General features: G+C 43.0%; 3 protein-coding genes across 9 annotated transcripts; 2 read left to right on the plus strand and 1 right to left on the minus strand.

Moving 5' to 3' along the window:
• The first annotated feature begins 1,702 nt into the window (after window positions 1-1,702).
• Window positions 1,703-7,782, plus strand: LOC133890713 (uncharacterized). 2 transcript variants are annotated; one of them, XM_062331214.1, is made up of 3 exons: window positions 1,703-1,977; window positions 3,005-3,066; window positions 3,982-7,782. In XM_062331214.1, the coding sequence occupies exon 3, from the start codon at window positions 4,153-4,155 to the stop codon at window positions 7,219-7,221; it is 3,069 nt and encodes a 1,022-aa protein (XP_062187198.1). In that variant the 5' UTR covers window positions 1,703-1,977; window positions 3,005-3,066; window positions 3,982-4,152; the 3' UTR covers window positions 7,222-7,782. The 2 variants fall into 2 exon arrangements, with proteins under 2 accessions (XP_062187198.1, XP_062187200.1); XM_062331216.1 differs by lacking the exons at window positions 1,703-1,977; window positions 3,005-3,066 and having other exon boundaries at window positions 4,193-4,355; window positions 4,442-7,782.
• Window positions 7,783-8,458: 676 nt separating this feature from the next.
• LOC133890714 (DNA mismatch repair protein MSH4) lies at window positions 8,459-25,256 on the plus strand. Of its 5 annotated transcripts, none has more exons than XM_062331218.1 (25): window positions 8,459-8,635; window positions 9,854-10,057; window positions 10,143-10,178; window positions 10,278-10,390; window positions 11,308-11,353; window positions 11,948-11,994; window positions 12,148-12,255; window positions 12,477-12,552; window positions 13,663-13,735; window positions 13,824-13,969; window positions 14,144-14,229; window positions 17,985-18,124; window positions 18,190-18,329; window positions 18,412-18,462; window positions 18,785-18,848; window positions 19,333-19,476; window positions 19,594-19,661; window positions 19,772-19,830; window positions 19,925-20,081; window positions 23,692-23,744; window positions 23,828-23,926; window positions 24,281-24,395; window positions 24,480-24,602; window positions 24,785-24,995; window positions 25,076-25,256. In XM_062331218.1, exons 1-24 carry the CDS (start codon window positions 8,540-8,542, stop codon window positions 24,950-24,952), a joined length of 2,412 nt encoding a protein of 803 aa, XP_062187202.1. In that variant the 5' UTR covers window positions 8,459-8,539; the 3' UTR covers window positions 24,953-24,995; window positions 25,076-25,256. The 5 variants fall into 5 exon arrangements, with proteins under 5 accessions (XP_062187202.1, XP_062187203.1, XP_062187201.1 ...); XM_062331219.1 differs by having other exon boundaries at window positions 24,785-24,984; XM_062331221.1 differs by having other exon boundaries at window positions 8,467-8,531; window positions 8,581-8,635; window positions 24,785-25,256.
• Window positions 25,257-59,441: 34,185 nt separating this feature from the next.
• LOC133890704 (uncharacterized) lies at window positions 59,442-66,755 on the minus strand. Of its 2 annotated transcripts, none has more exons than XM_062331200.1 (14): window positions 66,481-66,755; window positions 66,286-66,368; window positions 65,294-65,388; window positions 64,096-64,247; window positions 63,293-63,444; window positions 63,000-63,118; window positions 62,736-62,903; window positions 62,561-62,631; window positions 62,234-62,305; window positions 61,912-62,049; window positions 60,367-60,522; window positions 60,216-60,268; window positions 59,958-60,130; window positions 59,442-59,873 (listed from the first exon to the last, which is right to left on the minus strand). In XM_062331200.1, the coding sequence occupies exons 1-14, from the start codon at window positions 66,581-66,583 to the stop codon at window positions 59,804-59,806; spliced, it is 1,605 nt and encodes a 534-aa protein (XP_062187184.1). In that variant the 5' UTR covers window positions 66,584-66,755; the 3' UTR covers window positions 59,442-59,803. The 2 variants fall into 2 exon arrangements, with proteins under 2 accessions (XP_062187184.1, XP_062187185.1); XM_062331201.1 differs by having other exon boundaries at window positions 62,561-62,635; window positions 62,740-62,903; window positions 66,481-66,754.
• Window positions 66,756-71,388: the final 4,633 nt, after the last annotated feature.

A 71,388-nucleotide genomic window follows, 5' to 3' on the forward strand; every position in this document is an offset into this window, starting at 1 on the left:
GTTTTTAGCCTAAGCACGAAGTCCATCAGCAAAAGAGAAATATAAAAGATGGCTTCAGTTACTGTCATCCTCCTCCTGTGAAGCCCGATCATCCTCCAACTGAGTTTCACCAGGAAGAAGTGTCAAGCATCCTCCAGAATATGGTTGTTGTTGACCGACGAGCACCCAAAGCACGGTTTGGAGGAGACCGTGAGCCCCCATAGAAGTTCTTCCCTGCCCAAATTTATAGGAAAGAACAAGCTGAAAAACAATCTCACTTGTATCATGAATCAACTTATGTTCAAAGTAGACTTTATTCTTAGCTTTCTAAATAGCCCAATAGATAGCAGCCATGCCAATCGTATAGAAAGATCTATCATGAGGTGGATAAGTTTTAATCTAAGATTGATACTGATGTTTAGAGTATGGGATTGTATCATCACTAATGCAAAGGGCCACCAAACCCCAAACTGATTTAGCAATAAAGCATAAGGAAAAAAAAAAGATGAGGGCAGTTCTCAGGCTAGGTACAAAAGACACACGTCCCATATCCAATCTAATTGCACCTGAGAAGATTATCCTTTGTAAGACAACTGTTCTGTTCTAAGAATCACATAAACATTTTGATCTTTGGAGGAATTTTTGCTTTTCAGATATAGATAAATAACTGGTTAGAAGAGTCTCTCACAAACCAATTATAAAATGACTTAATGCCCTATTTGTCATGAATCCAAGATATCACATGATCAGTCTCAGATAGCTGGATATTTGAAACTCAGCTATGAATCAAATCCCATTGCCTCTGCGGATCCAAGTTAAGCCATCTCTGAAAGGAAAATTTCGAATTATCATCATAACAAAAATGAACTAGAACCCCTTATCACTGCAAATGCCATAGAGAACAGGAACTTAGTTTGCCAAAGGCTAAGGAGTAATATAGAAACCCTCCTAGAACCTGGCTATTTTACCATTACCCACCTTGATTCTTCTACCACTAAGGTATAAATGTCTTATCTTAAAGGAGATCAGACGAGACCAGCAGGGGAGTCATCAACTCTACGAGGGACAGAAGCTATAGATGAGTTATAGAGATATTTTTTTTCTTAATAATCATTTGCCACATTCCATCTCTATGTTCAAGACGCTACCACCATTTTTATAAAATAGCCAGATTCATATGCCTCAAGTCTTTAATCCCGAGCCCACCCTTCTTTTTAGGTCTACAGATTTTAGACCATTTGACCAAATAATACTTCTTTTTAAGAGCACCGCCTTGTCAAAGAAACTGTCTCCTAACTCTGTCTATCATTTTGATGATTATTTATCTATATAACAATATGATATTAGAGAGGTAGCACTAATAAGAGTAATCCTACCCGCAATAGACATAAGCCCTCCTTCCCAGTAGCTTCTTAAAGATCTTTTCTTTAGATTTAGTCTAATCTCTAAAGTGCAAATTTAGTAAAGCTGATTGACACCTTAAAATACTTGATGAGAAAATAACTTACTTAACAGTGAACAAGTTAGTATATTCTAATACAATATCAATATTCCACCAAAACAAGAAAGAACTAAGTTGTGCTCATTGGATCGAAAATTCCAATCAAACATTTTTAATGGCAAATCTCAAATTGGAGATGAGAGAAATGAAAACCCTGGTTGTGTCACAAACCAACCAAATCCAGGTTCAGGTCCGGCTCCGCGCTTGACCAAAAGTTTGGCCATTTGGGCTTTACGACGAACCGTCGTTCACACAGTCACCCCATCGTCGTCCTCCGTTCTCTTCGCCCGCGCCGCCCCGCCCAACCCCCACAACCCGCCTCGGTCTGCTCCCCACGAAGCACGCCGCCCACACCCGAAGCCACTCCCCCCTCGTAGTCGTCGCAGTAGTCCTCCCCACTACCCCTACCCCTCCGGCCTCCGCCCCCCTCTGCTGGCGTCGGGCGGGTCGGCGTTGAGTGGGGATCTTTCCGGACTTGGGACCGATTTCTCGCGGCGGTAAGGAACCCTAACTTGCATAGACGGGGACTTCCCCCCGAGAGTTAGCTTTGTTCTGGGAGATGTTTCAGCTTCTGCGAGCAAGCGAATGCGAAAATTTCCTCCTCTCTCGGTGACTCCGTCAGCTAATGGCGGATTTCGTTGCTGCGTGGTGCAACACTGACCTAATCCATCCATTGTGTCGGTACAGTTTAGTTATCTCCCGAAAAAGATTTGGGTTTCAACTGAACCCCAGACCCCCATGCCCCATGTTGTGTCCGCCACTGGTTTCCACGATGTGCACTTGCAATACGTGATTGAACTGTTGGGGACGTGCCTGATGTCCATCTTTTTGGTTGGTTCGTGATGTTTGGAAGGGAACAGGAGGCGTCCCTTCCAAATCGTGATCTCATTTTGCGCCATGCGCTGCCAAATAGTAGCCATGAGCTCGGTTTATTGTTTGGTTGAGGCTTTTCTAGGATGTGTGTTGGCCTCCTTCTAGAAACACCTGCTTCCGTTCTCCGATGGACATGAAAGGGTGCTTCTGGGGTCATATACATATATCGGAGTGCGTGCAGTTGCATACCATTTCCTCTTTTTTCATCTGTGCCTTTTGGGGGTTGCAAGGGCTTGCATGTATGCTTGATGATTGAGAACATACCCCCCTCCCGCCCCCCGTGTTGTCCTTTGATGCAGACAGAAAGGAATCTTTCTAGTCAATACCGATCTTGTCTTTCTTGATGTATCAAACGAGGAGGGAAAGCTATTATGTGTTTTGGTTTCTTTATAGTCAATTCTTGTTTCGGGTTTTGTTCCCATCCTACATTCATATGCAGAAAAAAAGGAATTTTAATAGCTACCTATGTTTGGGGTAATGCACAAAAAGGTGAATATTTTGCTATCTTTTTGCGTCATGGATTAGATGTTACCACTGAGATGTGATATCTGAAATTGCTTTGTACTTCTTTTTCTTTTTTTTAAAGAACTGTGTTATGATTCGTGGCACAGTGGTAAGCGAATAAACATTGACAAGGCGTATTTTATGCAGACATGAGCAAGCTTGTTCTGCTCTGCTTGGAGTGATGAACTAATGATCATATGTGATAACAAGTAAGTCTTCTTTTTGCCATTTTACAACCTTCAAATCGCTCAAGTAATAGTAGACTTGCACATGCTCTTTGTTCTCTGCTAACTTATCATCATGGCTAAATTAAAAAAAGTTAATCTCGGGATCTGCTTATTTGGCGTGACTGCATGAATTTTTTTGGTGATGCCTGTGGGCCTTTTGACTAGAACAGGGAATTGTCCTGTAGGGTTGCATGTCTAAATTGTAGATGCTATTACTACAGATGCTGATTTTACTGTATGATGTTAGAATTTTGCGCTAACAGTGAATGATCACAAGATATACTTGCCATTGAGCTTTCGACATATGTATCAACTGCTTAAATCTGTAGGTGATTTCTATTAGGCACAACGCTGTGGGTCAATAACAAAATTCAGTTTCTCATACCTTTGCTAGTGCTTTGGTTGACACCAAAGTTACGGCTAATGGACTGATATTCTGCATGTATTTTTAACGTGCAATTCAGAAATTTGGAGTATGTAAGTAGTGATTAGTGAATATATAATGATTTCTCCTTATTTCATGGTACAACTTACTCCTTTTTCTCTTCTGTGCAATCTTTTATGCTCCGTGGTTTGAAGTCTGAAGTTACTGTTGGTGTCAGTTAAGTTGGCTCATGCTGTCATACCTTAATGTGAAACACTTTCAAGTTTCTGTCGATTTTGTATCAAGTGAGCACCATGACAATTTTGCATTTCCTTCGTACAATTTAGAACCTAGCTTGTTAGGTTGTGATCATCCAGTTTAATCTTTGGTACAATGTCACAATGGTTATATGTGCTGATACACAATAGAATAAAAACATCCCACCTTTTTGTTTCCAGTGAATCTAAAAGGACCTCTGTTGGTAGAAGTTATGCTGGCATGCTTTATTAACTACATTGTTTTTTTTTTTTCAGAAATGTGCTGTAGTTTGTGCTTCCATATAACCATGGGTTGTCAAGATTTCTGCAAACTACATTGCACATTTGGTTCTTAGAGAATTATTGCAGTGGTTACTAATATAATGTGTGCTAGCCACTCCATAATTTGACGTTTCTGTAACAATACGAACTTCTGTACTTGCTTTCATGGAGTGCAACAAAGATGAGGCTGCTAGAGCGAACGCTCTGGCCGGAAAAAAAATGGTGGATAAGGATTTTGTCGGTGCAAAAAAGTTGATTATCAAGGCACAGCGACTTTCCAAAGAAGTGGACAATATTTCACAGCAAATGTTAACTGTTTGTGATGTTCATTGTGCTGCTGGAGTGAAGGTTAATGGAGAGATTGACTGGTATGGAATACTTCAAGTACCTGTAACTGCTGATGATACACTGATAAAGAAACAATATCGTAAGCTTGCCCTTTTGCTACATCCAGATAAGAACAAATTTGCAGGTGCAGAGGCGGCATTCAAATTAGTTGGAGAGGCAAACATGACGCTTACAGACCGGTCAAAACGTTCTGTCCATGACATGAAAAGAAACACCTTCAGAGGTGGTGCAGCAAGACCCCCTTATCAGCAGCCAAGAAGACCTGCACCTGCTAGAGCTAGTGGTACTCCTGTGAATCTCCATGACATGAATAATCAGCAGCAGCATCAGGCCACAAACTCTGCAGGTCTGCAACCAACATTTTGGACTATCTGTCCATCTTGTGGCATGAGATATCAGTACTACCTTTCAATCTTGAAGAAGGCTCTGCGCTGTCAGAATTGTTTGAAGCCATTTATTGCACATGATTTGAAGGAGCAAGCTGTTCCTCCTGGGGCAAATCAGCGATCTGCTGGGGTTTGGAAAAGTGCAGGAGGACCACAAAACTATCCAGGTTCTCAAACAAATGTCACTGGTCAGCAAGCTTGGAATTCTTCCACTCCAGGGGTTCATGTTAATATTGGTTCTCATCATGCTGATGTAAATACAAAGAGGGAAGCTGATGGGAACACAGGTGGGCTAAAAGACAAAATGAAATCTGCTCGATCCACCAGAAATCCTTCAAAAGCTTCATCAACTGCAGGATTGAAAAGGGGCAGGAGGGCAGTGGTTGAATCTAGTGAATCTAGCATATCAGAAACCACCAGTGATAGCGAAGAAGAGGTTGTTGAACATGGTCGTGCTGCAAATAGTGCAGGGCCAGGTCAACAAACCCGCAGATCAAGCAGGCAGAAGCAGGAAGTTAAGTATAATGAAGAGAGTGATGATGATGATTTTGAAGATGACGGTAACAAGGATGATGATGGTTTTGTGAATTCTCCTGGTTTGAAAAGGTTAAGGAAAAGTGGTTTGTTTCATGGTGATCACAGCAATGAAACTACAAAGCTGAATGAAGACATAGCTGGGCATAATGGTCCAACAAATGGTGTTAATACAGAAGATAAAAAGGAAGGTGGTGCGCCATGTGGAGTGAAGACATTCAATGGAATTGAGCAAATGAAGAGAGAAACGATGCACGCTGGAGAGAACAGTGATGGTAAAGAAAAGGTATTTCATTCTGTCAGCAACAATGGTCTAGGCCCAGACTATGATGATGCTTCAGATGATGTTAAATTCTTTTTTGTGGATCCTGAATTTTTTGACTTTGACCAACTTCGAGATGAAAATCAATTTAGAGCCAATCAGATCTGGGCTGTCTATGATGATAAAGGCTGTATGCCTAGATTTTATGCTCGAATTACGAAGGTAAAAACTACTCCAAAGTTTATGGTGCATTTCGTTTGGCTGGAGTTTGACCCCACAAATAGAGTGGAGGCGGCATGGTCCTACGGGGGTCTGCCTGTTGCTTGTGGACGCTTTAATCATGGAAAGTCAGAGACAGCCAAAGAAACTGGTATGTTCTCCCGAACTATATCCTTTGAGAAAAGCAAGACAAGAAACTCCTATGAAATATATCCAAGGAAAGGTGAAGTTTGGGCCCTTTTTAAGGGATGGGATATTGGCTGGAGTTCAGATGCTGAGAACCACAAAAACTACCAATATGAAGTGGTTCAAGTCCTCTCTGATCTCACCACGAGCACTAGCATCATTGTCATGCCGCTTGTGAAGATAAAAGGCTATGTTAGCTTATTTATGCAGTCTAGAGAGACAGCTCCATACGTGATACCTCAGGGTGAGACACTAAGGTTCTCACATTGTGTTCCTCATCATTTGATGATTGGAACTGAAAGAGAAGGCATTCCAGAAGGATCTCTTGAACTTGATCCTGCAGCGCTTCCCCTTAAATTGGAAGAGTCTTTTCCTTCTGTTGTTCCAGAATGCAGTTCAGTAAGAAGTCAGGAATGTGATGCCAAACATGCAGGTTCATCAAGTGGAAATAGTTCCTGCAAAGGATCCATGAGTGCTAGGGAGAGCCAACATACAACATGCATGAATGCAGGGATTGCTTCAAAGACACCAAAGGAGGAGAATAACAAGCATAACACACGTCCTGCTGAAGTTACAGATGTTGATGATGATAATATTTGCCAAACAGAATATATATGTACTGAATCAGAATTCTATGATTTTTCAGAAATTAGATTGCTTCAAAAGTTTTCAGTTGGGCAGATCTGGGCTCTCTATAGTGATGTAGATAAGTTCCCCAATTACTATGGCTTGATACACAAAGTTGATCTCAAGAATGGTAAAGTACAAGTTAGATGGCTTGATGCTTGTCCTCAGGGAGAAGAGGAGAAAAGATTGTTACAAGAAGAACGGACTATTGGGTGTGGGGCCTTTAAGTTTTCCAGCATCCATGAGATGATGACTTACACTGGTACAGATGCCTTTTCTCATCATGTGGAGGTCAGATCTACTGGCAAAAGAGGCGTATATGAAATAATTCCTCATCTCGGTGAAATATGGGCTGTTTACAAGAAATGGAGGACAGGGTGGACTGCACAAGATTATGAAAATTGTCAATATGAATTGGTGGAGATATTTGGCCATACTGATTCGTCCATACAAGTTCAGCTTTTGAGAAAGGTGGATGGTTATAGGACAGTATTTGTGCCATACAGAGGAGAGGGATCTGTGAAGACAATAAGGAAGGGTGAGTATCCCATGTTCTCTCACCAGATTCCTTGTTTTCATCTTACAAATGAAAAAGGAGGCAAGCTTCGAGGTCATCTGGAGCTCGATCCATTGTCACTACCAGAGGAGTTCCTCTTTACTGAGTCAATATGAGGTAGCCTTATCTGCAGTGAATCAGGAGTCTTCTGACAAAATTGCTTGAACTGAAGTTCTGCAAATGTTGGACAGTCCACAATTCAACATTTTCCTTTGAGTGACACTGACAGAAGCTGTCTGGATTTCGGTATGTGTAGCACTAACGTTATGGTGGACTAGATTTGGACTGCTGCCAATTCACGCAATGAAGGCATTAACTTGTCAGGCAACTGGGGACTTTTGCAAGATAGCTGTCCGGTAGCTGCGGTTTACGAACCGATTAATTTTTCCTGCAGCTGCTGTATGTAGTTAGCATTAGCTGTAGTGTTTTAGTTGTGATGTAAAAACTGCTGCCACTCTTCCTTTTTGTCTCGTAGCGTACTTGAAATGGTAGTACCGTGTTTGAACTGTGGGAGGCCAATCTGATGAATTATCAGAAGATTTCCGTTGGCCTCCCACTCCTGGAACTAAAACATGAAGTCCAGCTATCCAGGTTAAGCTGATCCATCAATGTGATGATTATGCCGGTGGTGGTGTGAAGGGGATGGACACCCTCCTGCGGCTCCAGTTTTATCATCAGTCACCATTCATTTGTTCTTGTTTTTCTTCTGCTCCTTTCTTTGCAGCCATGGTGGTACGATGTATGCAGGGCAATCCTTTGTGGGTTGAACATCCTGGTCTTTCCATCCTGTTAATCGGTAGCTCCAGTGGCGAGGAGTGATTAACAGGGGTTGAATTCCTATATCCTCTTAATGGAGATCCTAGTGGTAAAATGTTTCGTCTAGTTATCTGGATTCAACGAGATGGTGGAATTTGTTCAACTGGTGCTTGTTCTGTGTTTCCCATACTCAGTGCTGCGTTTCACTGCTTGCTCCGGAACGTTGATGCTATGTGTCGCACAGGTTAGGGTTGCAGACCTGCCATCCCTGACGAAATCCAGCCTGAGAGGAGAAACCGAGAGCCATCCGCGGGGAATTCGTAGGAATTGCGCGGAAGTTTCATGAATTTTATAGCAACCTGGTAGAAGTTTAAGAGGAAAATAGAATGAATGGGAAAGAAAAAAAAAATGTGTTCCAAATGGGGCCTTGAAGGCCCATGCTTAGTTTCGGCAAACCGGGTATGGACAGGCATGGCCATTTCAATGACATGTGGGTCCCACGGGTCAGTGACACGGGGCTCTCCGCCTCCTGGGCCTGCGTTATGGCCCACCTGGTGTATAACGAGCAGGCGGCCTTGCCTTCCGGCACAAGCCCCACGAGAAAAGGAGAACAAGCCAACGGCATCCTCGCCGCTTCGCACACTCGCAGGCGCAGCTGCGGAGCTCGGTTCGGCGGAGATGGAGGACGCCGCCGCCGGAGCCGCCCCTGGCGGAGGAGGCGGCGGAGACAGGTCGAGCTTCGTGATCGGCCTCATCGAGAACCGCGCCAAGGAGGTTACGCTCTAACCACCCCCCCCCCTCCTCATTTATCTGGTTGTTCGATCAATCCGTTCAAATTGGGTTTATTCCTCTTGCGGTTTCCTTCTCCCTCCTGGTTCGTCTTCCGCTTGCTGGGTTGGGGTTGCTCCGGTCTCGTGAGCGCGCGCTGCTGCATAGCTGCAGTGCTGTCTGAGATTGATTGCTCGAATTGGTTCGAGAGTAGGGGTTTTTGCAGTTGGTTGTTCCGATCGGGCGTCGCGTTCCACATCAGCGCGGGTTACTCGTCGATGGTTTGGGGGTTTTAGGATTTTTTTTTTGGGATAAAATGCGGGTGTCAGGATTGACGCCTCGTTTATTGGTGCACGATTCTTCCTCGTGCTGATGCACTGTTCGAGAGTCGAATTGGTCTGATATGAATGTAGCGAATTGTGGTTGAGGAGGGCACATCTATTTCAGCGCCTGCTGTTGTGTTGTTCATCAAAATTGGTTTGGTCTGATACTCTGATTTGCGTTTTTGAGAGTCGAATTTTATTTTCTAGAAGGACAGGGCACAAGCTCCAGCCACATTTTATTACAACGGAAGCACAGTAACTACGGTTAAGCAGAAGGTTCTACAGGACGAGGTTTCCTACACTAAACTGTGCTCTGAAGATAGATTACAAGCTCTTCACTAAAAGGGGTAAATGTCATGAACACTATTTTGGCCCGATGGACATGGCATGCTAACCTGTGTGCTACGGAGGGAGGGATGAGGGATCAGAGAAGAGGGGTTTGCTGACAGCAGGAGAGAGGAATATGAAAAATAAAGCTGCATGTGAGAAATATAGTGTGTATTAAATCAATAATGTATGAACAATACCTAGAGAAAATGATTCCCTTATTTTACATGGTTCAAATTGTATGCACTTGTCTTACTGTTTATTAGTTAATGCAAGTTTAACACTCTAGGTTTAATGTATCTTTATTTAAGAGGCATTTGAATTTGTGCACCCCATGTCCTATTGCATCAATTCTTTGTTGTGCCATTTTCGGAAACGAAAATTCTTGAGGCCTGTAAATATTCTGGTTGTGAATATGGACATTCTGTGTATACATGCATTCACACATTGGCTGATATAGTAATCAAAGGATATAGAGAACAACTTTGGAAAATTGTTTCTATGATTTGGTCATCCTTTTTCTGAAAAAACCAATTATGATTTATTAATTATCAGAGATGATATACTGTTACAGGTTGGCGTTGCGGCCTTTGATTTGAGATCAGCCTCACTGCACCTATCTCAGTATATCGAGACAAGTTGTTCATACCACAATACAAAGACACTACTTCATTTCTACGATCCTATGGTTGTCATTGTGCCCCCAAACAAAACAGCAGCAGATGGTATGGTTGGAGTTTCAGAGATGGTTGGTAAACATTACCCAGCAAACAAAAAGGTAATTGATATTAACCTGGCATTATTATCTATATTTTCAGAAAAAAACAATTTGTGTTCTAGTATTAACAGGGGTCATTTTATAGATCACAATGGCACGTGGGTGCTTTGATGATACGAAGGTATAATGTCCACCCCCCCCCTCCTAACTGACCATCTTTCTTTCAATTGTCTGCTGACTGACTCCCCCTTAACATCGTACATGTTACCTCTTTTTTAAGGGTGCTGTTATGGTGAAAAATCTTTCAGCTAGAGACCCCTCTGCACTTGGTTTAGATACTTATTGTAAGCAGTATTATCTTTGTCTTGCGGCCGCCTCTGCAACAGTTAAGTGGTATGTTTGCTCAACGCCAACTTTTACCCTGTTCAGGAATAAAATCATTTCTGAAGTAACTGTGGGTGAATTTGCCGTGTTATATCTCCCGTGCATATAATGCAATACTGCTTCAATATGCATCGAAGCTGGCAGTGCCAAGTTATGATTCATCTATTTTTTCCAATGGTTATAAAGCGCATGCGTTTCCAGCTTAGATCTATTTATGTTTGACCACATTTATTTGGATTTGATTCGAAATATCATAACACAAAAAGGCTTTGTTATTGTTGGGACAAAAAGGCTTTGTTGTTGTTGCTGTTGTTGAAATATCATAATAACTCATAAATCCTGCTTTCTATTGTTCTGAGCATAACACAGGCTCATGTCTAAGCACTTCCATTTGATATTGATGATAGATAATTTAGTAGTGGCCCTATATATTTATTATTGCATGATCTGTTGAAAGAGCTAAACTCTAGGAAGGCTTTCCACCTGGCTTCATCTAAAAAAATATTTCAATGTCAAGCTGTACTTATCACCTTATCTTCCATTGCGGTCATAGATAGCTAAGTGATTTTTTAGGAGGAAACATGTCAGGAACAGAAGACCTAGTATAAGCTTGAATTAGATGATGTTGGCCATTGGGCCATACTTGGTTTTATTCGTTTGAGAGTTGAGTACCTTATATTGAAAGCTTGCACTATTGTACATTTGTTACTAATTTAATTGTATTTGTCAGCCATTGGGTTTTGCTGTACCATCCTTCCCTTCTTAATAACTTATTTCTATTCGAATATCCCTTTGGATAACAATAACACTTGTGTCCAGATTTTGGTATAGTCATATCACCTTTTCTGGAATTCTATTCATTGCTATTACAAGTTTATCCAGCATCACAAGAGTCTTATGTCAAACTGCTTTAAATTTTGTTACAGGATAGAATCAGAAAAGGGTGTATTTATTACCAACCACTCATTATCAGTAAGTTCTTAGGAAGGAAGTTGTTATGGTGAAGCTTTTGTTTCAATTTGGAGTTCATTATGACGAGCAGAAAGTTTGATGCTCACTGTTTGTTTCCATTTGATGACCTCTTCTTTGTATATGAAATATCTCCAGAAAGTTGTCTTTCCAAGTGGAATTCCTGTTGTCAATAAACTGTAAATTTATGTAGTTTAATATTATTATTATTATCCATTTCTTATTGATTATTCTAGTGAATTCTGAGTAGCCGATCTATGCATGCATTAATTGCTGTACGCAATGGGATCTTGAGGTTTGCTTCAGGGAGCTGCCTCTTAAAGACACTTTTGTTTTTATAACTGCAATGTTCTTGGTTATCTTGTTGCCGAAACATAGAAGCAGAAAACGATAGGACTTACTGCATCTAAACCACTCCAAAACAAACCCTAAGAGATTTATTCATTCAGTTTCCTACAATTTTTTATGTGTCCATTACTCCTGTGTTTTACTGAACTACGAAAAATGGCGGTCGAAGGTTGTTATTCTCTCTCTTTTTTTTTCTATCTATTATAGCCTCCCATATTCCTCATAGTTGAAAATCTCTCTTCTTTTCAGGTTACATTCAATGGGTCATTTGACCATATGAACATTGACTCAACTAGGTAAATTGTTTAGGATAATACACATTCAAGTCAAATAAAGTAGTATTAACTGTGCCTTGCTTAATCTCCTCCACCAAAAGAACAAGAAGAAGATATGTTCAACAACTTGTGCCGGACCTGAATTTCCTTAATTGTTTGATATGCATCCAACAGTGTTCAAACACTGGAAATTATTGATCCTCTCCATACTGAACTATGGGGCACTAGCAACAAAAAGAAAAGCCTCTTTCAGATGTTGAAGACTACAAAGACTACAGGAGGGTATGCCTTCACACCACCAATTACTCCCTCTTACACTTGTTGACACTTGATAGTCTTCTAATAGGGCTAATCATGTTAATTTTCAATTCAGAACCATTTCAACTTTAGGTATTCTAAAAAAAGTCATTGTAAATAGACTATTCACTGCACATTTTTGTTGCTTTTAGTTTATGCATTTAAGTTCTATGCGCATGAAGTGTTTGCTAACATGCTTGTTCCAGAGCTAGACTACTGAGAGCCAACTTATTACAACCATTAAAAGATATTCAGACCATCAATGCTCGGCTGGACTGCTTGGTAAGTAAATTTACGATGTATTTATGACAGAATACCTGCAGATTGATCTATAGTTCAACACCACTTAACATTTCAAACCTGCGAAGCATGTTAGAATACTTCATATTTTGTACATTGTTAAGTTGATATTGGAATATGTTTGTTGTGTTTGGTCCCATTGAATTTAACATGTAGTGTTGTGCTCTGAGGTCTAAATTGAATTTACATACGACTATTCGATGTCCGGTTGCAGTTTAGGCATTTCAGATATCAAATTTCTGAAGTCTGAAGCGTATCAGCTTCCCTTTTTCTTAAGTTTGGTTTCTAGGCAATTGTCAAAAATACTATCCTGTCCTGTAAACATCTTTCAATACTGTCTCATGCATCTGCATCAACTTGTCGCTGAAGTTTACGAGTCTTGTTTTGAAGAGCAATGAGTTTTGGGTATTTCAAATTTTATTGGACTACAGTTGATAGTTCAGATAAACTAAAAGACTTCCTAAAAATATAAAATATAAATGGTAAATTATGCTGTATGGTACGTCTAGTAATATGCCATACACAAGCAAAGTTAAATATAATACATTATTTATTAAATTGTCCTTTTCTTTTGTTCAAAATAAATGTGCATGCAGATAGTGTCTAGTATTGCTAGGTTATCATATAACTATTCACCCTATCGTTCGTTCGTTTGTGATTCATGGCGCAACTTTCATGTTTCTAGCATGTTTGCTCTGTTGTTCGAACTTTTGGGGTTCTTGTAGCTTCAGGTTTTTTCCATGTTTTCTGTTTTGTTTTTGCCTGTGTCTTTGCGTTCGTACTCGGTCCAAATTTTATCCTTCTATAATGCAATGACATGCAGTTCGAGGAAAAAAGTTAACACTCAACAACAACAACAACCTTTGTCCCAAACAAGTTGGGGTAGGCTAGAAATGAAACCCACAAGATCCAACTTAAAAGATGATGCGAAAACAATAATAATAATAAATGTACTAATAATAGTAAAAAATAAAAGTAATAACTGTACAAGTAGACTGATGCATAAGTTATGGTTTTGGCACGTGGATTGCTAATAATGATATGTAATAATAGCAACATGCCTTCTAATTTAAAATATTAAATTATTTCCAGGATGAGCTAATGAGCAACGAAGAACTGTTTTTTGGATTGACTCAAGGTCTTCGTAAGTTTCCAAAAGAATCAGGTTAATCTACTGTTCTCTTGTTGTGGTGCTCTGTAAATAAACACGATTTTCACTGTCACAAAACTTTCTTACTCTGACTATACACTAGATAAGGTTCTCTGTCATTTCTGCTTCAAGCCCAAAAAGGTTACGGATGAGGTATTGAAGCCCGCCAATGGTAGAAAAAGCCAGATGCTGATTTCTGATATTATTGTTCTAAAAACTGCCCTGGATGCCATACCATTCTTATCCAAGGTGCTGTTGTGCGAATAATGTTGTGATGATATTTATAGTTTGTTTATTGAATCTTAGTCTGAATCATTCAACTAATTTAATCATTTTATTTTGCTTTTGGATTAAGGAATGTGCATGATCACTGGGAATATAACTAGTTGTCAATGTGTTTAATGTGCCCCTTCCATCATGCAGGTTTTGAAGGGGGCAAAGAGTTTTCTTCTTTGCAACATTTATCAAACTGTATGTGAAAACCTTAAGTATGAAAATATGAGAAAGAGGTATAATTTTATGGCCTCTTCCTCCTGCTTCAGTGCGAAAGTTGTATAACCTTTTTCTTACACATAATATGCGCATATTACCTCATTCATTAGCACCTTGATAAGTAAATTGCATAATGAAATAGAAATTTTGATTACCCTCCAGAATTGCAAATATCAATTGTAGGAAATTTTCATGGTTAATAACAAAAGCATAAATGGTTTTTGCTAATCTATCTTGCAATTTTCCTACAGGTTTAATAGCTAAAACAAATTCAGAAAGCTTAATTTCCAACCAAGATATCTACCATATTTTGTTCTAAATTCTGCTTGTAGCTATACTGTTTCACCCTGTACAGTCAGTTATTGTCAAGCATAATGATTGTATATCGCATACTTAAAATCAGGATCTTGTCTAAGTGATAGGGCTTCTCCTTCTCAGATTGTACCTGTTCTTCACAGCTGGCTGGGGCTTGAGAGACCTGCGAGGGGGTGCCATGATTACCTCTTGGTAATCACGACAGAGCTGTAGCAGAGGGGGCTCGGCAGGGGCCGAACAGAATAGAAGGGAGGGAGAGAGAGATCAGCCGAGAGGAGGAATAGAGGTCAGCCGAGAGAGGAGGAAATAGATCTATTCTTTATTGCTTTGTTCAGCTAGAGGCCATCTCCAATATATAGCCAGCCGGTCCATAATCTCTTTTATCTCTATCTCTTAAACGAATCTATCTCTAACTCTTATCTCTAAATAAACTAATCTATTTTATCTCTTAATTCCAGCTATCCTCATGCCGAATAGCTCCCATGTGTGAGCTGCTAGCCACTTTTGGCGCCGGCTAATAATATTTGCCGGTCATAACATCACTTCCCCCCTTGGCAAACAGCTCGTCCTCGAGCTAAACCAAGGGGTAGGCCTTCTTGAACTCCTCAACAGGCTCCCATGTAGCATCTGTCATGTCCATGCCTTCCCATCAGAACAAGACATGCCACACATCATGACAGAGACTTGCGCGAACCACTTGAGCAGGGACCGAAATGGCGCGACCACGTTCCAAGGGCGGCAAAGTAGGTGGAACCTCCGGAGGTGTACCATGGTAGCGCTTGAGGAGGTCCACATGGAACAGATCATGGAGACGTGCGCCTGCTGGAAGATGGAGGAGATAGGCCACCGAGCCCACCCGTGCAACCACCTGGAACAATCCGATGAAGCGCGGACCGAGCTTGCCTGATGGGTATGCAGACAGGGACTGCACCTGGCGATGGAGAAGACGGAGCCAGACCCAATCGCCTCCTCAAATACCACGTCACGATGCTACGCATCATAGTACTTCTTGCCGTATTGCTGAGCCTGAAGAAGGCGTTCGCGGACAGCCACTAGGAATTCATCATGTTCGTGAATCATGTCGTCGACAACCGCTACCTTTGTAGCACCCTGTGTCCATGGGAGGAGCGTTGGCAGGTCCCTCCCATAGACCACCCGGAACGGTGATGTACGTAGAGCTGAGTGATAAGACGTGTTGTAGTAGTACTCGGCCCAAGGAAGCCACTCCAACCAAGTGCGAGGCCGATCACTCGTGATGCAACACAAGTACATTGCGATGATCTTATTGACATCCTCAGTCTGTCCATTGGACTGTGGATAGAACGCCGTGCTCATGTGGAGGCTCACCCGCCATCTTGAATAGGTCCCACCAAAAGTGACTTGTGAATACCGAGTCACGGTCGCTCACAATGGAAGAGGGTAATCCATGGAGTCGGACGATGTCGTCTCCTCGGCGCGGATGCCTGTGAGCGTGTGTAGAGACGATTGGCTCGTCTACGCCCACGGACACCGCATCTTCTGGGCTGTCGTCAGCGTCGTAGTCGTTCACCTCAATGTAAAACAGGCGCTGGCAACGATGCCCGCGTAGGTACTGCTCATCGCAGTTGTAGCATAGCCCCTGCTTGCGGCGTTCGGCCAACTCAGCTGGTCACAGGCGACGGAAGGGGCACAATGGTGGAGATGGCGTGATAGGTCCTGGGGCTAACTCTTGTGGCCTAGGCTGCTTAGGTGCCACTATAGGTTGGGGTGGCGTTGGCCTGCCTGATACACTACTAGAGGAGCGTGTAGATGCTGTTGTGCCTTTGGTAGCCTAGGCACGACGTTTGTACGCGGGAGCCAGGCTCATCGCCATTTGTAGGTCGGGAGGGTCATGAAACTCGACGTTGATGCGCACCTGATCTGCTAATCTAGCAGTAAAAAGCTAGACTTGCTGTGCCGCGGACAGTGGGTCTGCACGACACAAGAGGGCCTGAAACTACTCCATATAAGTTTCAACTGTTGTAGAAAAGAAGAGACATACCAATTTGCCCAACGGGTTATTTCGCAGCGGTGGCCTGAAGCGAAGATGTCAAAGCTCCTTCAAACACGGCCAAGATGGTGTACCCTCATCCCGTTGCAGCATGAAGTACCATTGTTCGGCGCCACCAACAAGATGGTATGCTGTTAACCAGACCTTGTCACCCTCCAATGTGCGCTGGCCGTGAAAGAAGTGCTCGCAGCGATTCGGCCAGCCGAGCAGATCATCCTTGCCATCAAAGGTTAGGAATTCGAGTTTGTGAAAGCGAGGAACACTTGTGTTATCACCTGTATGACCGTGATCGATGGTATGATTAAGCTGTGAAACTGATGGAATATGGGGAGGGTGCAAGATTGGGAGTGGAGATGGCGAGTGGGGAAACTGTATGTTCTGGATGATGGTGGTGGGCGGAAGCTGGGGAGGGGGGGGGGGGGGTGCTGCGACATGAATGGATGGGGCGGCAAAGATGTCTGCTGCAGCATAGATGGGTGGGGTGGGTACTGGTGCGGCAGGGGCAGCAGTGCTAGGGAGGTGGCCACTGGCATAGATGGTGTGGCAGGGGCAGCAGCAACTGGTTGGTGCGGCTGCGACAAAATAGATGGCAAATTTGCTTGCAGAACAGCCAATTGGCTTGCTGTTTCTGAGGTTTTCTTGTCGATTGCCGCCATTTGCAAGGCCATCTCACCCATCTGCTCCTTCACGTCGGGCCACAAGTTTGGCCAATGCATCTAAGGCCTGTGAATTGGATCCCTCAGCATCAGAACCTGGCATGCCTGGTACCAGACTGATAGGGCTTCTCCTTCTCAGGTTGTACCTGTTCTTCACAGCCGGCTGGGGCTTGAGAGCTGTAGCAGAGGGGGCTCAGCAGGGGCCGAACAGAATAGAAGGGAAGGAGAGAGAGATCAGCCGAGAGGAGGAAGAGAGGTCAGCTGAGAGAGAGAGAGAGAGAGAGAGAGAGAGAGAGAGAGAGAGAGAGAGAGGAGGAGGAGGAGGAGGAAATAGATCTATTCTTTATTGCTTTGTTTGGCACGAGGCCATCTCCTATATATACGCCGGCTGGACATGATCCCAGCCGGCCCACATAATCTTCTTTATCTCTATCTCTTAAACAAATCTATCTCTAACTCTTATCTCTAAATAAACTAATCTATTCTATCTCTTAATTCAAGCTGAATATCTGGCTGGATATCCTCCTAATGTCGAATAGCTCCCATGTGTGTGCTGCTAGCCACTTTTGGCGTGCCGGCTATAATATTTGCCGGTCATAACACTAAGATTTTGAATTGGTATTACTTTGTCTATTTGTTTCTATTTCTTAGCCAGCATGCCAGTATTTCAGTGCTTGCTGACCACATTTATATTCATCAACACTGTAAATAATTATGGCCTCACAGTCATGCACTGTTTTTTATGTTCTTATGTTTTCTTTTGTGATCCTAGAATTGGAGATGTCATTGATGAGGATGTGGTTCATTCAAGGGCTCCATTTGTATCCTGCACTCAGCAATGTTTTGCTATTAAGGCAGGAATTGATGGGCTACTTGATGTTGCTCGCCGATCTTTCTGTGAAACCAGCGAAGGTGCTTGTTATGTACATCCATTCTCTAATTTGTATTATTCACATGCTTAACATATTGTATTGCAGCAATACACAACCTTGCCAACAAGTACAGGGAAGAATATAATATGCCAAATTTGAAGATACCCTATAACAATAGGCAAGGATTTTACTTTATTATACCCCAGAAGGACATTACTGATAGACTTCCTAATAAATTTATCCAGGTATATGAACATCATCTTACAAAATCAGCTCGTTAGCTGTAATATGCTAACCATTATTTGTGAAATCTTGATATTCAATTAGGTTGTTAGACATGGGAAGAATGTCCACTGCTCAAGCTTTGAGCTTGCTTCAGTAAGTTAACTTCCCAGTAATTAAACGACTTTATTGCCACCCTGCAAACCTTGACCACACATTTCATTTTACCGAGTTTCAAATTTCAAGTGGTATAGATGTTAGTCAAGCATGCATAAGTACTCTATATATTTTATCCAGTTTTTGTCCTTACATTATCGTAACTGCGAATGTGCTTGTTTGGCTGTATAGCTTTGTGATTACTACTACCTTTTTTTTTTCAGAAGATACAGTTTTCTTTTATTAATTAGTTCATAACCCTGACAAACACAATTGTACTGAACGATAGCTTATGACCATGTATTTTCTACCCAATTTGCAGCTAAATGTTAGGAACAAGTCGGCTGCTGCTGAGTGCTTCTTGCGCACAGAACTTTGTTTGGAAGGTTGCTGTAGCGATTAAGTGCTGATAATTTTGTTTTCATTCATTTAATTCTGACTCGTAGTCATCATTGGGGTTGTGTTATTTTGTTCGTTGATTTCAAGAATATATGGGTTAAGTGTTTCGTCCACTTAATCAAAACTTAGTATTATAGTTTCTACCTAAAAAATGAGGTGCCATATAACATGTTCCATTTATTGCTTTTGCACAGGAAGATTCTATACTTGTTGGCATCCTCCATGCAAGTAGCAGCAGTTAGCTATTGCAGAAGAGTGCATACCATGCTTCTTAATTTATGTTTGTTGATGCTTTTGATTTAGCTGTGATACTTATAGCTAGCCATTTGTTCCATACCAAACCCTTCTGGTTGGTGATAAGATTGCATGGACCATACTTTCAACGTTGCAAATCATGCAAATGAACAGCTGAATCATGCAAGCGTCTATAGAAATCTTTAAGTTGCCTAAATCTCTTGTTTATTGTTTCAGGACTTATTGATGAGATCAGAGAAAACATTGGTATCCTTACGTTGCTTGCTGAAGTATTGTGTCTATTGGACATGATTGTGAATTCTTTTGCACATACAATATCTACAAAGCCTGTTGATCGCTACACAAGACCAGAGTTCACAGGTGGGTACTTTAGCTCCTTGCCATATATTTTATTAATACAAGTGTGAATTCTTTTGTTTGTATTGTTCTAGGAATCCAGTTCTAGTTGTTCAATGATTTCTTTTTTCAATCAAGCAGATGATGGTCCAATGGCAATCAATGCCGGACGACATCCTATTCTGGAGAGCTTGCATACTGATTTTGTTGTAAGTTGCTTTATTTTTGTTGATTTGTCCATATTTACATCGTAATTATTTTCATTATTAAGTTTGTTGATTAAAATGTCCATGTCTTACATATTCTTTCTGTCATTCAGCCTAACAATATCTTTCTTTCTGAAGCATCTAACATGGTTCTTGTCATGGGGCCAAATATGTGAGTAACATAAATATTGCATCTAAATTTCTGTTGCAGGCTATTCATTTATATGTGGAAGTTCATCTAGTCTCTGGATTGTTTGCTGTTGCAGGAGTGGGAAAAGTACATATCTCCAACAGATCTGTTTAATTGCCATTCTTGCCCAAATTGGCTGTTACGTCCCAGCTCAGTTTGCATCATTAAGAGTGGTTGATCGCATATTCACACGGATTGGTAATGGGGACAATGTTGAAAATAACTCGAGCACGGTATGCGTTTTAAAATATTGTTTTAAACTTATAATTCCCAGACGAGAATACCACTTGTACATGGTTTCCACCTTATTCATTGTGTCCTTGTTATTTGAACTGTTCCTGGAGTTACAGAATTATTCTAGAAAGGCATGAAAGTGCAGTAATTAGATCAAACAGAACAACTATTCCTAAACAGTTACCGTCTATAATTGTTTGAAATTCTTTACATTTCTTTCCTTGCTTATTGTTAGATATATATAGTCCTTTGTGTAATGTCCCCATCATATCAGGGGTTTTGTGCATATTGACACGTGTACATGTATATATACTGTCTCAGGGCCTTCAGGGAATACAAGTTGCTATATTAGAGCTAGTTTTTTTAAGGACACAATAACTTGTCCCGATCTAGATCTATTCCACTCACCTCTGTCAACTTTCTTCCCCGTCGGCTTTCTCTCTTTGCTCTACTCGATTCGGTCGGCGTCCTCGGCTCTTCTCCGTGCTTGAGCATCCTCAGCTCTTTTGCCTGGTGGATCTATGCGTCTCAAGGAAGCTAGCCTCCCCTCTGCTTACCGCACCGCAAGCTCATCGGGTCAAGTGTTGCTGAGTGCCGCCTCCCCACACCGCCAGCCTCCCGCGCAAGTCCACCCACCCGCTCGCTTCGGTGCCGTCTGCCTGATCTACCCAGCGTCGTCCGCCCGGCGCCATTCCCATGATCTGCCGGATTCACCCGGCCACCTAGCGTTCCCGAGAAGGTGCCCGCCCGCCCAATCCCCTAACGTTCCTGACTAGCTAACCACTCGCCTGCCTGGTGCTGCTCTGTGCCGAGGCGAGGTGCTATGTTCTTAATAGAACAACCTTGTAGATAGAAGGTAAAGAAAAAGCAAAAAAAATAAAAATAAAAATGCAGCAACTGCCGCTTTCTTTGCGCTCTCGCAATTGCTCACCGCTATCTTTGCGCTCTTATCGTCAATCATCGCTTCTCTTTTTCGCTCTCGCCGTTGTTTGTCACTTCTTCAGGATGTCATTGAGCACCGTTTCAGTTCCTCGGTGCTTGATGATCTTTGATGGTGCCAACTACTGTGACTTCACGCAACATATGCGCATTCGCATGTGTGGATTTCGTCCTTGGGGTGTTCTCTCTGGCAACGTCCCTTGTTCGCCTTCTACTGAGCTTTCGACGGAGCCCATGCAACCATCTGTCAACAAAGGAGACAAAGCAGTTATTGACGTTGTCAATGCTTCCTATGAGAAGGCTGTCTCTCCCTATCAGGAAGCTTTGGAGCTATACCCTGATCGGTTATCCGATTGTGCTCAGTGGATGGGTGATGATGCTCATGCCACGTCTATTTCGGTTGCTAGTGTGGAGCTCAGAATTTCTTCTGAGGTTGTTGAGTTCTCTACTACCTTTCAAATATAGACTTTTATCTTCGTTAGACCTATGAGCCTTCTAGGGATGCTCTCTATCTGTCTGTTGTTTCCTAGGAGCAGTCTCTTCAGCAGGGTGATGCTACAGTTGATGTGTTCTATGCTCAGATGTCTGTTGTGTGGTGTCAGTTGGACTCCCATTGTGTTACTGGTTGTCCCTCCTGTTAGTGCTTGGATCTGCGTCCTGAATGGGATTTTCGACACCTCAACGAGTTTTTGACTAGCCTTCATCCGAAGTTTGAGCAGCGTCGTGCTCAGCTACTTGCACGACATCCCCGTGTCACACTTGTGGAGACTCTTACGGAGCTGAGCTCGGAGGAGACTCGTTTGCGTGGTTCTGGATTGCTGTCGCTTCCCTCAGTGTTGGTTGCTTGTCCACCTGTTGCGTCTACGTCTTCGTCTACACCGCCGCCTGCTCCTCATGTGACTCCTTCGCCTTCTGCGACCTCTTCAGGTGGTGGTGGTCACCCTCGCCCTTCGCCTTCTTGGATTGAGATTTCTTCTACTTCTGAGGGTTTCTTTCTGTCCCTAGATAAGTATATTTAGGATCTTCTTCATCGTGCTTCTCTCACTGATGAGCGCATTGTTGAGACTCCCATGGAGCTTAACCTTCAGCTTTGGTCCACTGATGGTGAACCTCTTGCGGATTTCACTCGCTATCATCATCTAGTTGGAAATCTTGTTTACCTTGGTGTTACTCGTCCTGATATTTCTAATGCAGTGCACATCCTCAGTCAATTCATTTCTACTCCCACTTAGCTCCATTATAGTCATATGTTGCAGGAACTGAGCCTAGCTCAGTTGGTGGGAGGTGTGAGTGTACACCCCCACCACCCAAGTTTGAGTCATCTTGAACTTGAATTTAGGTGCCTATTTCTTCTTAATATAATGCCTCCTAGTTCCTTTTAGGTCGGTCGAGTTTTTTTTATAGTCATCTCGTGTTTTTTGCGCTATCTTCATGGGACTATCTCGTTGTCTCTTTTCCACGCTCCAGCTCTTTGCAGATTCGTGCTTATTCTGATGCTACTTGGGCTAGTGATCCTTCTGATCGTTGGTCTCTTTCTGCCTACTATATTTTCTTGATGATTCTCTTATTGTTTGGAAGACTAAAAAGCAGATCGAAGTTTCTTGTTCTAGTGCAAAGGTTGAGTTGTGAGCCATGGCGTTGTTGACAACGGAGCTCAGTTGGTTACGATGGTTACTTGAGGAATTTGGTGTTTCTTCTTCTACACCTACTCCTCTTTACTCAGACAATACATGTGCTATCAGTATTGCCCAAGATTGGGTGAAGCATGGGCTCACCAAGCATATTGGTGTTAATGCTTCTTACACACGAACATACAGACACATCATATTGGCTGTTTTCATGAAGGCACATAGTATAGCTCAGCACATGTTCTATTTTTTCAAACTCAGTGTGGTTGATCCCCCATGAGTTTGAGGGGGGTGTTAGATATATATAGTTCTCTGTGTAATATCCCCATCATATACATGGTTTTGTGCATATTGACATCTGTACATTTATATATACTGGCACAGGTCTTCACGGAATACAAGTTGCTATTCCTAACACTTTACTACCTCCCATGTGTTGGCTTAAAATCTTAAAGTTCTCTATTGTTGTTAAAGTATAAGTAGTTGTTTTGCCTTAAATAGTCCTTATACTTTTTGGTTGGTTGGAGCATGAAACTGGAAATGGAGTAAAAGCTCAGAGGGCATATGTTCAGTACAGGTCTGGAGTATGAAGTACAACAAAATGTAGTTGGAAGTCCACTGGAGAGACTGTGGGTTCGGTGCATGAAAACCAACACTTAACCTTTTTCTGTAACTACGAAGTATAGATCTGAGCTTTTATTTTAAGTTCATTCGTATTGTTTATCAATTGCAATCTGCTTTCCAGTTGTACCGGATTATATAGGACTATTTGACACAGCAATTTGCATGTTTCATGAGTACAGTAGTGTATTTGTCACTTATTAGTAGTCCGCAGCAGTTGATTTATTCTTGTCAAACTGATTCAGTTGCGCAAATTGTGGGATTTATTTATTTCATTTCATAACTAGTGAGTGAACAGAATTCCGAGCTTACATAGCAGCTGCCACTTTCTATTAAGTTGAGCAAATATTTGTTGACCTAGAGATTTTGTGAAAACAATATTATTCTTGATGTATCTAATTACTTTAATTTGTCTTTGCAGTTTATGACAGAAATGAAAGAGACAGCTTTCATCATGCAAAATGTTTCTTCAAAGTATTTCTACTGCACTGCTGCAGATTGAAGTTCAACACATTTGGCATTTCTATTGTTTTCTTATGATGGCCATGAACTTACAGGAGCCTGATTGTTGTGGATGAGCTTGGAAGAGCCACCTCTTCCTCTGATGGGTTGGCAATTGCATGGAGCTGCTGTGAATACCTTCTTTCTTTCAAAGCGTAAGAACTAGTAACCTTTAAGTAATAGCATTCATAGCAAATGCGTTCTTATTCCTTGGTGCTGTAGATGCATGCTTTTCTGAATGAGAGTCATGACTTCTGTTGTTCTGCATTTCCTGTATCCAAAATTTGAGGGGAGTACCTATGCATCAAGCCATGGGCGCTTTGTCATGCCTGATGCCGCTGGGTGTTTGGTAATGTTTGTCCACTGTATCACAATTCGGTTTTTCTGCAATAGATTCGACTGTTGTAAGTAGAGGTTTTATTTAATTACTAGAATGCCATAGTACCAATTTTTGGTGGAACATGATATATTATCGCTCCTCAGTATCGCTGTGTCTTTTGCCCATGCAGGTACACTGTTTTTGCCACGCATATGGAGGGCTTGTCAGAACTTGCAACTATGTATCCAAATGTGAAGATCCTCCATTTTGAAGTCGACTTGAGAAATGACCGCTTGGATTTCAAGGTATGTAGTACCCAACACACTGACAATTTCAGGCATTTGTTTTTTTTTTTTTGGTCTTTAACGTCGTATCACCCCCCGCATCAGTTCCGCCTGAAGGATGGCGTCCGACGGGTACCGCACTATGGGCTTCTGCTAGCCAGAGTGGCTGGTCTCCCTGGTTCGGTGATTGACACTGCGACGAGCATCACTTCACGGATCACAGAGAAGGTAATCTGGTACCTACCTATTGGCATAGCAAGACTGGCATCTCTTGGATTATGCTGTGTAGGATGTAGCCAAGTGCCGAAGTTGCACCCTTACCAATCTTACTTGTTTCCTCCACCTAGGGGTGATGATCTCCTTACTCAATTGCGCATCGATCGCGTAAATATTTGCGTTTGCTCCTGCAGGAAATGGCAAGGATGGATGCCAACTGCGAGGAGTTCCGGTCGCTCCGGTTGGCTTACCAGGTTGCACAACGGCTCGTCTGCCTGAAGTACTCGAACCAAGGCGACGACTACGTCCGTGAAGCGCTGCAGAATCTCAAGGAGAGCTATGCTGCAGGCCGGTTAACATGAGAAAGAGGATGTTCACTCCAATAATTAGATTGGTATTTGCCATGTTAGTATGGTAATAAGAGTTTTTTTCTGTCGTTCTGCTACGAGGTGTTCGTGCGTGTGACACGCTGTGTTGTTTCGCAGGTGTGCGCCGCAGGTAGGACTGTAGGAGATCCATCAGCCAATGTGCGTACACCTTTTTTGTCTTCGCCAAGTCATCAAATGTATATCAGTTGTAATCTAATAAAGCATCTCGTACCTTTTTCTGATGGTTGCAAAGCAACAAGAACATATGAATATCAGAACAAAAGAAGCGATTATGATCTGAGCCAAAGAATAACTTGAACAGATAAATCACCAGACAAAAAAATTATATTCGTCGTTTAAATAATCCAGCCGGATCCAGTTGAATCCAGTTTAGATATTAGTCATACTTGAGTCGGTTAACCCGATCGAGCAAGACTTGCAGTAATCAACCAAGTCGAATCCAGTTTGGATATTAGTTATACTTGAATCGGTTAATCCGATTGAGATCTTCATAGTATAGGTTTTTGTGATCTTTGAGTATATCAAGTTTCGCACATTCGGATCTATAATATCCGGAGTTATCTATTAGGTGTACGGTGTATCCTATCCATGTATAGTGTATTTCTTATACGTTTATACCTTATAGTTAGATATTCGACAGTAGCTCTCTAACTCTACTTAGTAGGGAGGATTTTCACAAGCATCTACTCGAGTACTGTTAAGTCTAAACTTAGTCGAGTAAGGTAGACTAAGCTTGTAGTCGAAAGAATTGAGCAAAAAATATCTTGTTCCGAGTGTCAAATGGAAATGCTATTGGGTCGAGCACCCTATCGTTGTCCGCACTCGAGACTCAAGAAAGGTTTGAAAACTTAACTTCTCGACATCCGTCTCTGAGTAGAGTTAAAAAGAAATTTTCAAAATTTGAACCACTGGGTATAGACGCATTTAATGCACTCAAATAGGCGTGTAAAGACTCGCATGACGCCATCATCATGTCTCTTACACTTAATGAGGCGCCACAGTAACAGGATGGTTACAAAAAAGACGTTAAGTACCAGGCTATTTATCTATACCAACCTGTACTATGGCCATTCTTCATCCTCTCACCACCAAGCCTTCACCTTTCTCCGCCCAAGCACACGCTGTCGCATAGAAATCTCACCCCATGGCTTCTAGCCCTTCCGCGAATGCCGCTTCGCCTAAGAAAGAATCCAACTTGAAGGCTACCGATGCATCCCCCCAAGCAACTGGATGAGATGAAGCTCCTAATTGAGGCTTGGGTGATCTCGATGATGTAAGAATCGAAGCTCCAAGAACTTGAAGGCGAAGGAATCATTCCTCCTCACAATCTGGCCAACTGGAGTCTAGTGTCGGGTGAGGAATTCTCTTCCTGCCCGTTTATCATGAAATTGTGGTATTTGATCTTGCCCATTGTTCCCCATTCAGGCAAGTTTTGCTTGTGAAATCACTAGATGTCATGCCCCTCTGGGGGATTCTGAACTTTTCCATCTTGGTAGATTAGATGTCCTGTGAGTCTTGCTCGACCTTAGCTAGTGCACTGCTATGAGTATAGCTTGTGATCGAATATATTTTAGTACAACCTCCCTAGTCCAATCTATGTTTTGTGAATTTTCAGGTATTCGCTTCTGAAGTTTCTCTTGGGTAGCAATATCTTTTATCTTGCATTGAAATGAAAAATGGAAAAAAGCATGCTTATGTGCTGTGCATGGCATCTGAAACTTGGTTTGATTCTAAGCTCATTATTTAGCATTCATGTTATTCTGGTTATAAACTATACTGCTGAATTGTGCACTTTTGGTCACATATATGCTATTGGAACATACACTACAATATGATGCTGAAAATAATTAGTTTTGCCTTCCTCCTCCGTAAGATCAGGATTGGATGTAAACTTCTGGTAAAATCATAATATATTTGCAATTCTGTATGGAAGCTATTCATGTCTTCAACACACATTCAGGATGAAATTTTTTTATTCTTGAAGTCTTTTTGCAGGTTCATCTCATCTATCTATGGAAGCTATTCATGACTTTGTTGAGCAAGCTGATGAATCTGAATGATCTTCCGAACCAGGTAATAATGAGTTTTATCTTTTTTCATTTGTGATTCTTATTATCCATTTCTCCAGCTAGACTAAATCTATTATCTGAGTTCAATGGTTGTACCTGGGGCCTTCATCAATCTAAAGAAGTCTCTAGTTCATGGATAGCAGCTTCTTGTGTTTTCTAAGCATGGATCATGTCATGGTTCTGTATCTCATCACTCATTAGTAATCCAAACACTTAGTAGTGAGAACCATTCTACAAAAGGCACACTTAACTCATGTATTATAAGTTACCATAGTAGTATTGGGAAGAGATAGCAGTGGTTGCTGACATGAGACAATTTAGCATCCTGCTTGTAATCTTGGTAGATTAGATGTCCTATAAGTCTTGCTCGATCTTAATTAGCCTGTATTTTCTAGCTTGTGATCTTATCTATTTTAGTACAACATCCTCCAGTCCAATCTATGCTGTGTGATATTTCGTTATTTGCTTCTAAAGTTTCTCTTGGGTAGCAATTCCAGTGAGGTATTTGTTGAATTGTGCACTTTTAGTCACATGTATGCTGCTAGAACATACACTGCATATATGACGCTAATTTTACAGATTAATTAACTTCCTTTTGTATCTCCAAGAATCTATCTATATGGCAGAACCAATATAACTGAGCCCAGCAACAGAGGGGTGGGGGGGGGGGGGGGAGAGGAAGATAGAGGCACTATCAGTACTGGTTTGATAGTATTCGACACTGAAGACTGTATCAGTGCCGGTTCTTAGTTAGAATCGGTACTGATATATCAGTGTCAGTTCCAGTCACGAACCGGCATTGATAATGACTGTATCAGTGCCAGTTCTAGATATGAACCAGCACTGATAATCAGTATCAGTATCAGTGCCAGTTCTAGTTACGAACCACCACTGATAATTGTTACTGTCACAGCTTATCTTAAAAAATTTATAACTTTTTCATACGAAGTTGGATAAGGAAAAAATTTATAAGAAAATTATAGCTTTCTATGAGATCTACAACTTTGTAGTTGATTTTTTTTAATTTGAGGTCATTTAAATATCCAAATAATTATAATAAAGTTGCAGCAGTGGTCGATGACAGCTCACATTAAAAAATTCATAATTTTTTCACACGAAGTTGGATGGGGAAATACTTTATATAAAAATTGTAGCTCTCAATGAGATCTATAACTTTTTAGGTGATCATTTTTTTATTTGAGATCATTTAGATATCAAAATAGCTATTCAAATGTTCGGTCAGAAGATACCAAAAGGATTTATTTTGCTACTATACTCACGAAAAGGACGATAGCTAAGAGGTTAGCGGGGTCATGTGTACGCACAGGTTGTGAGGTTTTGAGTTCGAGTCTTTGTTGCCGTATGCGAGTGAATATCACGTGACTTTGTGAATATTGGACGTGGTCGGGTGGGTAGCCTTTGGTCACAAAAAAAATTTTAAAACTTTTTTCAGCCCGAAAAACGTTGAATCGAGACTGACTATCAGTGCTGGTTGGTAGCTCCAACCAGCACTGATAGTCCAGTATCAGTGCCAGTTCTAACCACCAATCGAGTAATTAGTGTCAGTTTAAAATCCGTCACTGATGACGATTTTGAACCGGCACTGATGAGATATTTTGGTGTAGTGAGGTGCCTCATTTGTTAATGTTTGGGCATTTTTCATTTTTGGAAAATGAATAATTAGTTTTATGGAACAAATGGTCTACAGGGTCGCGGTCTTTTTTTGGTCTATCTAGATCATCCATTGGTCCTATTCATGGTTCATCATAGGTGTCTTAGGTCTACCAAGATCATCCACTGAGATAATTCTGTAATTTATTATTGTATATGTTTTATGGCATGATACGATGTTAGTCCTTCCAGCACGTTTTTATCCCGTCAGTGATTTGGTGTATTTGCAAGAAGACTGTAATCTAGTTTCTTACCGCCTCCCTGTTGAAGACTCTAAGTTACATGGTTTTGGTTTGATTAATAGTCCAGTTATGGACCATATGCTTTTTTAAAATTGAAGATTTCTACACGCTGTTTCCTGTTTATCAACAGATGTATGGAAAATTTCTGTTGCTTCTTATGTCTAGACGCTACAAATTTTATTTACAAAGACATGATGACTTTTTACACAAATTGTGTACACATGATTGTGAGAGAAAAAGTCGTTATACATCAGTACATGTATTGGCCCAGTTGTATAGCAATACTCAAATTATTATACGCTACAACAACTGGTCCGTTGAGCTCTGAATATAAATGGATCGATCCACGGTACCCATTGGAGCACAAGGGCCGAGCAGCTATAAAAAAATGGGTTGACCCAGACCCCTCCACACGTTGAATGGATCACATGGATCAGTCTGGTTCGCTCCAGGGTTGAACCACGCCCACCCTTAATCACTAGTGTGTGATTCAAATATCAGACAACCGATGATAATTGATTTTTGTTTGTTTTCCTAGTCTATAGTCCTTCCTAAGGAACAAGGACACATATCTAGAAAAACTGAAAGGTGATTTGAAGAAGGCAAAAGATGACCGAAAAAACATGGCTACCGAACATGACACCATGGCAACCGAAAGAGATGCTATGGCTACCGAACAAAACACTATAACTGTTAAACGGGACACCATGGCAACTGCGCTTTGAAAGCTGAAAGACCAGACCCTCGACCGCATGAATCATTCGACCTCCGTAAGCGTCGATAAAATGCTTGGTCTCCTCAAAAGCTATAACTCCGACCTCGACACATCAGTAGTGATGGAGGGGTTTGATTGTTCAGAAGAGGAGGCAACAAATATCATTCACAACTTCAAGCCTCCGATCCTTGCCTTCATTGAGTCCTTAGGGCTCAGGTTGCTTAACGACGAAAGCGAAGGCAATCATTCTAGTTGATTGTCCGTTGTCCTTGACTCGAAACACTTTAAACTTGATCCTTATTTTAGGAATGTCTATAAACATTACTATTATTTTGCTTGTCCATTATGTTTTTGCCACTATTCCCTTGTTGATGAAATAGAGTTAGCATAAGTAGATGCAAAAACTATTCAGTACATGCTAAAACCATCCTCGACACTTATTTATCAAATATCCATCGATACCTGAAAGCTCAACTAGAAATATTATTAGATGCATCGGACTTCGAGTAAGCACTAGAAGTAGCCAAAATAGTAAGGAACAAAAAACTAGTACGAAACTAAGAAAAAGAGAACATGATGGTTTTTATGCAAACTTTTAGCTGACTTGCGTATTTGACCAGCGTAACTCAATAGAGAATGTAACACCCAAAATTTCAACTTTTGCAATAATTTAAAATTTTGCTAGAAATTTAAATCAAGTATTGCAACTTAGTTCAATAGGAAATTAATTTCTAAAATTAACCTGGCCTAAGAGAATTGTTTGAATGCATTCATATCGTTGTAGATGCAATAATGTTTTATTGTGTGGAAAAAGTTTGCAAAATTTCGCTAGGATTCGCTGCTTTAAAACCTCTTTTGAAAATGTGTTGAAATTCAATTGAAAAAGGCTTAGAAAATCAAGAAAATGCTTTTGGGCTGAATTCTTTTTCCCGGCCCAGCTCACCTCCTCACCTCCCTTCTTTCCCCACCCGTATGGGCCGGCTATCATCTTCCCACGCGGCCCAAGCCAGCTAAGCCGGCCCTCCCACTCTCTCTCACCGCCCCGTGGGCCCCACTCAGCCCGAGCCGGCTCCCCGCCGAGCCGATCCCCCTCCCTCGCCTTGTCTGACCGCCAGGTGGGCCCGTTTAGCCGAGCCGGCTGCACCGAGCCGAGCCGACGGCTCCCCTTCTCCCACCTTCGTTCGCCCGCCTCCCCGTTTAAACGCTGCCGTCGCCAGTTTTGATTGGAGCCTCCCCCGTTCATCTCCCCGCCCGAGCGCTGAACCGCCGCGTGCGCGTGCCCCTTCCCCTCCTTTTCCCTTCTTCAATTTGGTGAAATGGCCGCCTGTTGCCGTTTTCGGTCGCATGGAGCTAGCACCGGCATTGAAGTCCAGCCGGCCGTGCGTCCCTCTCCCTTCCTTCCCCTCTATAAAATCCGATGCCATTGAGTTCGCCGTTCTTTTGTGCACCCCGTCCAACCATCTCCACCCTTTCTTCTCTCTCGGTTTGCCGTCGCCATTGTCTCCGGTGAGTCCAACGGCGCCGCCGCCATTCTTGCGTGCTGTGCTGTCTTCGGCCTCTCTAACCACCTTGCCGGCTTCGCAGGTGACCCAGGAGGAGTTCCCGTGCCTCCTCGTCGCCAATTGGGTGCCGGAGCCCCTTCCCTGTCGCGCCCCGGCCGCCTCCGCCGCTTGCGCTCATCGGCTGGCTACCTCGCCGCCGCCCCGACCTCACCGAAGCTCGGGGTAAGTTAGCCGGCCTCCTCTCTCTCCCTTTCGCCGCTTGTCGGAGCAACCCGGCCGCCGGAGCCCGTTTCGGCCAACTCCGGTCGCGCTCCGACCACCCCGCCGCCGTCGGTCGCCGTTCGCGCCGCCGGACCGAGCCCGGATCAATCTCGGCCGTCCGATCTCCTTTCTACGGCCAGGATTAAAACCTCTTCATTATTTGAACTTCGGTCCACCGTGGACTCATGGACCGGCCAACCGGCCCTGGTCCATGGGCTCATGAACCTATTCCATTTCTTTTCTAATAGAAGAATAAACCAATAATGTTTATGATGTCATAAATCCAATTTCCAGTATAAAAACAATTCGGATTTTCTCTGATAATAAGGAAATTTTGCAGAAACACCCCTGGAACTTCAAATAATCATAACTTTTTTGTTCGTAGCTCCGATTTAGACGATTTTCGCGCTCAAACAATCGTAGCATCGGGTAGAATCTGTTTATAGGGTTTTTATCTAGTTTTAGGAATGTTTGGTGTACTGTTGTTATGTTAGATTGTGTGCTCGTGTAGACGATTCAGTCCAGGAGTTCAGCAACTTTCAGGAGGAAGATTTTGAAGGACCTGTGCAACACTTTGACAAAGGCAAGTGTCTTGATCATGCTGCAAACCCAGTTTTTTTTTTACATAAAGCGAGTCTTTGTCAAATATGCATGCTGTTTTACAAAAATGGGTAGTATAGCAAATACTAGTGTTAGATATAGATGTTTTATCCATACAAGATCATCATGTTTATGCTTAGCCATGCTTTAGATGAACATGTAGTGTGTAGGTGATGAATCTTGAGTTATGAACTAAAAATTGATATAGGAAGAATATCATGGAAACTGATGTTGTTAAGGGAGTTAACAACAAAGATAATTGGGGTTTTGGGCAAGAAAGGGCTACTTTTCCCAGCATAGTTGGTTGTTTGGTAGTATACCCTTATGGGGTTATTGGAGGTCTTGCCCAGACCATTTTAAGGACCGATTCGTGGAGCGAACATCCATGGCAAACAAAGCAACCACGAGACCAATATGGTACGGTTTGGCCTAGTAACTAGATGTTCTCCCAGTGTTGTATGAGCCAATCAGATGTGTAGATAAGGAAGGGTTACTTCCCGATTCTACCCGGCACAAGAGGGGGCTTATGGGGTGGAGGGTTACTCCACTTATGTACGGCGGTGAAACCTCAGTGGGCAAGTGCATACTGGGAGACTCTCTGGAAAAGCCTCGTAGTGATCTCTTGGCGCACACCCCGGAAGTGTGTAAGGTACCATCAGGTGCTGGCAACAGAGAAGATCACGACTCGTGGGTAAAGTGTGCAAACTTTGCAGAGTGTCAAACTGAATATTCAGCCGTGCTCACAGTTATGAGCAGCATGGACCCTCACATGATTAGTCGGGTGGTTGTTTTTCTTGGTTTGGGAATTGGGTTGAATTCCCGGAGGTTAAAGAAAATCTTTGGGAATTGGGTTGAATTCCCGGAGGTTAAAGAAAATCTTTGGTACATCTTTTCCCGGTTAAAATAAAAATTTGTTTTTTCCATAGTTCAGGGCTAAAAATCGGCTTTTATGCAAATGAAACCCTAGAATAGGAAACCTTGATTCAAGCCACCATATCAAATTAAATATTTTCCCCCACTTGTTGAGTATTGGAAATACTCACGCTTGCTGTTTCAGAAGGCGAAACTTTTGAAGAATTTCCTGAGGATGACTTTCCCGAGGATGATGCCGAGTTCTAGGCTTGTGGAACTCTCGGTCGGCTGCCTGTTGGCTTGGAGTTGCGCCGTTTCTTTTTCCGCTGTGGTGTTCTTTTCTTTAGACCCGTGTGTGGTCATTTTGTAATAATTTAACGTTGTAATAAGAAGCACTGTGTCTGTTACACTAATGAAGTCGCTATATGTATGATTAAACTAATCCTGGCATACATATAGTTTACATCTGGTTTTGGTCTTAAAACTGGGTGTGACAGAAGTGGTATCAGAGCCATGTTGACCGTAGGTCGCAAGCCTAGCTAGAAATGGTCGCATAATAAGGGTTAATTTATAAAAACTATATTTGCAAAAATCTTGATTTACCCTTGAGCTTCATTTTACTGCTTTATTAAAAATGTTTTACTGATTTTCTCTTGTTTCCAAACTGTAGATGGCCCGCATCAAGAAGACTGCCCGCAAGACCACCGGCGGCTATGTTCCTGAGTATACCGGGTCCCACAGATCCGAATCCACAATATCTGAAGTTGTCTATCAGGTGTACGGTGTACCCTATCCGTGTATGGTGTACTCCTTATGAGCATATACTCTATAGTTAGATATTTGATAGTTTTCTCTATCACATGTATCATGGTGTCACACCTAAATCGAATCTGAGAAGCACTAGCAAGAATCCAAAGAACAGAGAAATGAATCAGGGGGGAATCTGTGGAATTAAATGGGAAAAAGACGAAGAACAGCCGAGCCGCCTCTCATGGCGAGTCTGTTACAATTCAACACAAGAATAGAATGAAGCCTAATAGCCTAATCCATAACGCAACCACAGATATCCACCCATCTCTGATTACAACAACATTAGCTTAAGTCTAAGACAAACTTAACTGATGCTAATAGACATAAAACTCGAGCTTATGTACTATTTACTGAATGACAAATGGCTTTAGCTTAGCACCGTTCGATATTAAGTGAAGAGGTATCCATGAATCAGAATCACCCGTTTCTCTTGTGCAGGCCGGGTCATGACAAATACCCCTCTGCTGAGAGCACACTTGCCCTCAATTGTTATGAATCACCTCTACAGCTTGGCCAACAGGCTGTCCTTCTCAAGATGGGTTGTTAGGCCACCATTTCCTGATTATCTTCCAATAAAACTCTGTAAAAGTAGATTTGATGAAAGTCTTATCTTCCCAAGTTGCATCTTTAGGTGGAAAATTATCCCATTATACTCTCCATTGAGTCACAACTGAGTCGTTCCTAGGTAGGGCTCTTGTGTCCAGCCCTTTAGTAGGGTTAATCTTGATTCTTCCTTGACTGTCCACCATAGCAAGTTCAGAACATGGTACAATTCTTGGGCCAATTTGCTTCTTCAATTGACTCACATGGAAGACCAGATGTATCATTGAATTGATTGGCAGCTGCAATTTGTAAATAATAGGTCCAATCTTCTAGATCACAAGGAATGGTCCATAATATTTGGTTGCTCATTTGAGGGAATTTCTCAGACCAAAGGCTGCTTGTCTAAACGGTTGCATTTTGAGATTGACCATATTTCCCACCTGAAAGCTCCTTTCTGACCTTTTAATATTAGCAAACCTTTTCATACGAGATTGTGCTTGAGCCAAATTATCTTTCAGCTTGGCTAACATTTGTTGCTTCTCAATGATGAACTCTCTGGCAGGTGAATCTGGGCCTGGTATAGATACTTCACTGATCATTGTAGGTGGATAGCCATATAATGCTTAAAATGGTGAACACTTCATTGAGCTATGAAAATTAGTGTTACACCATCATTCAGCTAGTGGCAGCCAATAAAACCATATTTTTGGCTCTTCAAATGCCATACACTTGAGGTAGGATTCTAAGCATTGGTTAACCCTCTCGGTGTGGCCGTCACTTTGGGGGTGATAGACTGAACTAAATCTAAGAGACACCCTTAAGGATTTGAAGATAGCTTGCAAGATATCACTTAAGAAAATCCTATCTCTGTCAGAGACTATGGCAACAGGAAGTCCATGCAATCTGAAGATGCTATCCAGGAACACTTGAGCAATAGTAGATGCAGTAAATGGATGACTCAATGGAAGAAAGTTTTTTATACTTAGTGAGCCTATTCACTACTACCAGTTTAGCATCCTTACCATTAGACTTAGGTAAACCTTCTATAAAGTCCATGGTGATGTGTGACTAGGCCATGTCTAGGTCAAGTAGTGGTTCAAGTAGTCCTAGGTACTGACAGTGCTCAGCCTTTGCCCTCTGGCACATAGGACAAGTTGAAACAAATTCAGTTATAACCTTCTTAAGTCCCAACCAGTGAAAAAGCCACTTAACTCTCTGATAAATTGTTGCAATTCTTGAGTGTCCTCCTACAACTGATTAATGTAAGGCCTTCAATATGTTACTCTGGATATCACTGTTATTCCCAACATGGATTCTTCCCTTGTACCTCAGAATACTAGAATGCAGCGAATACTTTGAGTTTGGATTAGGAGTGATTGCAAGTTGTGCTATGAGCTATTGCCAATTCTGGTCATGGGTATAACTTTGTAGGATGTCATTGATCCATAATGGTTGTACAAAAGTGACAGCTTGACAAGCTGGTTCAACTCTAGAAAGAGCATATGCAACTCTATTTTCTTTCCCCTTCTTGTATTTCACCACATAGTTTAGTTACAAGAGTTTAAGTATTAGTTTGTGTTGTATGCCTTCAGTTAGTCTTTGCTCTGTAATGTACTTAAGGCTTTGTCGATCTATTTTATTACCACTTTTGATCCTAATAGATAGCACTTCCATTTCTTTACTACCTCCAGGATGGCTAATGCCTCCTTATATAAAGTTGATTGTGACCTCCCTTTGGGACTTAATGCTTTACTGAAGTAAGCTATAGGTTGACCACACTACATGCTCCAATTTCATATCCACTAGCATCAGCTTCTAGGGTGAATAGTAATGTAAAGTCTGGAAGTGTTAAGACAGGAGCTTTGGTCAATTTATCATTTATCTCCTCAAAGGCTTGTGTTTGTGCATTGCCCTAATAGAATGAATTTTTCTTTAGCATATGATGGAGTGGTCAGCATATAATTCCATAGTTTTTGACAAATCGTCTATAATATCCTGCCAACCCACGAAATCCTCTCAGTTCAGTTATATTCTTAGGTTTTGGCTAGTTCCTCACAAACTCTACTTTGGCTTTATCAGTTGAGAGACCTTTTTCATTGATCACGGGACCAAGATATTCAATTTGGGTCACTGCAAATACAATTTGTTCCTTTTTGTCTTTAGCTAGTTATCAGTCAAAACTTGCAGTACAATGGCAAGAGGCTCCTTATTCTCTTCTAGTATGGTGCTATATATGAGTATGTCATCAAAGAATATGAGGATAAACTTTCTAAGATATTCAATAAACACTTGATTCATCATTGCTTGAAAAGTTGCTAGAGCATTAGTTAAGCCGAAAGGCATTACTAAGAATTCAAAATGACCAAAATAAGTTCTAAAAGCTATCATGGGAATATCTTCATGTTTCATTAGTATTTGATGGAAACCTGACCCGAGATCCAGCTTAGAGAAAACATTGGCTCCATGAAGCTCATCAAAGAGATCATCCACAACTGGTATGTGGAACTTGTTTTTTATGGTTTGGTCATTCAGTTATCTATAATCCACACAGAATCTCCAAGATCCATCCTTTTTTCTTGCTAAGATTGAGGGTGAAGAATATGGACTCTCACTGGTTTGAATGATTCCTGGCCCAACATCTACCTGACTAATCTTTCCACCTCATCTTTTTGGTAGTGAGGAATCCTGTATGACCTCATATTGGAGGAATGTTGTTTGGTTTCAATGGAATTGAGTGCACACACCCTCTGTCTAGAGGCAAGCTAGTACATTCTAAGAAAACATGTGAATAATAATCAAGGAGGTACCTCTTGATCAGTGGTTCTAATGTACAGAATGCAACCCATTCCACCCTTTGAGTGCATCTTTAGAAATTTGGTGGCTTCCATGGAACAATCCTGTCTAGTTTGCAGACAGTCATAGAAACAAACCTTAGAAACTCCTTCCTTTCTAATAGTAAGTACTCTCTTCTTTAAGATCCATTCCATTAGGGTTGAGTTGTTATATCTAATCACACCCTAAAATGACATCATAGCTTTTCAACTCTAGTAGCTGGAATAAATTCTGAAACCTTCCTTTTGAATCCAGTAGATGCAGTGGGGAGTGTAACCACATGAGTGAAACTCACCACCACCATCTGTCTTGATAGTTTGTAAGGGTACATGTTGGATGGTGCACATGACCTTGTGTGCAAATGTGACATCCATAAAGCTATGGGTACTTCCACAAAGCTATGTGTACTTCCACTATGCACCAATGCTATTGCTCTTTTTCCACCTACCATCAAGGGTAACCAAAATGTTGCCACTGTTCTTGTGCCATGGAGAGCTTGTTTAGATATTTCCATCAAATAAGGCACTGGAGCTTGTAAGTCTAGCTCATTCTGAACTATCACCTCTTGTTCATTTTCAGGGTTAAATGCCTCATCTTGTTCTAGGAAATAGCATGAGCAAAACCTTGATAAAACCTACACCTAGTCTTGTGCTTTGGAGTCCAAGGTGCTGAACATTTCCAGTAGGTACCTGGTTCCTTTGCCCTAGTTATTACTATAGTCAGTCTGTTAGGTTTCAGTGCAACTTCCAGCTTAGGATTTGTGGTAATAGGTTTCTGGGTCACAGGCATTTGGTGAGTGATTTTGTTATACATTGTTGAAAATGCAGGAAAAGATTTTCTGCTCATGACTGTCCTCTCCAAGTCTTTAGCTATACAGTAAGCATCTTCCAGAATGTGTGGTTTGTGAGGCTTGAGGTAGTGTTTTATTTTATCTTTCAGCCCTCTAACAAAACACCTTACATAGTAATCCTCCATAAGACTAGGATGTTGCCTTTGCATACCTGCTATTAGCTCCTCAAACTTGTCAATGTAGAGGGCAACTGTTGTTTCTTGAATAAGTGAATGGAAAATCTCCACAATGTCAAACATACTATGCTCATAAAACCTATGGCACACCATACAACAAAATTGTTGCCATCTAACTTGTCTAACTGAGAGTCTAAGCCTTGACCACAAATGTTCTGATCGTCTAGAACAATGCAATGTTGCCATTGAAACCCATAGTTCTAGAGGGATAGAAGCAAGGTCAAAATATTTTTCACATTGTCTCACCCAACCATTGGGATTATCACCTTGAAATGGTGGAAAGTCCAACTTGGGTCAAGAAATGGATAGGCTGAAGGAGTGTTCAGGTGGTTTGGTACCCCATCTATCATGGTGGATCCACTGATTATGCCTGAGTACCTCATGTGGTCTAGCATGTAGTGGAACACATGGTGGTTGAGGGTACCTAGAGGTGGGATGGGAGGGAAGCATGGGTGTAAGTTGATTAGGCTCAACATTTATCATTCTAATTCTAGTGGGAGCTTCAATGAACACATACCCAAAAGATGATTCAGGCTTTAACATAATAGCTTCAGGTAATTCAGTGGTTTCACTTACTTGTCCCTTTCCTTTCTTCATCAAAGCCTTCCCTGGCTCCTTCTCAATTTCAACCTTGGACTCCTGGCCTCTTCCTCTTGGATCCTGTTCACTAACAGCCTTGGAGCTTTTGGCCAATCCCAACAGGGTAGCCTGAATAGAACTCAATTGGTCCTGCATATGAGTGAGATGCAACTCTACATTTCCAACATGAGATTTCAGATCTAAGATTTCATCTTGCATATTATCCAAGAACCCATGACTAGATCCATCCACTTCTTCTGGGCTTACCATCTCAGTGGAAGAAACAATCACTGCTGCCACTGCCTTGGTGTGCCTAGTCATAACTTCACCTCCAGAGCAGATCGGTTCAGAGTTTGCTCCTCCCCGTACAGATCCACTCTACTAGTCTACCGCCACCCGAGTTGGAGATCAACTCCAAAATTTTATTCACGAACACATCATGCAACCCTCACCTAAATCCAACTCACCACGACCCTGATAAACCCTAGCCCCTGGAATTTTATGCCCGAACAAGTGCCGGGCAACCCTCATTGGAAGCCGATTGCGTCGCAAGTTTGCCAAGGATCGATCAAGCTCGTATACCAATTGTCACACCCAAATCGAATCTGAGAAGCACTAGCAGGAATTCGAAGAATAGAGAAATGAATTGGGGGGGGGGGGGCGATCTATGGAATTGAATGGGAAAAAGATGAAGAACAGCCGAGCTGCCTCTCATGGTGAGTCTGTTAGAATTCAAGCAAGAATGGCATGAAGCCTAATCCACAATGCAACCCCAGATTTCCACCCATCTTTGATTACAACAGCATTAGCTCAAGTCTAAGACAAACTTAACTGACACTTAACATACATAAACTCAAGCTTAAGTAGTATTTACTAAATAGCAACTACCTTTAGCACAGTTCTGTCTGATCTGAAGTGAAGAGGTATCCATGAATCAGAATCGTCTGTTTCTCCCATGCACACTGGATCATGACACGCGATCCTTGTGCGAACAAGAACCGTTGTGCCAGGCTTCATGTGTGCGATCACGATGGGGGTGGATGGGCACACAGACCCGCTAAGGAGGCGCCATAATGAGATGGTGGCAGCATAGAGGGAGAGGTAATAGAAGCGCGTGGCAAAGCATCAGGCTGGGGGCAATGTGGTGGCGGTGCGTAGGTGGTACGGGTGGAGCATCGGGACTGGGCAGTGGACGAGGGCATGGCTCCTGAACCTTGTCATGCGCAGCTTCATGCGATCATGGCAACGCGGAGGGCTTCTTGGCTGACATGTCCATGACTCAATTTGGTGAATCGGGGACACAATCCAACAAGAATAGGCAGAAATTAGATAAAACAGAAAGGGGAAAGTTGAGAGAGGAACGTTGAGTTCATTCCAAAATTTTCTGTTCTGTTACAAAAGCATAAAAGTGATTGTGTTCTTCACACAATGGTGGGTTATATACTCCCAACCGGATTACAACCATAAACGTGATTACATAGAGCAAAATGAGCTTAGCTGACATTAATCTGATAACTAAAATAGATTACTGGCTAACTGACTGTTTACCGAACGAAAATAATAGTTCTCGTGTGGTAACTATGACAAAAGCAACGATAGCCATTCGATAGAGGTGAAACGCTATCCGAATATCCCCCACATACATCTTCACATATCTCCGGTCATCACAATTCCCTCCCCTCGAGTGAACACTTGTCCTCAAGTGTTATTGCCCGAAGAACTTCCAATAGCGCCTCCAGACCGTCCGTCAAAAAATGGGTCTTGATGCCACCATTTCTGGATGATGTTCTAGTGAAAGGTAGGAAATGTTTACTTGATAAGCCCCTTATCTTCCCATGTCACCTCATCAAGAGGAGCATTTTCCCACTGCACAAGCCATTGTATCACTATATAATCATTTCTTAGCATTGCCCTGGTCTTCAGCACTTCAACCAAAGGCAAGTCAGCACAGGGAATAGCATGTGTACCATATGCTTCTTCAGTTGGCTAACGTGGAAAATTGGGTGAATTTGAGTTCCATCCGACAAAAGCAGCTTATAAGCAACAATCCCGATTTTCTGGAGTATCAAGAATGGTCCATAATATTTGGTGGTTAGCTTGAGGGAACCTCTTAGGCCAAATGTTGCTTGCCTATATGGTTGTAACTTCAAATAGACCATATCTCCCGCATTGAATTTCCTCTCAGTGCATTTAAGGTTAGCAAATCTTTTGATATGAGCTTGTGCTTGAGATAAGTTGACCTTCAACTTGGAGATGATTTCTTGCTTATCCGATAAGAAGTCCCTAGCTGGGCATTCAGGACCAGTCATTGAAATTTCACTCATCAAAGGGGGAGCATGACCATATAAAACCTGAAATGGAGTGCATTTTAAGGAGGTGTGGTAATTGGTGTTATACCACCACTCTGCCAAAGGCGACTAGTAGGACCATCTCTTAGGTTCTTCAAAAGCTACACATCTGAGGTAAGATTCAAGGCACTGATTCACTCTTTCAGTCTAGCCATCGCTTTGAGGATGATAGGCAAAACTGAAATGCAGTGGAACCTTCAAGGTTCTGAATAGCTTGCTAGAGATCACTAAGAAAAATCCAATCTCTGTCTGACACCATAGCTGTAGGAAGCCCATGTAGCTTAAAGACGTTGTCCATAAACACTTGTGCAACTGTGTTGGCACTGAATGAGTGGATTAAAGGCATGAAATGTGCATACTTAGTCAACCTATCCACAACCATAAGTATCACATCTTTTCCATTTGATGTTAGTAAACCATCAACAAAATCCAGTGATATGTGGGTCCATGACATGTCAGGGATAGGTAAAGTATCTAGAAGTCATGGGTACATGCATTGTTCACCCTTTTGATTCTTTTGTAAGTGGCAGGAATCCCAAAGTGATCCCCAATTGCTGATGAGTGTAAGGCTTTCATAATGCTTGTTTGTATATCTACATCATGTCCAACATGTAGTCTTCTTTGTGAGGATATTAGCATGTAGTGTATATGCAGATGTAGGATCAGGAGCAACAACCAATTGAGTTATGAGTTGGAGGCATTGTGGATCTTAGCACAACTTTTTAGAATATCTATAATCCATAGAGGTTGCACTGTTGTGATAGACATGTAACTATTCTCAATTCTTGAAAGAGCATCTGCAGCTTTGTTCTCTCTCCCTTTCCTATATTCAACCACATAATCCATTTGCAGTAGCTTTAACATGAGTTTATGTTGAATTCATTCTGCCAATCTTTGTTCAGCAATATACTTTAAACTTTGTTGATTTGTCCTGATTATGAGTTTAGTCCCTCGAAAGTAGTGCTTCCACTTTTTGATAGCTTGTAAGATGGCCAATGCTTCTAAGTCATAGGTTTATTGTCCCTTTGCCATTTTCCCCAAGGCTCTACTGAAAAAGGCAATTGACTGCCCATTTTGCATCAAAATAGCTCCAATTCCTTGTCCACTTGCATATGTCTCTAAGGTACACGGTAGTGAGAAGTTTGGTAGTGTGAGAACTGGGGTTGTGGTCAATATGTGTTTTACCTCCTCAAATGCCTGAGTTTTGCCAGGACCACATGACAAAGAATCCTTCTTGATCATATCATTTAGTGGTCGACAAATAATTCCATAATACCTAATGAATCTCCTTTAGTACCCAGCCAGCCATAAAAAACTCCTCAGCTCAGTGACAATTCTTGGAATATGCCAATTCTTCACTACCTCAACTTTGATGTTATCAGTGGACAATCCATGTTCATAAATCACATGGCCCAAATATTTAATCTGTCTCACTGCAAAAGTGCACTTGCTTCTCTTAACTTTGAGCTAGTTATCTTGGAGAGTATGTAACACCACTATCAAATGCTACTTGTGTTCTTCAAGAGTCTTGCTATATACTAAAATGTCATCGAAGAATATCAATATTGTTGGAGTATTGAGTAAGGTGGTGTCCTGGCTAACGGGCTCCATGAGGGATATGGTGACTAACAGGGGATATTTCCTGAACCCTAGTCCATCACATGACCAGGTCAAGGCTCGCTCGACCAGCCTCCTTACGGTATATTGTGATCCCATTTATTGATTTCTACTCAAGTATTTTTCTTCCCGAGGCACCTCCTTCAGCGAATAAAGTCATGGATGATGTAGATGGATAGTGCCCCATCCCATAGCATTAAATGCTATGGAGTGGGGTTTTGCGGACCGACTTGGCGCCGTGTGTCAGATGGGATGGGCTCGGTAGGGTCATCAGAGCAAGAGGGGTACCTGCACCGTCCATTATAATAGCATATGGGTGGAAGGTTTAACTAGGCATGGGGATACTACTTTTGGGCTCACTTGTAAGTTCTCCTTCTCTTGTATAAGGAAGAGAACATGTCTATAATTCAGAAAGGGGGGACTCATCTATAACCAGTTCACAAACACTGATAACAAAATACACAGGACGTAGGACTGTTATCCTTCGAGAGGCCTGAAATGGATAACTCATGTGTTGTTGAGTTCATCACAAACATATTCACACCGTAAGCGTCGTTCATGCGCCCATCAATCAGTACACCCTAGAATTATTGTTAGGGACTAACCCTGAATAGTTGACGTGCCAAGTAGGGGCGTGTTTTTGCGTTTCGGTAAGTGTTGGAGATTAGATTGGGCTACTCATGTCCGGATCCACGGCAATCGCTAAGTCCCATTCCGAGACCCTAGTCACCGCGAGGTATTCGTCATGGGATACAACCCCAATGAGCCCAATGTGCTCCAGGTATGGGACACCGAATCGGAGTCCTAAGGCTCCGAGAATCAACGGGAAGTTTGCATGACAGTTCATGCAACGGAGGGTAGTGGAGGCTCTTGTGTTCTGGGTGTCGGCGATGATCCCCATGCCACGTGCCCAAAGGGGAACTAGACCGATGCCGAACACAAGGACGCTCTGACACAGCCCCAACTACCATAGCATCGTCTGGACAAGCTACCGTAGAGGACGTTGTCTTTGGCAGCATTGTCACCAAGGTCGTCATGCCGCACAAATGCTGGGGGTCGAGACCTCGTGATATGTCGCTACTCCATGCTCGGTAGCTCGATTATGGGGCCATGACACCTGTGTAGAATCTGCATACTGTGTGAATACTTCTTAGCCACCCACCAGTAGCAATACCGGAGGGTTCACAAGTAGTGCCATGGTTGCATGATCTCACCCTCCTTGTTGAGACCACCCGACGCTAAGTTGTCAATGTGACCTAGTGCGTGACCAGTCAAACAATAAGCGCATCAGTTCGTAGCCGACCAAAAGGAAGCACTTCATGTGGAGATCAACAAGCTCCTAGAAGCAGGCTTTATCTGAGAAATACAGTACCCAGAGTGGCTGGCTAACCCAATCATGGTCTGAAAACACAATGGTAAGTGGAGGATGTGCGTTGACTTCACCGACCTTAACAAGGCGTACCGGAAATATCTCTTCCCTCTACTTCAGATTGACCAGCTTGTTGACTCAACTGCTGGTAGTGATCTTCTAAGCTTCTTAAATGCCCGTTCAGGGTACCACCAGATTAGCATGTATAGGGAAGACGAGGAGAAGACTGCTTTTGTAACACCATTCCTAGTCTTTTGCTATGTAAAAATGCCTTTTGGATTAAAAAGTGCAAGTGCCACTTACCAGAGCTGTATTTAGCTCATTCTTTTTTCACAACTTGGTAGAAACATCGAGGCATATGTTGATGATGTGGTCGTAAAGAGTATAACCAAGGACGACCTGGTCGCAAACCTTGAGGAAACGTTCAAGAACCATCGAAAGCACCACATGAAGCTGAACCTTGAAAAATGCACATTTGGAGTCCCATCAGGGAAGTTGCTCAGGTTTCTCATTTACAGTCAAGGAATAGAGGCAAATCCTAACAAGATCAGAGCCATCTACCAAATAAAATCCCTGACCAGGCTAAAAGAGGTCCAAAAACTAACAGGATGTGTGGCAGCTTTGAGCAGGTTCATCTCAGGGCTAGGAGAGAGGGGGTTGCCGCTCTTCAAACTCCTGAAAAAGAGCGACCACTTTCGGTGGACCCCAGAAGTGGAAACGGCCCTCCAAGATCTAAAAAAGGTACCTCTCCTCCCCTCCTGTATTGACCGCGCCTCGACCGGACAAGGAGCTCTTGCTCTATGTTGCAGGTACCCCATAGGTCGCGAGCGCGGTACTAGTCGTTGAGTGAGAAGGTCTTTAACAACCAGTATACTACGTCAGTGAGGTCCTACACGACATAAAGTCTCGGTACCCACAGGCTCAGAAGCTGCTAGACGCCATTCTGATGGTTTCTCACAAGCTCAGACACTACTTCCAGGCCCATAAAATCAAGTTAATCTCCTCGCTCCTAATTAGAGATATTCTCCACAATATGGATGTGGCAGGAAGAACAACAAAGTGGGCAGTAGATCTGGGGGAGTTTTATCTCCAGTTCGTCCCCTAAACGACTATCAAGTCACAAGCGCTCGTCAATTTTGTGGTCGAGTGGTCGTCCTTTGAGCCCGAGCAGATATAGTGACCAGAGGCAGATGAGTACTGGACCATGCACTTCGATGGATTGTTCACTCTGAAGGGAGTAGAGGTTGGGGTGGTCCTGACCTCACCAATCGATGACATCCTTAGGGTCATCTCAAGGATAGGAAAAAGGCTCTTCCACTCTTCAAGTTTCTAATAGAAAGAACGACCATTTATGGTGGATACTAGGAACGACGATAGCCTTCTAGGATCTCAACATGTGACCCTTTTCTCCTCTTGTACTGACCACTCCTCGACCAGATGAGGAGTCGTTGCCCTATTTTGCAGCTATCCCCACAAGTCGTAGGAGTGGCACTGGTCGTCGAGCGATGATGGTTTTTGCGACCAGAGATGAACAGGCACAGAACCACACATGTCGATAGGTCGTTCATGTTGAATGGACCGGGGGCTAGAGTGATCTTGACCCCACAAGCCAGTGACACCTTCAGGTACACATTTCAATTAAATTATTAGGCCACCAAACAATGTTGCGGAGTATGAGGACCTCTTATCTGGAATATGAGCAACATCTGCATGAGGGGTAAAATGCCCACTAGCGATGAGGGACTCGCTACTGGCTGTAAACCGAGTGTGAAGAGTTTCCTATGCTTAGATCAGATGATGGCGACATACCTCTCCGAAGTGAGAAAGCTAGAGCGATGCTTCATCAGTTTTGAAGTCAAGCGCATCCCTTCCATGGACAACTTCCTAGCTAATGAGTTGGCCCCTCTAGCCTTGTCTTGCGCATCTGTTATTAGAGTCTTTGAAAAACGATTCACATGACCACCCACTGCGGTCTTGGGCCAACGTGGAAGGGATGCTCCGCTTGGAAATGGAGCACTAGAGGCAACACCTTTGGATGCACCGCTTCCTTCAGTGCTGTCAACCTCGGGTGGCCATCATGGGGTCACCCTACTCGATTTGGGTACTGGATGGATGGATGATATCTTGGACTACCTACAGAATCAAGCAGCTCATGATGATGATGTGTCAGCAGAAAGGGTCATGTGGCAGGACCATAAATACTCTTGGATAGAGGGACGCTCTACCGCCAAAGGAGCAATAACCTTTTACTGAAATACATCACTCGGGAAGGGGAGATCATAGCGTTCTCTAACATTCTCGGAGGCATATGTGGTAGACACACTTCGTATCGCTCTCTGGTAAGGAAGGCATTCTGGTAAGGATTCTATTGGCCCACAGTCCTCCATGATGTTTGCGAGCTGGTGAAACAGTGCGGGTCATGTCAGAACCATGGTCGATATACCAAACTACCAGCCCAAGCACAACAAATCATACCACTCTCTTATCCTTTCACTATCTGGGGCTCGTTATCTTGGGACCATTCCCTAAAAGCCCTAGGCGGTTTCGAATTCTTATTCGTGGTACTTGACAAATTCACTAAGGGGATCGAGGCCAAGCCTATCAGGAAATTCACCACCACAGCAGCGATTAAGTTCACATGAGCGGTGGTAGTGAGATTTGGCCATCCAAACACATAATTATGAACAAACAGGACTCAATTTGCCAGTCGAAGAACACACGCTGGTCGCCTCGAATGACCAACTACTCGCACGATGACCAGGAGGCGTGGCAAGAGGACAATATGTACCCGAGTGAAGAGTCCCGCAAACATGCTTAAAATTTGGGCAGCGATACCAACAGAGCCTCAGACACTACTGCGACCACAAGGTGCGGGAGCGAACACTTGTCGTAGGCAACCTCAACCTCATACGAGTCCAGGAATAGGGCAGGTCGTAAAAAGCTCTTCCCCAAGGGGGAGGGGTCCTACAAAGTGGTCTGCATCTCCTAACCTAACATGGTTGACTTAGCCACAGAGGTCGGCCACAAATTACACAAACTCGTAGAACACGAGTTCTATGTGTAAGGCTCCTCAAAGATGAGCCTGCTTTTCTATTTTGCAGGATCTTCCAGACGAGCATGGACATGGCTTGTAAGTTTTTTCAAATTCAGAAACCAGACTCTGTTTTGCAGGATAACTCGGGTATGAACAGTCTTACCAAATTGTAAATTTCTTATATTCATAGGCTTGACCTCCTAGTTGGAAATGTTCCAGCCAACAAGACGGTTGGGGGCTAGAGCTTTCAGGATCTGTAGTTTGTTTTTATGTTGCGTACAAGTTTTGTTCTATCAATCATATCGATTGAGTGGGAGTAAAAATTGCTACTCGTGCAGTGTCAAAGGTATGGGCATCCGAGGGATGACGACCATGAGGCCACAATTCCTAGATCGGGTAGAGTGTTGGTTGCCCCTGAAGGGCTTGTTGTGCTAAGGGCCATCCTAAGCGCAAGGAACCTTGGTAGCGAGCACCCCGAACCTACTTGCCACTCGAACATAGGAGCAGAGACTGTTCATAGGTGACCTTGTCCTTAGGCAAATTAATAATAAGACCAGTCGGAATAAACTCTACCAGAATAAACTCTCCCCCAAGTGGGAAGGGCCCTACAAAGTTGTTGACTTCACCCGACCTGGTGCGGTCAAGCTATCCATGGAGGACGACCGTGAATTACATAACTCCTGGAATATCACCCTGTTGTGCAATTTCCATGTGTAGGGTTTCTCGGAGATGGGCATGTTTCTCTATTTTGCAAAACCTTATGGACGAGCGTGGAATCTGACTTGTAAGTTTTTAAAAGTTCAAAAGACCAAACTCTCTATTTTGTAGGATTTCACGACCAACAATGAACACCCACTAGATTGGCTTTCCAACCATAGCACGTGACAACGCTCGATGGCCACTATGGGACCTGGCGACCAGGAAGTTAAAATGACTAGATGGCCGAGAGATCTAGAACAGTGTGGGATCGCTGCTCGTGCAATAGCAAAGGTACGAACAGCTTGGGATAACGACCACAAGGCTACAAGTCTCCACTCGGGTCAGGCGCTGGTCGCAGCCGAGGAACTTGTCATGCTAAGGGTTGTCATGCGCGTCGAAAGCCTAACTAACGAGCAGGGCGGAACAATCAGAACCTACTCGCCACGACAACACATGGAAAACTCTCTGAACACTTTGAACAGTGGTTCAAACCAGACGGTCCAAAAACCACAAGGCTCCCGTATGGTCTTCTAGCCGTCGGCGAGGCCATTAGGAAGGGTCAGAACATTTTCATTCATGGAAAAGATAGGTTACATGCAGGTCGATTACATTCGACTAGGCTAACTATCCTATTACATGCTTGTTCTTTCCCTATCAACTCGAGTGGCTAGAGCTAGGTTGACAGAACCGCCTAACTCTTGCAAATTGTAAAGATCCACCACCTCCAAGAATTCAGAAATATGTGGACCCCAACTTTCCCTTAAACGAGTCAAGGAACCTCTTATACTCTTCCTTGGAGCGGCAGCTGGTCGCCCTAGAAATTGGATGACGGCCTGCGTAGGGGCCAGGGAGGGTGGCTGGTGTGAAGACACTGCTGGAGTTGCTGACCAGTGCTGATGAACCTGGCTAACCCTCCTTCTCCTCCTCCTCCGCCTTCTCCTTTTCAATGATCTCCTTCTCTAGAAGGTCCCAATTGACCTCCTCCTTGTCATCAGAGATGTCGATAACCTCGATCGAGGCAACCACTCGAGCCGCGGATCGAGCAGGAGTGGCAGAGGAGACCCTCTTGTGGGGAGGGAAGCACGATGGTAGCCGGTTCCAACCCTACGAGCAGGTCCTTGAGATTATTTGCCTCCGGGGGTACCATAGCAAGAGGAGCCGACGTCAGAGGTGACTCGACCCTTGCCAAACCCTCCAAAATCATCGACCTTCTTGACAAAGAATGGGAGGAGGATGCCAGGATCCACAAGGAGAGTTGCCTTCTTGCCTTGCAAAACACATTGATGGGTGGTCGGCTGGGTATACTCTTGCTTTTATGGCCCGGCCAGCCATTGGTTCCTACCTGGGGTGGAAGGCAGAACCACTACGAGAAATGTCCCCATGATCCTATCATTTACTACCCAGGGGGCTCATGGCTATGCCCCGATCAAACCCGTGCATGTGTGGCGGCATCTGGGCACCAACACCTTCATTTTTATACACATCTCTTCATGACACCTCACTCTAGGGAGTACTGAGGAACCTCAACTGGCGCGGCATTTGAACCTCTCGAAATCCAAAGGGAGTGCGCATGGGGAACCGAAAGTCCCTCGGGCCTGGCGGCAATCAATGTTTCTCTCTTTTTCTTAAGACACTTAACCTCCCCACGTGACATGAAGTTCAGAATCAAGCTTTGAAAGCTAACGGCGTTGACAACCACTCTTTGGGTGGACTATGTTCCCTCGAGGCCCAAGTGGTGTGACCAGACCTAACCACAACCATGGGGAAGCATGGGGGCTACTGTCGGTGTATTGAGTAAGGGGCGTCCTGGCTAACGGGCCCCACGAGGGATATGGCGATCGATGATGGATATTTCCTGAACCCTGGCCCATCGCGCGACTAGATCAAGGCTCGCTCGACCAGCGCGAGGCTTGCACGACCAGCCTCTTTGCGATATATTGTAATCTCATGACCAACCCTTGCTGGTCACGGGATGTCCATAGCTAACCTGTCTAATTGCATTTATTGATTTCTACTCAAGTGTTTTCCTTCACTACAACCTCTTCGTGAGCCTTCATTGCGGCCCCTCTGCGCTCAGTGTGGGCCTCTGCCAAAAGGGAACATGGCTCTTCAGGATCTATAAAGCCGAAGGATCATGAATGTCATACCAGAAGAGTCTTTTGTACTCAAAACAAATTTTTAATGCACTCACGATGCATTTAGGCTTCGTAACATTTACTCTATACGCCTATTATCTTCGTGACGAATGATTTGCGTGCAAAACACCATATATGCCACCGAAGCACTTCTTCGCATACGCATGCGTATCATTCACGCATCGAAGCGTTAAATTTTGGCGGGCATGCATTTTCCGGGCATCGCATTCTCATAGCGAAGTGTATCTTTGCTCACGTCCCCGCCTTTCAAACTACTCGCTTCACTTACTGTTTGTGTTGGAAACTCAATTTTGTATTCGGGCATTTTCATATCACACGTGAATTTAATTCTTTGCTGAAGTGTTTGTTCTTCACGTGTCTGCATTACATATGCATCAAACTATTTACCCTTCGCTTGCATATCAAAGCATTTATTTTTCGAGCCCATGTTGCATCTGCATCGAAGCACGTAATATTAGCATGAATACCAAAGTATTCACCTTCTGTGAGTTTGCATAGTATAAATGACATGAAGTATTTATTCTTACCCTTCGCAAGTATATTGTAGGGAAAATAGTCCTATCAGGCCATATTTGTGATTCTGGTAATTAATGACAACATAGTTAATAGGACTAACATGTTTTCCAAGAATATATGTTAGTAGGTCTCATGGATGCAATATATGAAGAAGCCACCGAAGCCGGGACAAAGTTTGGTTGAATTGAAAAAAGTTCCAAGAGAAATGAACTCACCGGATGGTCTGGTGTTCACATAGATGAACACACTGGAGCATTATGTCCAGAGGCATTTGACCTCACCTGAAGGTCCAGCGCCAAGTGTTCGCTAAACACCGGAATATTTCCTAATGACACGTGTGCAAAATGGACACAAGTGCTACGCTGGATGGTCCGATGCTATGAAAGTGCACACATCGGATAATGAATAGTGCAAGGAGGAAGAAGAAGTAGAAGACCCCACTGATAGTCCGGTGATGAAGCAAGAGTACAGTGGACAAATACACCGGATAATAAACAATACAAAGAGGGAGGCGAAGCTCAAGCCATCAGATGGTCCGGTGATGAAGTCATGTGTACACTGGAACATACTTTCTAGATAGGGTTTCATTTGGCTCAGATGGCTGAGGGTTGCTCACTGGATAGTCTGGTGATGAATTGATAAGCACAGGAGAAGGCACCGGAGCAATTTACACAGAGAAGATGTTCGCTCGGATGGCTAAGGTATACTCACCGGAATGTCCGGTGAAGATGATGCAGTATACACCAGAGTGTCCGGTGTTCACAGTGGCTTGAGTGGGGTTCCAACGGCTAGTTTCTGAGAGTGTACTCACGGATGATCTGGTGTTAGTACTACTATTCTCATCGGATCATCCAGTGTTAACAGCTTTTTAGAGCTGTTGGGTTAACGGCTAGTGCGCAGGTTTAAGGCTATAAATACCCCTCCACTCAGTCATTTGAAGGAGTAACATGCTGCTGGAGTCTAGAGATGTTTATATACACATCCAAGCCACCAAAGTACTTAAAGTGATCATCCAAGGTAATTAAGCATAAGATTAGAGAGTGATTAGTGCTTATAGGCCTAGAGAATGTGTTGCTAGGTGATTGCAACCTAGAGAGTGGATCAAGGAGTGATCCAAGCTTGTACCTCTTGGTACGCCGGCGCCTTGGAGTCTTGGTGACTCACCGTCAACTTGAGCCGGAGTTGCTCAAGCTTGTTGACCCTCCGACTTGGTGTGGAGCGGCGACGATAAGCATGTACGGGGACGCGAAGACCCTTGTCTTGGTGGCACAAGCTCAGAAGTGATCATGGTGGTAAGAAACCGGAAGAGAGGCTAGTGGTAAGACCTTTCCTTGGTGGCTTTGTGGCTCATCCGGGTGGAGGCCTTGTCTTTGTGACTTGGTGGCTCAAGAGTCGTGACCGGGTGCCGACTGGGAGCATATCCTTTGCGGAGCTCCAACGTGGACTAGGGGTGGCATTCATGCCATCGATACCACAGAAAAAAAATCTTTGTACTGGGTTTGCTCTCTCTACCTAATTTACGTTTTCATATTTACTTACTTGCAATTTACCTTCTTAGATAGGTTGCAAGCGCTTTGATCGGTAGAGTAGACACATTAGATAAACCTAGAGCACTTTTAGATAGAAATTGATATAGGTTTATCTTGTGTTGTTCTTGGAGCCAAAATAGTTCTAAGTGTCCTAATTCACTCCCCTCTTAGGACGTCACCGATCCCTACATATATACACGTTGTTATGCTTCGCTTGAGGGGTTATTTCTTATCCAATGCAGGTTTTTACCCTTGCGCATGACATATCTCATTTTTACATACCAAAGTGTTTTACTCTTTGCATACTCACATCACATGTGCTCGTTTTGCACGAGTGCCGAAGTATTTACTCTTCCAAATACGTGTCCTAACCCTTCGCTCGAGGAACTTTATTCATCGTTTGCAGGTTTTAGCCCTTCGTATAGGGTTATTACCCTTCGCTTGAGAGTTTTCATTCTTCGGTGTGATGAAGCATCCATCCTTCATATATGTTTTATTTTTCGTATGTCAAAAAATACGCTTCATGCATCATGTTTATGTGACGATGTGTTCATTTTTTGTGTATGTGCATGAATGCATACTTCACGCATATATACTCTTCGCATGCATGTATATCTCATTACGCACTTGCGATGAAGCACATACTTTTCATATATCTGCATAGCGTCATCACTCGGCAATGCATACGCTTTGCATATTGTGCATTGCATAAGTGCATCGAGATATTTATTCTTCGCGTATATTTACTTTTTCGAACGCTCGCATATGTATCGAAACATGTATCCTTCCCACAATTGCTATGGTACTCATTTTCTTTACATTTGCATTATTTATTTGCATCGAAGCACATCCTCTACAAATGCAGGAATCTCACCCTTCGCACAGAGGATTATCCATTATGTTCAGTATTCACCTTTCCTCTGTATGTCGAAGCATTTGTTTTTTGCATATGCAGGTTCTTACCCTTTGCTCGAGGGAATAATTAGTCCTCATACATAAGTTTTAACCTTCGTACGAGAAAGTTCTTATTGCTCATATACAAGAATTTTCAATTTTCACAAGACATGAGCTTATCCCTCATATACTAAAGGTTTTATCCTTCGCTGCTACATTTATCATTATGCTAAAGCCTTTACTTTTCAATTGTACTCTTTCATGTATTTATTTATCACATGCATAAAAGACAGGGGCTAAGAGTGCCTGCCCCGCACTGAAAGCAAAAGAGACCTTCGGGAACAAAAAGGCGAAGTGCTGCTTGACCTCAGAACAAAGGCAGTGCACCTCTCGACTTAAGACAAAAGACGGGGACTAAGAGTGCCTACCCTTGCACTGAAGGCAAAAGAGACCTTCGAGAACTAAAAGCCGAAGTGCTTCTTGACCTTAGAACAAAGGCAGTGCACCTCTCGACTTAAGACAAAAGACTAGGGCTAAGAGTGCCTACCCCGCACCGAAGGCAAAAGAGACCTTCGGGAACTAAAAGCCAAAGTGCTGCTTGACCTTAGAACAAAGGCAGCACACCTCTTGACTTGAAATAAATGACAGGGGCTAAGAGTGCCTGCCCCAGCATTGAAGGCAAAAGAGACCTTCGAGAACTAAAAGCCGAAGTGTTGCTTGACCTTAGAACAAAGACAGTGCACCTCTCGACTTAAAATAAAAGATGGGGGCTAAGAGTGTCTGCCCCCGCACCGAAGGCAAAAGAGACCTTCGGATTACATCAATGTATTTCAGTATTTATTCTTCATGTGCATATATCTAACATACATAGATTATAATGTGTTTTTCGTCTCCAAAAAGAATGCCAAGCACCTATGGTCCTGTTGGATAGGAAGTTGAAGTGTTGCTGCTCCTTAGGTAAAGGCAGCACACCAATCGACTTAAAAGGCGAACAAGGGTCCGCCGAAGAGGACCGAGGTGCCGTTCAGCTTCAAGTAAAAGCAACACTCCACTCGGACCTCAGACAGTAAGTCTTGAAGACACGGCCCTTTGTGCTTCGTGAAGCCGAAGGACCCTTCGTACACGGGGCATTGTCGACCACCTTCATCGACAGTGCCTACTACTTTGGCTATGTTGACCCCTTCAACATTGACTCATCGTTACCTTTGGCATCGGCATCAATACAGATGGAGTCACCCTCACCTTCGGCTTCGACAGCGTCGATGAGACTCCGGATGGAGTCCATGATGGCTTCACCCTCGTCTACTTCGACTAGAGTTGCCTTCGGTCACATTCACTTCGGCCACATCAACTCCTACATCGACTAGGGGGGCTTCAGCCGATGACTTCGGCCACAACAACTACGCCTCTATCGATTTCATCTACGTTGACCAGGGGGCTACGGCCGATGACTTCAGCAACGACGACTACGCCTCCATCGACTCTGACTACGTCGACTAGGGGGGCTTCGGCTGATGACTTCGGCCATGACCACTATGCCTCCATCGACTCCAACTACGTTGATCAGAGGGACTTCGGACGATGACTTCGGCCACGATGACTACGCCCCGGCCGACTATGACTACGTCGGCCAAAGGGGCTTCGGCCGTGATGCCTTCACATGCGTCAACCACGACCATGACTGCGTCGCGAGAAGGGCTTAGGGCACGTTGAATTCACCTTTGTCGACCAGAGGAGCTTCAGCCATGATGACTTTACCCATGGCCACTCTGACTACGTCGCCCAGGGGGGCTTCGGCCGATGATTATGGCCAAGATGACTACGCCTTCATTGACTCTGGCTACATTGACCAGGCGATGACTACGGCCGTGATGGCTTCGATTTGTCGACTTGATGTCGATCGGAGGGGCTTCGGCCATGATGACTTTGCCCACGGCGACTCCGACTACGTCGTCCAGGGGGATTCGATCGACGACTACAACCAACATGACTACACCTCCATCGACTCTGACTACATCGACCAGGCGACAACTACGGACGTGACGCCTTCGCTTTGTCAACTTGGATGTCGACCAAAGGGGCTTCGGCTGTGACGCCTTCACATGTGTCGACCACGACCACAACCACGTTGCCAGGGGGGCTTTAGGCACGTCGACTTCACCTCCGTCAACTACGACTCTGTCGACTAGAGGGGCTTCGGCCATGATGACTTCGCACATGCTGACTCCTACTACGTCAACCAAGCGACATCCTTCACCACTCACGAACACCGGTCAAGAGGGGCTACGGGGGCACCTGTATTAAAATCTCATCCTAAGTCCCAAGAGTTTGGCCGGCACATGTGAGCAGCTTTCAAACTCAGCTATGTCGACTATGTTGAAGCTGCACCCGCAAAAGCCTCGGTGGCAGCCTTCACTGAGAATGTCATCGAAGATCGCCGAAGCATTGGTGGCAGCCTTCGCCAAGAATGTCATCGAAAATGTACCTTCAACTTCGACTGCAAAGGAAGAAGCACCTTCACTAGCTACCGAAGTCCTCAGCCTTCGCACAAGACCCTTTCACCGGGCATGATGAAGCGTAGTTATAAGAATGTATCTAGCTCTAACAGTCATGTAAAGAAAAAACCAGTGACATGTACGTGCTCTTTTTCTTCATGCCTTTTTTTCCACTGGGTTTTTGGGATGGAGTTTTTAGCGATACGTACATGGTGACTATAAGTCTGGCCTATTCCTAGTTGTAGTTCTTCGCCCCCACTGTCCCATCGAAGCTTACAGCTGAGGGGCTACTGTTGGGGGAAAGACCCAGACCCACAAAGGAGCCTATATAACAAAGCAGCCCATATAAAGGCCCAAGAGCCTTTATGTAATATTTGTACCCCCACCAAGGACTGGAGAGGAAGTTTCACCTCTCCTCTTCACCTATATAAAGGACCCAAGAGGTCAAGAGTGGGATCCCTTCCACCTCCACTCCTCTCTCTCTCTGCCCGGATTGAACCCTTCAGTATTGTTCATAGAAATAGTTCCAACAGTTACATTCATAAAGCTATTGGTACTAACACTGTCCACCAAGGCTACACGCCTTTTCCCCCCATGACCAAAGGTAGGAAGAATGTGGCCACATTTCTAGTCCCTTGAATAGCCTACATTGAATTTTGTATCAGTTAAGGAATTGGTGGCAGGTAGTCTAATTCCTGCAATTGCAATTCCTCTTGTTCACCCTCATGATGGCTGGCTTCATCTTGTTCTAGGACCATGGCATGAGCAGCAACCTGATAGTATTTATATTTAGTCTTGTGTTTAGGGGTCCAAGGAGCTGAGCATTTCCAACATGTGTCTGGCTCTTTTTGTTTGGTGGCAATGTAGGGCAGGTTGTTAGGTCTTCTAATCACCACCAATTTAGGAACATTGCTGCTACTTTTCTGCTGGTTAACCACATGATAGGTAGTCTTGCTTGATGTTGTCAGTGTTGGTGAATAGGACCTCTTGCACATAACTTCCCTTTCAAGGTCCTTGTCTATCCCATAAGCTTCACACAAAGTACCAGGTTTGCGAGGTTTGAGGTAGTGCTTGATCTGATCTTTAAGCCCTTTTACAAAACACTTTACATAGTAATCCTCCTATAAACCAGGATGTTGTCTTTACATTCCTGCCATCAACTCTTCAAACTTGTCTATATATGTAGCTACACTAGTATCTTGTGAGAGAGAGTGTGAAATATCTCAACAATGTCAAAATGATGTACTCTGAAAATCTTCTACAGACCATGTTGCAGAACTGTTGCCACTTGGTTTGCTTGGAATGAAGTCTAAGTCCTGATCACCAATGCTCTCTGCCTTACCCACACAATGGAGAGTAGCCACTGACACCCACAACTCAGATGGTACATTGGCAAACTCAGATGGTCCACCCACTAGGATTTTCACCATGGAAAGAAGGGAAATCCAATTTTGGTCTAGACATGGATAAACTAAAGGAATTCTCCTGACCCTTGGTTCCCCACCTATCATTATTAATCCATCGCCCATGCCTACCTACTGATTACTGGGTTCTAGCATAAGGGGGTATGTATGCAGGTGGCTTAATATATCTGGTTGGGTGATTGTTTGGCAGTGGCATGGGTCTATCATGAAGGATCTCAGTTTTGTAGGTGGAAGTGCCTTGTTTAGTGGTTACATCAGCATAAACTGTCTATGATGTGCAATATAAATAATAGCTTTAGTCAGATCAACACGAGCATGCTCAAGAAACTTACCCCCCTTCTCATCCAGCATAGGACTCTCCACTTCCTTATCCAATTCTTCACTAGGCACCTTGATAGCCTCTCCAGCACTCAGTTTATCCACAACCCTGATGTTCTTGGCTAGTTCCAACAAGGTGGACTGTATGGAGCTCAACTCATCTTGCATGTGGGAGAGATAGAGGTCTACATTACCCACTTTTGACTTCAAATGCAAGATCTCTTCCTGTATACTCTCAGTGAACTCCTGGCTTGACCCATTTGCTTCCTCCGGACTCGTGACTACAGTCGTTGATGCTCCTACTATTGCTGCAGCTGCCTTGGTGTGACGAGTCATACCTTCAAGAAATAGAGTGGATCAGTTTAGAGATCAACTCCTCCCTGTGTAGATCCATTCCGAGCTCTACCACCACCTAAGGTGGAGATCGGCTCTGGAATTTTACGCAAGGACTTGCCAAGCAACCCTTTCCTGAATCAAAGCGAGCAGAGGAGGAAGGCGGGAGACAGAGGTCGGTGTGTGCTTTGCGCGCAAGGGGGTATTGAATCTGCGGATTCGCTATTGGGTCTTCGGATTGCTTTCCATGCGGTTTGGGTCGAACCTGATCTGATGTTGGGTCCATCTAGGCATCTAAGCTACGACTAGCCCATTAATTAGCCTAGCTCTTTCATTTTGGGATCATACCCTTCCTTCCGATATTCCATTTTCCCGGTCCTATTTGCTTTTCTTTAGAGGCTCTATCCGGTGAACATTCTCTGAATAACTACTCCTATGTGAGGAATACTTGCTCAAAATTTCTAAAAATTGCAACAACTTCTGAAACCTACTTCAATAATTTCATTCGACTTCTCAAACCTGTCATACAATGTATCAAGCCTAGTTCAACAAATTTTGAAAACTACACTACCATTTTTCAGTTAGAAATTTTGAAAAAAAAAAACACATAAATAATTAATAAAGGTTCACTAGTTAGCAATCTCTTCTTTTCCCCAGCAAAAGGGCGACGTTCTCAGTCCTTAAGGGTACATACGAAGGAGTGATGTCAACTGTCTTTAAGAGTCGCCAAGTAGGATTTCTAATGATGCGAAGAGGTCTTAATGATGAGAGAGAAGGTCGTCTCCTGAGCAAGTGACAGTCTATAACTCACAAAACGAAGCCAAATATCTCTTATATTGCATTTTTTATGGGCCAGTGCTAATAGAGTATGGACTGCACAAGTTGTCTTTAGTGTTGTCTTTAAATGACACGAGGGTATTACAGACTATCTATAACTTTGTACATGCACTAAGCAGGCCAAGAATTCTAGAGGTTACGAGAGCATGTTTACGTGGACATGGATCATGTGCCACATGGGGGTTAAGTCATTGGCGGAACATAAGGAGCCGATCGCTATTGGAATTTTCCATAAATCCTACCACTTGCTTCCTCTGGAGGATGGTGCCGCGAACCAACACCAAATCACGGCGAACCACACCAGATCAGATGGACAACACGGATAGAAATTAGAATTTGGGGTAGAAAGACGACCGGTGGAAGGAGAACAGCACATGGGTTTTACCAGTGCATTTTCCTGGTGCTTTTCTCAGTACGTTGGCCTGGTATTGGGCTCTATAACCTTACACCAACAACAGAACCATATGACAAGACGGACCCACCATTACTTGAATAACCTGTAACAGAACTTTGACAAGTTTCACAGACGTAAGAGCACAAGCATTAATCCAACTCCTCCAGCAGCTGATAGATAGTGAAAAATGCACAGCTCAAGAACTGAGAGCAACCCCAGCAAATGCTTTTACAATTATCCGAAGGACAGCCAAAAAACGATGATGAATCTCTAGGCTGAATAGATCATATGAATGACTGAAAGGGGAAAAAAGAAAAGATAAGTTACAGCAAACAAACGTCACAGCTGAACAAAATGGACGTAACTGACCAAGCTCGACTATCTTAAATCAGAAGAGTATCATTATCTGAAACTATCTGGAACTGGATCCCTTTGTACTTAAGCCCAAATGTTGCCCTCTCCTCTCCTCTCATCTACTCTCTTCACACCTACCTCCAGCGATCTCCTCATTTGCGCTGCTCCAGCAGCCTCCACAAACCATAGACAAGATAGATCACCAGTCGCCGCCGAATTATGATGCATGTTAGCTCAAGGTTTGAGTAATGGCAGATGGAGAAGTACCCTTTTTTTCCTTGTGCAAATGACCACTGACCAGGTGGCAGTGCCACCATCCTAATGCATCATGTTATCCGTCACATGACTATCACATGCAGCTGAATCCATGTCCACGCAAGTGGACACAACCAGCCTAGGCAAGTTTGGATATCTATTTGTCCACTAAACGAACACACTTCATGTCTTCGTGGACCAAAGTGTGAAAATTGACTCATAAGATCTAGATGGCACACCCACACAAGTTTATGAACCTACCATACATCACTCGTTGCGCAGTTATCTAGCGCTAGCACCTAGACTAGCAAATTACTGGATCCTCCTTTCAAAAAGGGGGAACTCTTTCCCAACACAAGGAAAACATGATACACAAAAAAAAAAAGATACAGATATGTTGGTTCTCTACCCCACTGATTAATTTTCCTCTTTTTTCTAGAAACCTAACTGCTGCTTACACACCATCAACTCACTCAACCACTATGCTACAGTTCTCTTCAGTGTACATGTATATAGGTGCCATGTGTCTTACGGGAGCAGGAGCACAAAATCATTGACGTTTGTCGTGGCCCTTCAACGTCTCCATGATCCGCATCAAGAACTGCTTTTCACCACGGTATCTGTTCAACAAACATGGCACGCCAGAATGATTATAACAAGTAAACCAGAGTGAGCATATATTTATGTAGTGATACGGTGATTACATCTCAAGTGACGAGACGCTCAGGCACATAACACCTATGGCCATGTGAATGGGAAGGGTCTGCTTGAACCTCATTCTGTTCAGAAACATCCTCTCAGAGAAAGCTGTGGTCAGGCCAGAAATGAGCAAAATGCCCCAGCCTGATGGCACGCAGCGCCAGAAGGAGAATGAGCCCTGTGAACAATGTTATCAGGTACTAACTTTTATTAAACAGACCATCGTAGAGAAAACCCAATGTGAAACATGAACAAAGCTTTACCTTGAAATAGTCTTTGATAAATACTGCAGAATATGTTATTCGTAGTAACATATCTTTACAGACAGTCAAGGCACAAATGGAGTTGTTCAGGGAATAACTCTTCCAAGAAAAATTAGAATGGTAGACCGTAGAGTGATTAATCAAAGGATACTGATAGAATTAGCAGCAATTAACCCAACAGCTCCAGCAGATTTAATCAGAACAACATTTAGAAGGATATAAATCACCGAGAAGAGAAGCAACATATCATTAGACTGCTTAAGCTGGTTTTCATTTGCAACAGCATGAAGAAAAGCTTCAGATGTGCCTGAAAGCACAAAATAATATAATCAGCATAGTTTCATCTGCTCTGGAACCAGATACTAACGTTTATGGTAATTTACGTTGAGATCACCCAATTCTCGACTATAAAAGTGCATAACATAGGCTAATTTACACATTTGTAACAGGGACCATGTGATCGAGTAATAGCTAAAGTATTGAATACAACACCAGTGACAGTGTATGCTTCTTGTTTGAGCAATAACATAATCCAAAAGGGTCAGAATCTTGTTAAGTCAATACATACTATTGTGAGAATTTCATGCAAGTGTAGAATTTTTTTAGCTTCACTGTTATGCCAGAATGAGTTGTTGGGAACAAGAAGCAGCTTCAAAAAGTTATCAGTCAAGTCATAAGTTAACCGAACTAAACTTACATGCTGCAAAATAACTAGAGCCCCACCTCGTAATAAGTCGAATACATTACTGGTTAATGGCTTGTTTGGTCCCTCAAGTTTTGCCAATAGTTCATTTGACCTCTAAAGTTCCAAAAGGGAAAGAAGTTCCGTCTGAGTTAGCATTTCGGGTTAAAAGTGACCCCTCAGCAGACGTCATGTCATGCCATGCGGTGTTACTCAGTCAGCAACTCAGCATCCAGCCAACTACCCATCAAACTGAAGAATGTTCAAAACAAGGTCCCTTTCACCTACTCTAGGCAAGGGTGGAATCCTTTTTCCCTCCCAATTATATCAAACTTTAGACAAAGATAACTAAGAGTCTAAGACTAAAACAAGGTCTTGGCATCAAAATAAGCTCGATCCTACTGTAGTAAGGCCACTACTGCACATAGTCAAGATTCAGAAGAAGTCAAGGAATGCTCAAAAGAAGCACTTCTAAGGTGGTTTAATTAAATTACAATCCCCCCTCAAACCTAGTATACTACTCCCTCCAGTCACAAATACTTGACGTTTTGGACAATGACAGTCTCTAATACATAGCTTTGACCAATATTTTCTACTGAAATATATTTATAAAACCCAATAAAGTTATGATATTATGGAACTACATTTCAAGACACATTTACACATAATTTTCACATTTCCAATCTATGTAATTTGAAAGATATTGATAGTAAAAGTTTCAAAAGTTTGACCCAAGCATGTCCAAAACGTCATTTGAACTGAAAACCTCTAATGATGAAGTAAAGGAGGGTGTCATTCTTCTCGTTGCATCTTCCATTGGAAGAGCAAGGAGGGCCTTATGGTGGCAGCTGCTGCCCCCAGGAACCAGCTAGACATAGTCCTCACCTAACACAGCATCGGAGCACTGTGCCAACGTAGTCATCGCCCATCAACAGCAGCAGTGGCTAATTAACTTTATTTAAATATCAAATATAACAATGACATAATAACTAAGAAGATGTAAGAAATACAAACCATTCATTGCTAAGCTAATGATATAAAAACAGTAGTAACGGAGAATAACTGAAGCTTCTCCATCACTGTGCTTTTCCCCATAGAGTAGTTTTAGAAGGGTGTATGAATAACTTGGACCAAATGAAATGACCACCAATCCTGCACAGTTAGGGGATAATCATGTTCAGTGATTGCGGAGTTCACAAAGGAAAACAAGGACAATGCAGTTGATAACAACTAAAACGTGTTTTTCATGAAGTATCCCATTGATTGCCTTACACAATACAAGGAGTGAGAGTAGATAAATGCTGGAATACAAACACAATAGCATTGACATGTGTACCTATTAGCATAATAAGCTTTAGAGCACCAATCAAAGAGCCTTCGAGACTGGATATACTTTGGGGGGTTTCTCCTGTGGATAAAGTTCCACTATTAGCTCATACGGGGAAATATAAATCAAAAGATATGCTAATAACACACTGTTCCAGTAAAGTTTTGTTAGAATCGAGGAGATGACTAGTTGGCAAAACTTTATAGAGTGCCTTCTTCGTATCAGAAGGCCATTCCAATACTGAGTGTGTAAAGTTCAATCAATCAGGCCAAACAGATGAGATAAAGAATTATAATGTAGCCATCATGAAAATTCAAATGAACAAGAAAGAACCACCTGATGCCAGTTGAGCAAAGGTAGCATAAGAACTCTCCTCAAACGGCAGGAAAACTATCCTGACAACGAGACTCCCTGCAGAACAATAAAAATAAAAGATGAATAACATATACTAGTTCAATGCACTGCAATCCTAACAGATAAAAGTACTGGAAACAGAAGATTTCTGGCATACTTGCCTAATTTATCTACAAGACCATAGGCAGCCTGGCTGTATGGAGTATCAAACCATACAAGAACAAATTTCTCGCCTTCTTGGAGGATCAACTTCCTAAAAGTCTGGCCTGTAAACAACATGCACATGTGCAATAACTGTTTATCGTAGTCCATCAGGTTTGATAACCTGACAATAGGTGTGTTTTGGCATCAATGAGTAAATTTAACTAAAATTGAGACAAATCAAACCTAATGATACAATGTAAAGACAGATAGAACTAACCTTAGTGGAAGGAAATCAAGCATTTTGGTGTCAGTAAATATAAGAAAATACGCCCAATATCCAACGAAAATGCAGGCCCCATAGACAACCTGAGACAAAGAAAATACAACCAGCTTCTCCTGCGAGAAAATTAATCACTATTTTAGCTCTGTACGTATTGATCAACAAATGCAATAAGAAAACAATCACTATTTGCTAAGATGAACTTAAGATAGTCATAGTTCATAACAGGAGTAAATTAGGCAAATGAATACAATACAAAGTCAATACAGTAAAAGGCTCATGTCTCTCACCACTTTAATATGTCCTTTAATGAGGATGAAAGTTGTTAAACAACGTAAGAGGGCAGCTGCTGGTTCAGTATACACCCTTATATTATAGTATTTCTTTTTCTGGGAAAGAATATACAAAGGTTCCGCCAGTAACTCCAGAATACAAGCAAACCCTGTCATTTTTTATCAAATAAATATATTACCTATTGACATAAGAAAGTGGACAGATGATAAAGAAAGAGACAATTGATTGTAGGTGTAACAGGCTAACTGTGTTACAATGTGCAACTCAATCTATTCCAAAGCCCAAATGGGCAGATATACAAGTGTGTGTACATATGTAAAGAAACCCATGTGCAATGGAGAAACTACAGACAGGGACATATACATCTAACAAACTGCACGTAAAATGAAAGGGCAAGGTTCGTGATTGATCATGTTTGAATTCTATTCCAATCCAACAAACGAAAAAGAAGAGAAATAACCAAGCTATACATTTGTTATTTTATCTAAGCATCTACTCGGGAATCAGGATGACAAAATTAATTGCATGAAACCTCATGTCCATTTTCTTAATCAAGAGCCAGGTGTCTAACATTTGCATGGAAGGTATAGTCTCAGGCTCTAAGCACCTCTAACAATTTAATATGCAGCTTATTATTTTGCCCTGATTGATCTAACTAATCAACTAACAGGTTCATTTACACATGAGAATTTATTCTCAAGGGAATATCAAGTGTCGACTATCAGGTTCAGAATAAATATAAAAACTGGAGAAGTACATGAGCCTGTAAGATAAATATAGTGTGCACAAGAAGATTTACCGATGATTAATGTAGCTTTTGCATAGGAATCAGATAACTTCAGTTTCTTTACCCTCAACACAAATAGGCTGCCAATAGAAGTAACTAAGATGCCAAATGGAATGACCATCCAAGCTACCTTTAGTATAGCTTCGTCAGTCAATGCATCACCACTGTAGCGTAGGTATTAAGTCATCGATTAAAATGTAGACTCCAAGGCAGCAAGGATTAGAAAGAACACTACAAGTCCAGAGTAAGTTTTTCCGAAATTCATGCAGTATAGAACCAAGAAACTTTTCAATAGGGCATAGAAACTACTGAGCATCATTTTGCCAATATGATGGAATGCCAAACTCGTGTTACAATTTGGAAACCAAGGAATTGTGTTAATCCACTGCAAGTTTCAAAAAATCATGTAACGTGTTAAACAAGGTTCGTCTTTGCTAACTATACAACAAGAAGATTTTACAAACAATGAAAAAACAAATACAGTGAGGAATGGGGCACATCACCACAAGAGTAACCCCACAGTAAGTTGAGGAAAATGGCCTATGAAAAGTACGATGTGAAGATTTAGTGCTCTTTTGGTTGGAGATGGAGGGATAAGGAAAGAAATAAGGTTTAGGCTACAGTATTTGCCCAGTTTTATAGACCGTCCTACTCTTATGTAAGTCAGTAAGAGTTATGAAAATTATAAAAAATGACTTTTAACACAATACTTTTTTGTTTCCTCCACTATCCTTTCCTCTCAAACATTTAAAAGAAAATAGTCTGTGACAACTGGAGGGCACATTTTCTCCGAGTGCCTTCTCTCGTCTCCTTATATTATTTTTTACCCCTAAAATATCCTACCAAACAAACAAAACATTTCTCTGAGCTACCTTTTTCATACTCTCTCTCCATACAAACTGAGGTAAAATGTTTCACGTAAAGAAAACAATGCATCTTATCAACTAACAATCAGATGGCCATAACCATTTGTCTATACTATATGGTGCTTTAGGACAAGAAAATGTGAAAGGAGCATTTGCAGCATCCATATTAAGCGGCCCATTGTGACAAGTGAAAATTCTTAAAGTCAATGCATGTATGTAATTGCTGTACTGTTGCTTAATCACAATAAATAGATGAACCTCACAGAGTCACAGTAGAACATAAAAGTATGGTCTATTGAGCCTAAACTGGTTCATGAATTCCACATATAAATTCATTTTAATACCTCTGGGAATCATTACGCAAGCATGCACGCCGAAACCCCTCCCGGCTTAAAAATAAGATGCTGTTGATTAATAGAGGAAGCTGCAATGTGTATGCCTGCCGGACAAATGACAAATAAATAAGTATTAGATGAGTTTAATTTTAATAAAAAGAAGCATCCTTAAATGTAGAAGTGCCGTTGGTTGAGACATCCATATGGTCAGGTTATTCTAGGTATTCATGTTTACTGAATCATTGTCATTCTCGGTTGCTACGGGACTACATGAAGAAAAGAACATGACAGTTTGCCTTAAACCACCCAAGAGACATGACAATTACATCACCTCCACAGAGACCCAAAAAAGAGAATTTTTTGTATGTCTATGCTAGCTCTTGCAATAAGTAGAGTGTCCATTCCAACACAATTGCCACTTGATTACTATGTTTCCAAACTGGGAAGGTCAATCTGGATCAAACAAAAGGACTCCACAATGCCAGCATAGTAAAGAGAAAATGCACCACAAAGACCGTTATACACAACTGAACCAAAGAAAATGCAAACAGTCAGGTATTTCTATTCTGGGCAAACTACCAAAATTATTCCAAACTGCAAGAAACGAGATAAAATATGATAGTTGCTGTCAATTGGAACAAACATGAAATCCAATGGCACACAAATCCCCCAAAACCAAGCACACACAATTAGACCATCACTTTCCACGGATCCCACGAATTTGCACAAATCTAGATAAAACCCAAACGTTTCCACTCCGGCACTCCCTAACCAAATCATCACCAAAATCCAAGAAACTACGCATGACGATACAATGATACCTAGCCACAAAAGGAGTCTAAAATTCAGACAGGATGTGCACTAATTCTAAGCTCCACACGAGAACTAGGACCCCAAGTTGAACCCTGAAGCACCGAAATCAACGCGCTTGCTCCCGCGTGTGGCAATAACCCAGTACACTGCAATGAAATGAAATAACAAAGTAGAAGGGAGATCCGCACCGCGCAGTCGAGGTCGTTGCGGAGCTGGCGCACGAACCAGATGTTGAACAGGAACGGGACGACCCTCGAGAGGAGCTGCGCCGCTGCAACACAGACGAAAACACAAACTGGGCATTAGACCCCCCCCCCCCCCCAAATCCCAGCACGCACCGACCGATCGATTCGAAGCGGAGAAGTCGGGGAGGGCGCGCTCACCGAAGTTGTACTTGAAGACGCCCATCACGGCGGCTCCGGCGGCCACCGCAGGGGGCGCCGCGGCGGCAGCCTTCCCGGCTCGAGCGAGGAGCGCTGCATCCATCTCACCGGCGAGCGTCGGCGGTTGCTGAGTGCAGTGCCCCGCCCGGCCCTCTGGCGGCGAGGAGGTCGGCGGGCGCGGCGACAGACTCCGGAGCAGGGGCGGCGATGGGAGGGAGGGGCGCGAGTAGTCGGAGTCACCTTGGCCTGCGATGCGGTCCGGTCCGGTCCGGTCCGCTCAATCCTGAGAGCCTTGGACCAGTCCAGGCCTCCAGGGGCATCCAAGTAAAATCGATAGCTCCATTAATGGTGTCCAATCAGGACAACGGCAAGTGAAATCCACATATTCACATCCATAAAATAACAAGACAATTACAGTTGGGTCCCATCAAACCAAACATTTTCAATCTAATTCGAGCCTGGCTACCACGTCCTCCTCTCGAGCTGACTAAATGCCATGTCAGCAAGTCTGCTCACCGACCCGTCTGAAAAACACACATGTTTAGACAACTTCGACTCACCTCTATTCGTGTCCTGCCCAAAAATATAATCGATCATACTATTACAAGTTTATCAACAATGCACGTCGCGTAATTCCATCAAAAGGTCATGTTGGCTTGGCCCCTTCTTAAAAAAAAAGGAAAAAAACATGGGAAAGAGTGACAACTGATTATTTTTTTTCTGAAGCCTAAAATCCAGCTAAATTAACAACTAATACAGTGGCAAACATAAATCGGTTTGTGTCGGTGTATTCAGAACCAGGGGTCCCTAAGTCCCGAGGCCAGGCCGGCCATCCACCACATGTCACCACCCTGCAAGGTAAGAAAAAGCTAAGTCCCGGGAGAAGGTGCTCGGGGCCGCCGCCTCTGGTTCCCGAGCACCCTAGTTCCCTGATGATCTGCAGGGCCCAAATACTAAGACCGAAGTGCTCGGGAGAGAGTGCTCGGGGCTGCACGTGGCAGCCCCCGAGGACTCGGTGCCCCGAAGGCCCCACCAAAGTGCTCGGGAGAGAGTGCTCGGGGCTGCATGTGGCAGCCCCCGAGGACTCGGTGCCCCGAAGGTCCCACCGAAGTGCTCGGGAGAAAGTGCTCGGGGCTGCACGTGGCAGCCCCCGAGGACTCGTGCCCCGAAGGTCCCACCGAAGTGCTCGGGAGAGAGTGCTCGGGGCTGCACGTGGCAGCCCCCGAGGACTCGTGCCCCGAAGGTCCCACCGAAGTGCTCGGGAGAGAGTGCTCGGAGCTGCATGTGGCAACCCCCGAGGACTCGGTGCCCCGAAGGTCCCACCGAAGTGCTCGGGAGAGAGTGCTCGGGGCTGCACGTGGCAGCCCCCGAGGACTCGGTTCCCCGAAGGTCTCACCCGAGTGCTCGGGAGAGAGTGCTCGGGGCTGCACGTGGCAGTCCCCGAGGACTCGGTTCCCCGAAGGTCTCACTCGAGTGCTCGGGAGAGAGTGCTCGGGGCTGCACGTAGTGGCCCCCAAGGACTCGGTTCCCCGAAGGTTCGCGCAAGGTCATTCAACGACCCGAAGGGTCCCGTCGTCAGGGTGTCATCCAGTCAAAGGCCCAATGCCGCATTTAATAGGCACGCGCGGTCTGACATCCTGACATTCTCAGCTGCCCACGCCCCAGTGTCAGACCCTGCCATGCACTGGCAGGGGGGCGTGGGTCCATTAAATGCACGGGTCCCGTCCCGTTTCATCCAGGTGCCTCGGGATAACGTTGCCAGAATCGAAGCGCTCGGCCTGCCACCCTGCCCTGGCAGAAGAACAAGACAGGGTGGGCACACCGGGCACCTCTGAGGCTGCCCGGTGGGCCCCTTTCATGGCGCCCCGAGGCTTCCGCAGCGGCTGGTGGTCGAATGCGCGCCGCATTTCTCCACCGCCCCTGTCACTTCGCCAAGATGAAATGATTACGCCTTTCTCCGTGGCACCTTGGCATTCGCGTCCCCTCTTTCCCATTCAGGATATGTTGAGGTCGGCGCGCCTATAAAAGGAAAGGATGGAGAACACTAAAAGGAGGAGAACGACAGCCCCGACCACAAGATGACCAAGAGACCAGACAACCAACAATCTCCGACGAACCAGGCCAAAGATAAATCGACGGACACTCGAACCAGCTCAAGTTAAGCTAGAACATAAGAGCCTCAAACTCTTTGTAAACAGTTCTCCCCTTAAAACCAGATACCTCCTTGAAGAATCCCCCTCAAGGATAAATATAGCACTCATACAGGAGTAGGGTGTTACGCCTCCGTGCGGCCCGAACCTGTCTAAAACCCGGCGTACCCACTTTTTCTTGCATTAGGGTGATCGTCTCCCACTAGCCATCGCATTTATTTCCGTTCCCGTTTATTTCCCAAACAAGCTTGTCCAGGATCATCCCCCGGCCGAATCTCTAAAAAGGGGTCTCTCGGGATCCCTGCGATAGGAGTTCACTCTTCGACAGTTTGTGTTGTCATAACAACAGGATGACTTAATCGTAGACACTGTACATATTCGTATCATCATACGCACGTACTGACATAGTATTTACTAAAAAAATAGATATACAAAGCTTGAAAATTAACAAAATCATCACAGACACTTTATTGTTGACGAATATGTCGCATACCATTGAAGAAAAAATTTATCTCGGTAAGACACGCAAGTAACAAATCTGAGGTTTATCATTAGTAGGTAGGGGGTGTTTGCAAAAAAAAAAAAAAGAAGACAGGATGACTTAATCATAGGATTTGGCTTCCAGGTTGCGGTAGTTCGAGTTCCTCAGTATATTGGTGTGGTGTAAGTTGTTACCTACTTTGCATAAAACTGACGAGGGATAATAACAGGAAGCACCAAAGAGTGTCTTCAATTACACCCCTCGGGAGGAAACTAATCGTACCTACAAAACATGTTCCTCTTGACCAAAACCCTGGGCTGCACCTGCACCAAGCCAAGTACCCTGCACAACAATTTGAATTTGGAAGCATGCAGTACAAATATGAAATCAATTTAGTCAGCACAGAAGGGAATTTGAGAAGGAGAGGAGACGTACATAGGTCCGTATGTACAGCCACAGGACGTGGACGCGAGGGCGGTGCTGCAGCTGCAAACATGCACTTTCCCGCCTGTTGTTTCCGAGCTGGCTCCTGGCTGTGCCCAAGTGTCCCTTCTGTCGTTAAGGTCAGGCTAACAAGGTGCCGTGAGGGGTGCTGAGAATGACAAGCTGAACTCATATATTGTTGACGCCATCACTGCCATCGAGTCTCAACTTCTTAAGCGCAGGGGCCACGATGTCGATTCGCTGAAGCCGCACAAAGGTCACCATCTCAACTTCTCTAGTACTACAATTGTAGGAGATATAGTTATCATTCAAGGACATAGCTAAGGCTCGTAGTTACAATAAAAACATAAATATTTTATACGTGATCACATCAAGCAGAAATTTAAGATAGATAGATATAGATGTATTATAAGAGTGTCAAGAAATATATTGGGACCTATACTATAGTTTGATTTCAGATATGATTAAAAAAGAGGCGATTATCTGTTAATTTCTCTCTTAATTTCTTCATTTATTTTTATTAGTAAAACCGATCACATATTCATAGCTGGTAACAAGATGAAAAGGTTGGACGACGAGAGTAAATGATAAAAGTGGATAAATTATTCAAATTTTATGAGTTTTTATTAGAGTGGAGGTGACTAGGGGCAGATGTGGCGCGAGAATCAACTCGTGTTTTATAGAGATATATAGCTAAGTGCACGTTCGTTGCAACAAAAATATAAATATTGGATACTGTAACGTTAATCGCAAACTCAAGGTATGAAGATATGGATATGTCATAGAAGTGCTGTCGAATAAATATATCGGGAGCGATGCTCTAGTTTAATTTCAGATGAAATTAAAAAATGAGTAAGAGATTATCTGCTAGTTTTCCTTCTAATTTATTTATTTATTTTTATTAGTAAAACAAGTTCTATATCTACAGGCGGTAACGAGCCTAGGAGAGTAAAGAATGAGGATGAATAGTAAAAATAGATAAATTATTTAAATTTTATGGTTTTTATTAAATATGAATAGAGTATGACGAAGAGATGATATAGAAACTAACTCGTGTTTTATACAGTAAACTTTCCAGATACCAACTGGAAGATGATCTCGCTCACTGATGTCGTAATGAAGGCCTTTCACAGCAGTGTACTCATGCTTAGCAAGGCCGAGCATTTCAGATCTGCTCAAATCCATGAGCCGGATTACACACCTTTGATCAAAGACAATGAGGTTGATGATACAACTTAAGGTGTGTTTAGTTGGTGGAATGAGGTTGGATACAAGATGGATATCCATATTTTGTTTAGACATTTGGTTGAAGGGCAGGTGATGGGATCATCTGACTTTTAAAAATATTCCTTAAATATGTTTGGATGGAGTGATTCATTCATTTTGATCTGATGAGGTAATTCATCTTAGCTAATCATGATCGTTAATAAAATAATTAGTGATAATTAATATATTATATTATTAATTAGTATTTACTACTATAAGATTATGGTTGTTAAATATTAGTGTGTTTATTAGGTACTATTGATGTGTAGATTAGAATATAATTAGTATATTTTATTATTAATTAGTTATTACTACGATAATATTAGCATTGATAAGTGTTAGTGTGCGTTGATTAGCACATGATTAACTATTATTATTTAAAATTAAAGGATATAATTTAGTTAATTACTCTCATCTTATCACTCTCGTTTCTCAATCAAACACAAAATTGACTCATACTATTTATCCAACCAAACAAGACAATTTAAATAGATATTTTAAAAAATAGAGGGAGTCATATTCCATCTATTCTTATATTCCCACCAAACGTACCCTAGTGGATGATGA

Source organism: Phragmites australis, chromosome 14 (genome assembly GCF_958298935.1).
Source record: "Phragmites australis chromosome 14, lpPhrAust1.1, whole genome shotgun sequence".
In the NCBI taxonomy this organism is placed as follows: Eukaryota; Viridiplantae; Streptophyta; class Magnoliopsida; order Poales; family Poaceae; genus Phragmites; species Phragmites australis.

Excerpts from the sequence above, each read along its gene's own strand:
- LOC133890713 (XM_062331214.1), top strand. The coding sequence starts at position 4,153 with ATGGAGTGCAACAAAGATGAGGCTGCTAGAGCGAACGCTCTGGCCGGA.
- LOC133890714 (XM_062331217.1), top strand. The coding sequence starts at position 8,540 with ATGGAGGACGCCGCCGCCGGAGCCGCCCCTGGCGGAGGAGGCGGCGGA. Across the intron at positions 18,125-18,189 it reads TTTCTGTGAAACCAGCGAAG|CAATACACAACCTTGCCAAC; the intron begins GTGCTTGTTATG and ends ATTGTATTGCAG. Across the intron at positions 18,330-18,411 it reads TTCCTAATAAATTTATCCAG|GTTGTTAGACATGGGAAGAA; the intron begins GTATATGAACAT and ends ATATTCAATTAG.
- LOC133890704 (XM_062331200.1), bottom strand. The coding sequence starts at position 66,583 with ATGGATGCAGCGCTCCTCGCTCGAGCCGGGAAGGCTGCCGCCGCGGCG. Across the intron at positions 64,248-65,293 it reads TTGCGTAATGATTCCCAGAG|TGGTGATGCATTGACTGACG; the intron begins GTATTAAAATGA and ends CCTACGCTACAG. Across the intron at positions 60,269-60,366 it reads AATTGCTGCTAATTCTATCA|ATATGTTACTACGAATAACA; the intron begins GTATCCTTTGAT and ends CTGTCTGTAAAG.